Source organism: Apteryx mantelli, chromosome 35 (assembly GCF_036417845.1).
Source record: "Apteryx mantelli isolate bAptMan1 chromosome 35, bAptMan1.hap1, whole genome shotgun sequence".
Classification (NCBI taxonomy): Eukaryota; Metazoa; Chordata; class Aves; order Apterygiformes; family Apterygidae; genus Apteryx; species Apteryx mantelli.
This window is the reverse complement of record NC_090012.1, coordinates 760,647-831,746: the sequence shown is the minus strand read 5'-3', so window position 1 is coordinate 831,746 and position 71,100 is coordinate 760,647. Positions and strand designations below refer to the sequence as shown.

The window sequence follows — 71,100 nt, the reverse complement described above, 5'->3', positions numbered from 1 at the left end:
CCAATCCCATCCCCATCCCATTCCCATTTCCATCCCATCCCGTCCGGCCGGGGGCTGCGTGCGGGAGCCGCCTTGGCCCCCGTCCTGGAAAATCCCAGCAGCCGCCTCCGTGGGCCGCTCCGGGCGGGAGGAAGCCCCGGGCGCACAAAGAGCCGCGGCCGCAGGTGGCCGGAAGAGATAAGGCCGAGCGGGAGGGAAAAACGGCGCTGGAAAACGCCGCCAGCCCCCGACCCCCGGCTTCCGCCCGGCCCGGCCCGGCCCGACGCCAGGGTGAGGGGCTCGGCCAGATCCAACGCCCCGGCTCCGGCGGCTCCGGCCCCGGCGGCTCCGGCAGCGGCAGGGGGGACCCGGAGCGGGACCCGGCTGGGGGGGGGGGCGGGATTGGACGTTAATTACTCCTTAATGAGGGCGGCGGAAGGCTCTGCCCCATCGGAAACCGCTAACGAGGAAACCGGGCGCAGGATGCGGCCGGGCCGGGGGCTGTGTCCCCCCCCGGGGCTATTGTTGGAGGCGGCCGGAGCCGGGGGGAACCGTGCCAGGACCCCCCCCCCCCCCGACACGAGGGACCCAGGCGTCCTGGTCCCCCCCCCGTCCTGGCTGCGAGGCCTCCACGTCCACCCAGAGCCGGGAGGGGGCCCAGGCGTCCGGGCCGAGCTCTGCCCCGCGGGACCCGGGAAGGGGGCCCAGGCGTCCTGGTCCATAGGAACCAGAGCTGGGAGGGGGCCCAGGCGTCCTGGCCCGCGGGAACAGGAGCCAGGAGAGGAGCCAGGTGTCCCGGTCCCAGCTGTGGCCTGCGGGAACCAGAGCTGGGAGAGGGCCCAGGCGTCCTGGTCCTGGCTCTGCCCTGCGGGACCTGGGAGGGGGCCCAGGAGTCCTGGTCCATAGGAACCGGAGCCGGGAGGGGCCCAGGAGTCCTGGTCCACGAGAACCACAGCTGGGAGAGGACCCAGGTGTCCCAGTCCCATCTCTGGCTGCGGGAACCAGAGCTGGGAGGGGGCCCAGGCGTCCTGGTCCCAGCTGTGGCCTGGGGGAACCAGAGCCGGGAGGGGGCCCAGGCGTCCTGGTCCTGGCTCTGGCCATGGGAACAGGAGCCAGGAGGGGGCCCAGGCGTCCTGGTCCACAGGAACCAGAGCCGGGAGGGGGCCCAGGCGTCCTGGTCCCAGCCGCGGCCTGCGGGAACCACAGCTGGGAGAGGACCCAGGTGTCCCGGTCCCGGCTCTGGCCGCGGGAACCGGAGCCGGGAGGGGCCCCGGCGTCCGGGCGGGCGGGCGCGCTCACCCGGACGAGGCGAGCTCGCTTGATGAGGTCGTTGAGCTTCCTCAGGGCCGAGTTGCGGGGCAGGTTCTGGATGTCCTGGAACAAGTCCTGCTCCTCCAGCTCGAAGAGCCGCCGGTTGTCGGAGACGAGCAGCGGCTCGGCCCAGAAGGAGCCGATGAAGACGCGCAGCACCTCGGGGGTGTTGAACACCTTCCCCAGGGACCACATCAGCGCCCCGTACACCCGCATCAGCTGCTGCGTCTCCACCATGTCGGCCTTGTTCAGGACCACCCGGATCTTGTCCTCGTTGCCCCTGAGGGCTCGGATGGCCTCCGAGAACTCGTCCGAGATCTCCAGCTTGTGGGCGTCGAAGAGGAGGATGATGAGGTCGACGCGCTCGGCGAACCACTGCAGCACGGCCGCGAAGTCGTAGCCTGCGGGGAGCGGCGGGGAAGCGGGCGCCGAGGGGCCGGCGCGGGGCGGAACGCCCGGGACCTTGCACAGGGGGTGTGGGGGGGGTCGCCTCGCACGGCCCCGAATCCCCGTGCACCGACCTCGACCGTGCACAGCGCCTGGCAGAGCCCCGAATCCCCCATGCACCGACCTCGACCGTGCACAGCGCCTCGCACGGCCCCGAATCCCCTGTGCACTGACCTCGACCGTGCACAGCGCCTTGCAGAGCCCCGAATCCCCCGTGCACCGACCTCGACCGTGCACAGCGCCTTGCAGAGCCCCCAATCCCCCGTGCACCGACCTCGACTGTGCACAGCGCCTCGCACGGCCCCGAATCCCCCGTGCACCATTCCCAACCCCGCACGGCCCGGCACGGCGCCTTGCACCGCCCCAATCCCTCCGTGCACAGCCCTGACCCCGTGCACAGCCCTATTGCTGCACACGTGTGCTCCCAGCCCATGCACAGTCCCGACCCTCCCTGGGCGCAGCCCAGAGCCCTGCACGACCCTGAGCCCGTGCACAACCCGAATTGCTGCACGTGCACGGCCCTGACCCCCTGCACACCCCGATCCCCCCGTGCACAACCCGGACCCGTGCACACCCCCAATCCCTGCATGTGCATAGCCCAGACCCCCCTGTGCACGGTCCCGTCCGGTGCCCAGCCCCGGCGCCCGCAGGCCCCCCACCCCCCCCGCACGGCCCCGCTGTGGGGCACCGCGCGGCCCCCCGGCGCCCCTGGGCCGCGGAGCACCCGAAACGGGGCTGGGGGTCTGGCGGGGCACAGCTGGGCCCGCAGCTGGCGACGGCGCCGCGGGGGGGGTAGCAGCCCCAGCAGGACACAGGGGGCCGTGTGGGGGGGGTGTTCCCCCGTGCACATCTGGAGAGAGCAGCAGGGCCCTGCTGCACATCTGGACCAGAGCCCGGAGACCGGGGTGTTTTGGGGGGGGCACGTTTGGGCCAAAGCCAGGAGATGGGGGCATTTGGGGGGGGCACATCTGGACCCAAGAGTGGGGAACCGGGGGGCCGGGGGGCACATCTGGACCCACAGCAGGACAAAGGGCCAGTCGGGGTGGAACATCTGGGCACCCACATGAAGAGGGGGAGGATGGGGGCACATCTGGGCCCAACCCTGGGGACTAGGGTGGTCCAGGGAGCACATCTGGGCCAGACCCTGGAGAAAGGTGCTTTTGGGGGCACAGCTGGACCCCTAAAAGGTGAGCGGTGTGGTTGGGGTGCACATCTGGATGCACAACTGGAGACGTGGGTCCTTTGGCGGGGCACATCTGGACCCAGAGCCGATCGGGGAGGGGGCACATCTGGACCCACACCAGGAGACGTGGGGCATTTTGGGGGCACGTTTGGACCAACAGCTGGAATCGGGGCCACTCGACGGGAGCACATCTGGCTCCGCAGCTGGAGACGGGCCCTACTGGGGGCACATCTGGCCCCACAGCCCGAGGCCGGGCCGGCTGCGTGTCCCCCCGGGGGAAAAGGGTGGAATTTTGGCCGGGAGCCCGGTGCCGCGGCCGTGCCCGTGCGTGGGGGCCGCGGGGGCCGGCAGCGGGTGCGGCGAGCGCGGGCGGCCTCGGCGCGCCGCCTTACCCCGGCTCACGCGCTGCTTGGCCCCGGAGAGGATCCCCGGCGTGTCGATGAGGCTGATGCTCTCCAGCACCTGGTTGGGCAGGTGGGCGCACATGAACCTGGGGGGGGGGGGAGGCGGGGGGAGACGCCGCGTTAGCGCCCGGACGCCTGGGTCCCTCGTGTGGGCTTGGGGTGGGGGGTGGGGGGCAAGGGGACGGTGCCCAAATGCAGGGTGCAGCCCCCGGGTGCGATTGCAGCCCCCGGGTGCGGTTGCAGCGGCCGCCCCCGAAGGCGGCGGGGAGGGCCGGGGCCTGCGAGCGCCTCGGCTCCGGAGGAGGAAGCGGAGCCGGGCCAAGGTAAACAACGCCCAAAATATTCCCGAACCGCTGCCCGAGGGCTCCCTCCCCGGCCCCGGGCGCCGGATCCGGCCCTGCAGACCAGGGGCGGGTTGGCGTTGGGTGCAGGGCGAGGAAGAGGCTGGTGGGGAGCCCGGCGGGGGCCCCCAGCTCCGGCCCCACGGCCCTGGCGGGATGGGAGACGACCAGCGGCGGCGGCAGCTCGGGGAAGGGGCGGCCCCGGTGCAGCCCCCCCGTGCGGGGAGGCGTCGGCGGGGCTGAGCCTCCGCAGCACTTAGTGATCCTGATTACGTGCACCGCTGCAACCCTGCCTGTGTGCACCACTGCAACCCAACTGCATGCACCAACGCAGCCCCAACTGCATGCACTGCTGCAACCCTGCATGCACCGCTGCAGCCCTGCCTGCGTGCACCGCTGCAGCCCCAGCTGCATGCACTCCAGCCCTACGTGCGCCCCTGCAACCCTCACTGCATGAAATATTGCGCCCCTAGTTGCACGCGCCATTACAGCCCCAACTGCGCGCACTGTTGCAACCCCAACTGCGTACACGATTGCACCCCCAATTGCATGCACTATTGCAACCTTGCATGCACCACTGCAGCCCTGATTGCTCACACTATCGCAACCCCTGCATGCATTAGCGCAACCCTAACTAAACGCACCGTTGCAACACCAGCTGCGTGCACGATCGCACCCCTAACGACATGCACTGTTGCAGCCCCAGCTACGAGCTCTGCCGCAGCCCCGAGTACGTGCGCTCGCACCGCGGCTACGTGCGCCGCTGGCAGCGCATCTGCAGCCCTGACGCCTTCTTTCCGAGGCGGCGGCGGCGAGGGCCGGCACTGGGGCACAGGGGCCTTGGCAGGCGGCGCCGCCGCATTCCTGAAGCCTGGCTCATCCCAGGGCCGCGGCAAACAACCCTCGGGGCAGCGTTGGGGGGGTGGGGAATTCCGGGGGGATTCCCCCCCCCCCCGTGCCCGGGGGCCGCACTCACCGGTTGAGGAAGGTGTTGCCGAAGGGGTTGAGCTTGCGGAAGGGCTTCTTGGGGTCCACGATGAGGGCGTTGCCCGGCGTGATGCCCTCGGTGTCGCCGTGCATGACGGCCACGAAGGAGTCGGTGGTGGGCTCGGGCCCGATGCGGCTGCCGGGGATGTCCTGCTCCAGCAGGTACCGGATGAAGGTGGTCTTGCCCGTGGAGTACTGCCCCACCACCAGCACCATGGGCTTGCTGTCGAAGTCGGCGTCCTCCAGCGCCGGCGAGTGGAAGTCGTGGAAGCGGTAGAACTCCTCCACCGGCAGCAGCTTCTTCTTGTAGAGCTCCTTGAGCCCCTCGGTGACGGTGCGGATCACCTCGGGGTTCTTCGGCTCCTGCTTCTTCATCCAGCTGAACATCGCGGCGAGGGGACGGGACGGCGCGGCCGAGGCCCGACGCTTCCCGGCGGATCTGCTCTTCAAGGGGGGGGATGGAAAGCGGCGGCTCCGGGGCCGCGGCCGGCTGGGAGGCTCCGGGGGCGAAGTGGCGGATCGGGACGAAGCGGCGGATCAGGCCGAAGCGGTGGCCGGGGTCTCTCCTCGGGGCGTGGGAATTTCGCTGGCGCAGTTCCCGCGCCGGCGCCGCGACTCCGACGAGGCTCTGCGTTGCCCCTGGTGGGGGGGGTGTTTTTTTTTGGGGGGCCTCCGGACGGGGAGAGCAAAGAATCCTCCCTGGAAGCGGCGGCGGCGGTTCCTCCTCTTCCCCGCGGGCAGATAACGGCGTTTCCCCCCTCCCCAAAAACTAAAAAGCGGCGAAGTTGCCGAGCGGGGAAAGCAGGCAGGGCGGCACGATCCGGCGGGGAGCGGAGCCGCTGGCGGCGCTTTCCGAAGAAAAAACGCTTTCCCCGGGCGATGCGACTTTTTTTTTTTTTTTTCTTTCCCCCTTGCTTTTTTTTTTTTTTTTTTTTTTTAATGGAGGAAAAATCCTGCCCCGAACTCGCCGAAGATCCCGCAGAACATCTGAGGTGGGGCCGGGAGGCGGCGGCGCAGAAAAGGGCCGGGCCGAGCGGCGCCGAGCGCAGATTAACATAAATTAGCCGCGGGGAGGGCGAGAAGAGCCCGAGCGGGAGCGGGAGCGGGGGGGGGGGAGCGGGGGGGGGAAGAGAAGAAGCAGCCGAACTTGAGCGCGAGCCATTAAAAAAAAAAAAAAGTTGAAAAAACAAATAATTAAATAAATAAATGTTTTCCCCGGCCTTTCGGGAAGCAGGATCGCGGGCTGCGGCGCCACCAGGCGAGGGATGGCGAGAGAGCCAGGGCCGCGCGGGAATCTGCTCCCAATCCCGCTCCCAATCCCGCTCCCACTCCCGCTCCCCTTCCCGCCGGGCCTGCGCTGCGGGCGGCAACTCGTGACACCCGTGCTCAGCAGCGGGGCGATGCCCCTGCCAAGCCCCCGGCTCTTTTTCCCAGCTCCAGCGCAGCGGCGGCGGCTGCCCCCGGGGGTTGAATCCTGCGGGATGGGGACGGGGCTGCCGGGCCCCGCGCCGGGATCTGCCCGCGCTGCTGCCGAGCGCCGCTCCGGACCCGGCTTTTCTCAGGCAGCTCCGGGCGCTGCAGCCACCAAGGTGCCGGAGGGGAGCGGAGCAAGGGCCGTGCCGGGGTCTCACTGTCGCCTTCGTGTCTGCGGGGGGCTGCGGGTGGCCAGTGCTGCTGTCTGCGAGGAGAAACCGCCGGCGACGGTTGCACGAGCTGGGAAACGCCGTGGATGGGGGCAAAACCGCCGGCGACGGTTGCACGAGCTGGGAAACACCACGGATGGGGGCAAAACCGCTGGTGACAGTTGCGCCAGCTGCATCAGGTGCCGGGAAACGTCGGCTGCCTCCATTGCGGCTGCTGCTCGTGCCTGCTGCCGGAGCAGCCCGGGAAGGAAATGGCCCTGGAAAAGGCCCCCCCGAAATGCCCGTGCAAAACCCACCAGACGCCCCCAAACCGCGGCGCCCTCTTAGCTCCCGGCGGTCCAGCGGGGGCCGATCCCAGTTCCGCCGGATCTCGCCTCGGTTGCAGTCCTGCCGGTGGCAAATCCAGCCCGAAACCCGCCAGCGCCGTGTCTCCGAGCCGGGAAAAGCTCGCCGGAAGAAATGCAAAGCGATGCCCCGTGCAGTTTTTAAAAAGAAGAGCAATTTAATTTACACAGAAGTACTAAATGTACATAATTCTTTAAAAAAATTGTTATACACAATAAATACAGTACAAAATTATTTTATAGTACTATATTTTGTCTTGAACTGTGATAGCGTTCACTGGTACCAGCGGGGCAGGCGAGACCGGGGGCTCCCTCGCTCGGGCCGGGGGCTTCCGCTCTGTCGCCGGGTTTTGCTTTGGGAGCGACGCTGTCGCCTTCGAGGGGGACGGGGGGGGGGGACAGACCTATTTTTTCCTTTTTTCTTTCTTTTTGCATTTTTCCCTTCTCTTAGCTGGAAAGAAACCCCAGAGGGCGGCAGGCAACCGGGTCCAACCGCAGCCGTTCCCCCCCCCCCCCCGCAAAAAACGGGCAGAAAAGGGACAAACTGCCGCTGCTGCCCCCCATGGTGCCGTGAGCGACCGGAATGACCGTGCCAGGATGGTGGAAGCGCCGGGAAGGGGGAGGAAGGGGAAGCGAAGGGCCCCGAGGAGCCGCCGCTCGCGCCGTCCCGCAACCGGAGCCGTGTCGCGGAGAAGGGGGAAAAACGACGAGCCAACGACCCCGATGCACACGTCCTTTCCGATTAAAAAAAAAAAAAAAAGACACTAAACAAAAGCCAAACGATTTAATACACATTTTTTTTTATATATATATATGTATATATAAAAAAAGAAAACGCCAAATGTTTTTTTTTAGCCTGGGAATCGTCATCCCTTATTGCTTCCTGGCCGATGCTCTTGCTGGAGGCGGCGGCGGTGGAGAGGCCGCGGCGCTGCCCCCCGTCCCGCGACTCAAGGGCGCAGATCAAACGGCTTTTGGGGGGGGAAAAAAGATTTTATATATATCCATATATCTATATAGATAGATATCTATATATATGTATCCGTCTGTCTGTCTGTCTCTCCTCCCGCCTGGTTTCCTTGCAGAGAGCGGAGGCTCCGCGGGGCGACGGCAGCAGTGACGAGGGCGACGCGACGGCGAAGCAAGGCTGCTCTCTACCCCCTCGTCCTTTTTTCTTGCTTTTTTTTAAAAATAAAAGGGTGGAAGAGGGGCGCAGCGGCGGGCAGGGAGGGCCGGAGCAGCTCCGGCACCGCGGGGAACGCTGCGCCGGCGGGAGAGGCGACCCTGGGCCTGCCTCCCGCCGGGGTGAAGTCGCGCCCCTAATTTCTTCTTTTTTTAAATCAAATTGCATTTTCTTTTCCGCTTTAGGCGTCTTGCAAGGGAAAGAAGCCGACGGTGAGGCTCGAAGCCACGGCCGGCGCCTCCAGGCGCTGCTTTTCCCCCCAGGATTCCCGGGAAAGCCGGGTCCCGTGGGGAAGGCCGTTGCCCCCCTCCTCCTCCTCCCTGCCGCGGGGCGGGTGAACACTTTAAGGCCTCTTTTTGGTGAGAAACGCAGGGAAGCGGCGAGAGGGGAGCGAGGAAGAGGGATTCCCGCGGCTCCGGCGCCCGGGACCGAGCCGGCAAACCCGCGACGTCCCAGCACCTCCCGTAGGAGCCGGCAGGTTCCGGCGCCGTCCTAAAATGCACTTTGCAGCTTCTCCCATTTATTTCTTATTTTTTCAGGTGTCGCCGGAGCCGGGGCCCCGGAGAAGACGCCGTCCCTCGCCAACGGGACGCTGCCGTTCCCCCCAGCGGGAGCCGTTTGGAGGAGGGAAAAAACATATATATATATAAAAAATCTTGCAGAAAAAGCAGACATGTGAACGGCTGCGACTCGTCTCCCGCCTCTGGCCGCTGCCCGAAGCGATGCCGGGGTTGCGGAGACCTTCGCCCTGCTGCTGCTGCCCCGCGCGGTGCAGGAGGCCGAGAAAGGAGAGGAGAGAAGGGGGAGGCTGACGGAGGAGACCCGAAACCCACCGGCGACGCACGCAGAAAACAAAAAAGGAATAAATCAGTGCAAGGATGAAAATAAATACTGTCACGATTAAATACTAGAGGCGGCGAAGAGCAGCGCGCCCGCTTGCACGCGCCGGGTAGGAACCGCTCTCACCGGCGGTGGCTCCCGCTCCGGGAGGGGGATTAAAAAGAAAACAAACAAACAAAAAAACGATTTCAAACCCGATTTCGAACGAATCTGATTCTGAACCCGCGGTTTCCCCAGCTCTGCAAGCACCGGAGCCCGGGCGGGAGAGGAGGAGCTGCTCCTTCGATGCACGTGGAGATGGACCCGTGCACACACGTCTTTATATATACACACATACACACATATGCACATATATATACACACCCATTTTCTCTCTCTCACGCACACATATATATATATATATATATGCAGATGTAGATATACGTGCGCATACGCACTCCTAGAGCGGGTTAACGAATAAGTCGGACTTTGAAGGAAAGGGGACGATGGCACATGCACCTGATGGCACTTAAACAAAGCTGAAACACTTATTGCCTTCCAAAGGAGAAGGGGGGGGAAACCGGGCTGGAGAAGCTCACGGCTTCCAGGCACGTGACACGCGCCCGCGCCGTTCGGCAATGCTCCATGTGGACGCGCGCGGGGGGGGGGGGAACGAAAAAACCCCATCGGATATCCTCGCTGCCGCCATCCGTTTGGGCAAGGAAGTAATAAGGCATAGTGGGAACGAGCAGATCCTCCGTGGAGCTTCTGCCGTCGGACAAAAGGACTCGTTTTTGCAAGGGTGTTTTACAGCCTCGGCTTCCCCCCCCCCCGAACACTCGCGTTTGCCGGCATTTCCCGCATCAGCCCGGTGCGGCGCTGAGCTCCAGCACAGCGATGAGGCTCGCGTGAGAGGGCAAGAACTGGAGCAGGATGAAGGAACAGCGCTGGTTTTTTTGAAACAAACTCTCCGCAAACACGTCCCGATCTTAATTTTGGTGGGAAACCCCTAACAGCGATGAACAGGGGGACGAGGAGACCCGGGGGCCGCTGAGCCTGTGGCGTTTGGGGACCAAATCTGCAACCTCCTAATTCAAGGCAGGCGGTGGGGCTCGACTCTGATTGCAAACGGACCCGGCGTCCGCTGCGACCACGGCATCCCGCAAAGCCAACGGAGCTTCCCACCGCTGGCGCCTGGCTCACCGGGGCGAGCAGCACCCGGGAGGCACGAGGGAGCTGAAGGAAAAGCAAAACCCGGCGCTGGGAAAGAAGCAGGTAGGTGGGAGGAGGTCAAGTGAGAGCCCGGCGAACGCGGCGCTGATGAAGAGGACGGCGCGAGGCTCTTCCCTGCGGGGCGAGCGAGGCTGCGGAATTACTTGCCGCGGGAAGAACCTCCTCCGAGCAGCACCGACGGCCCCACCGGGCGCCTGGTCCTCCTCGAGCAGGAGACGAGCTGCTGCAGGAGCACAAGCTTCCAGAGCAGGAACCACCCCGGTGCCCGGCAACTCCGCCGGACACGCGGGGAATTCCTCCCTTATCCCAAGAGACCGGCGGGGAGGAAGGAAACCGAGACCGCGGGCTAGGAGATCGGCTCCCAGCAGCCGGGGAGGTGAGACAGTGCTGGGATGCTCCGCCGCTGCCCCAACACCGGCTCATCCCGGAGCATCCCGGCTCCGGACGGCGGGACGCCGCTGCCCTGTCCCACCACGTCCCCCACAGCCAGCCCGGAGGGAGTCGCACCTACGGCTCTCCCGCGCGCTTTTCTTCCACGCTAGCGATTAGTGTTTGTGCCGCCTTCCTTGCCTTCGCTTTGCTTTGCTTTTTCTTTTTTTTTTTTTTGCCCTTTGCTGACCAATGCGAGGGTCCAAAAGCCCACGGGATATCTGAAATAACTTAAAAAAACGAACAATAAATTTTGCCTCTGTGGCAACCGCTGCAGAGTCCTCTTTGGCCTCCCACTGGTTCGATTAGCAATCTGCTCCGAGATTAAAGACAGCCGGGGTGGGAGTGGGGGGAAAGAGAAAATAGACCGATCAGATATTCATATTAGCAATTTGTTACAGAATCTAAATTACACAGCCAACAATACCTATGGGCCCCACCAGTCCACCCCCAAACGCCTGGTTGCTTCTCACGTGCCGTGATACTGCGTATTTGACGAGACGAGCGTATTGTAAATCCAGCCTCAGCTTGTACTTTACAACATCTAAAACCCATCGTATCAACACTTGGACGAAGCATCGTTGGGACACCCTCCTTTCCCCGCTCCTCTTGTCCCAGGCCCGCGTAATCGGGTCTCCGGGAGGTGGCACCGATGACACCCCGTGGCGCTCAACCGTATCCAACCAGCAAGAGCTTCTTCTTCGGTCCTTGCTCATTGTCCAGTTTCTGCTCCGTTTGGTTTTCTGTTATCTGTTCAACGTCCTTGCTCCAAGGCCACCATTGTGATTGGGGGCAAGGTAAGCGTCCGTACGGTGGACAGGCGAAGAGAAAGGGGAGGAGGAGGAGTTGTAAGAGGAGGAGGGCGTCCGGATGTTCTGGCCCCCAGTCTGAGGTTGCTGCAGGTTGAGGATGCTGTCGATGGCGCTCTGTAGGTGCTCGTTGAGGGAGTCGTCCTGGGGGCTGTCGCTGGAGAAGCTGGCGTTGTCCACGTCGAAGGACTCCGACTTTCTGCGTTTGGCCGGGGGCAAGGGCACCTCCCAGGTGAGTTCTGAGCCGGAGCTGTGATCGGGCGGCTCCGTTTTTATCATCCCATGATAAAACTCATCCTCGACTTCTGCAAGTTCCTTCATAAGGCCACTGGTAGAGTCATCGGTCTTCTGTGGGGCAGGACTATCTTGCATCACGAGCGAGCGGGCGTCACTTCTGTTGAAGAACAGGAGCTTGGAGCTCTCCTCCGGCCGGCTCTTCTCCGTTGCAGCTGCCGTGGGGCTGTCATGGGTTTTGTGGGAGGTGATCACGCTCCGGGATCCATCCTCCTGCTTGATCACGAGGGTGCTGGGGATTTTATCAACTTTTGGGGCGCTCCCTTTTGGACAGGCATCAGAGGGTTTATCTGCTACAAAAGCATCCACGTTCTCTCGGTAAGTCTTACGAAGAGGAAGCCTGCAGTAGGTCACCATGGGCTTCTTCTCCACGGGAGCCGAGGCCACGTGGTCGACAGTCCCGTTCATTTGCCCGGCGGCGGCGGTGGAGGCGGTGGTGGTAGCGGTGGCAGCACTCGAAGCGTGCTGGTCCGTTGTTTTGATGACTCTGCACACAGGAGGCGGCTGGTGAACGGGATCCAAAGCGGTGTTGTGGACCACTTTGCTGAGACCAGCCTCCTGCTTGATCTTCAGCTTGAGGCCGATTCGACTACGGGCCTCGTACGTTTTGATCGGGGGTTTGCTCCTCGAAGGCAAAGCATCCTCATCGCCATCTAACGAAGGCGAAGCCTTGGCCCATGTCACCGACGGGGAGCCTCCGCTGTGCTTGATAACCAGCTTGGTGGGGTTGATCTGAGTGGCCGTCTGCACCGGGGGCACCTTCAAGTTCTCAGAGGCGGGCGCAACGCTGGATACGGAAGCCAGCGCCACCGAGGAAGAAAGGCTCTGCGAGCGGGACGACGAGGAAACGTACTCGTCTGCAACAGAAACACAACGGCAGGCGTCAGCACGAGCAGCAAACGCGGTGGCTTAAGAGGAGAAGCGTCAGAGGCGGGATCAGAGCCCCCAAGTCCTCGCTGCCGCTCCTTCAGCTACTGCACAGCACCTCTCGTTACCGGGGGCTCCCACGGCATCCCAGCGCTCCCCGCTTTTGTAAAAAACATTCTGAGTTTTGCAAATACACACTTACTCTGCTTCTGCTGAGGTCTGCTTTTTCTCCAACCATTTTCCCCTCTCACTAGCTGCAGCTCGCGCTCCGCGGCCCCTCTGCTCTCCCAGTGCTCCTTCCTTCCGCTCCCTACGTGCTCTATCCCTTGTTTGCTCCCCTTCCCTCCGTGCTTGCACTGAGCGCACAAGCGGAGGAACCCCACCAGGTGCGAAAGCCGCCCGTGCGCCGTTGCTTGCGAGCGCTCGCTAGGGACCATGTCCGGGGCTCGGGTAATGCAGCTGCTCACACTATACGGAAAACGCACGCTTGTTTTTCAAATTTCTCAACTACACAGATTTTTTCCTTGTTTCAGAGACATGTCCAGCACTTTCAAGTTAAGTCCAGCAAGTGCACGTTACCGGGGAAAAATGCCGTAACTTAACACAAACCTTTCACATAAAGAAACTCCAAGGCAGCCAGGAACCGTAAGCAATTTGTCAGGAGCCTAAACTCCGCAAGTAATTGCATAATTAATACTTTAGCCACCGAGATCTTTACTATAGGAAGACGGATGGGGAAGGCTACAGAATAGGTGGTCCTGCCTCGGGTGTCGCAGAGCAAGAAAGCATCACGTCTAGCTCCCGAAGAGGAGGGGAGCGTAACAGAGCGCATGATTACGAGCAGTAGACAAATAAGAAAAATAAATACATAATTCATCTCCCACCTGGTTTCTCCTTTGCCAGCTGCTTATCAAGCGCTAACATGGTCTTTTCCTCCTGTATAAACATGCGATCGATCATCACCATCTCCGCAGAAGGACTGACTCTCTGCAGATCACCAACGGGAAATCGGGGAGAGAAGGGGGGAGAAAGGCTCGTTACAGAGTTGGGGCCGCGAGCCGAGTCCGCGCAAAGCCAACAACCCTCCGGCGGCCGGGAAAGCAGGCGCCAAAGCAGGGGCGAGCGGCCTCGGTGCAGCCCGTCGTGCTGCACGCGAGCCGGTACGAACCTCAGCCGTGCATTCGAAAGCATTTTTCTCCCTCCGATACCTTTGGAAAGGCACCGAGGGGTGCGAGACAGCACATCTTACAGCAGGGCATTTTCACCTCACTGCACGGTAACAAACCACCATCTTAACACAGTCTATTAGACTATTATTCTTCCAAAATTTTTCCATGCCCATCCGAAAAGAGAAATGAAGACTCAGTACGAAGTTACCTTCCGTTGATTTCGTAGCAAGATAAACATCGGTTATTTGCAAGCACAGGATTTGGTCATAAATAGAAAAAAGCTCTCCTCGCCCCGCTATCTTTGTAGAAACAAAATCCCTGGACTCCCAGCGACTTCGCTGGGGCAGGACAGAGCCCTCGGACCACAATGCGGTCGCGCTGGGCAAACGCTACTACAATAAATAGGAACCGGCATCGTCTAGGATGCGAGTAACCTGGATTAGATAAAGGGCTGCTCGCTATCGCACCGGCGAGGAGGGAGAAGGCGGAACATCGGTCTTACCCGCGACTCCTCCAAGAGCAGCAGGCGGTATTTGTTCAGCATAGCTTGTGTGCGTTTCAGGAGCTGGGTGGACACCATTTCAAACTCCTCATCCACTGCAAGGAAAAGCACAAGGAGAGAGAAAAGAAGAGTTTGTGCAGGTTTTTCGAGCACAACTGTACCTGGAAATAACCCCCTAGGGTCGGAAATTTAACTTTTCCTTGGCAGAGGGATGCCACATGCCAAGGTAAACACAGACACAGGGCAAATGGTTCTTTGCATTATTAGCTTTTTTAGTAAACTCACCCGAAGGAGACCCTGAGCAAAGATTTCAATGTAATTTTTAGCTGCTATGAAAGACCCCAGAGGACTGTTAGAGCCTATACCAAGAGCTAAGGGCTCCGTTTCAACGACATCTCAGAGGATAAATAAGCTGTGATGGAACCTCTTTAACCTAGTTTTGAAAAAACTCGGGTCAGAAACCCTAGCAAACTTCAAATACGTTGTCGTGGGAACTCATGTTTTTCCGGAGCGAAGGCATAGATAGTTTCTCTTCCTTTTCAGTACCGGGCACATGCACTTGCTGTTTTTTCAAACCCAGGGCTACTATCCCCACAATTCGTACGACATCACCAGCAAGGTGCGACTCTGCCGGCTAACTACTAATTTTGGGCACGGCCCCGGGACGCGGAGGCGCTCCGCGCACAGAACTGACCCTTCTTATAGTCCTGGGCAGAGGGCAGCATCCCCTGGTAGACGTGATAGGGCAGGAGCCGCTGCAAGGCATCTTCGAACGAACGGAACGACGTCTTATAGTCGGGATGCAAAACCGCTCCCTGGTGTTTGTGCAGCTGCTCCAGGAAGCTGGAAGACAAGAGGTCGAATCAAGCTGCCGCGGGGTTTATTGCGCGCCCGGCCGCGGCGCAGCCGAAACTCCCGCTCCCCCCCCCGCTTCCAGCACTAATAGGGTCAGGCAGGGAGCGAGCTGCAAAGGGATCCTGCGAGCCAGCGCGGCTCTGGTGGGAGCAGCAGCGGTGCCGGTCGCCCTGGCATGCAAACCGAGGGACCCGCGCAAGCGAGCGGCTCCGCTTTGCTTTGCTGGCCCCGCGTGCTGCTGCCGCCACCGTGGCACTTACCAAGCCTCTTTGCTGGGCTGCAGCGTAGGCGCTTTCTTCAGGCTTCCAAGTTTGCCGTCGTACTGGCGAGAAGAGAAAGAGCACAGGTGAGACGACTCCGCGGGCCGGATTCGATCTGACAGACCGAAGGAGAAATCCTCCAGCCCGCGGCAGGGGGAATCCTTCCTATTTTGGGTGAGTTAGGGAGTATAAAGCGAGATTGCAAAGACTGGCGACTGCTCGAAAAGGAAGGGAAATCAACTGAATTGTTTTAGAGCTGGGGAAAAGAGCAGAAGGAAGAAAGCACAGATTGCCAAGGACTTTCAGCGCGGAGAAGCGCTTCCGCTCGCTTTGAACAAGACAGCTTTCAGGCGGCCTAATATATTCTTTTAGAGTCTCCACATAAATAAGATGTAAAGACAACATGCAAATAAACAGCATTTTTAAAATGAAAAGCTTAACAGTCAGCAGCCCGCGCAGGGCGGTGCACCGTCTCCAGCAGCACCAGCACCCCGGCACGGAGCACGTGCATCTTCCAGCAGCCATCTGCTCTTTGCCTCAAGATGAGATTAATCCTGCCTCTCCCATCCAGACATATTTGCTTAACCTGTTGTTAAGAAACCTAAGGAAAGATATTCCGCCCCTCCTTCAAACAGCTCACTTCAGGGCTCGCTTACCTTTACGGTCCGAAGTTTTACCCTTCTGCCTGACCTGAATCTTGTCTATTAGCCCGGTGTTTCCTGTTCTATCCCCCAGGCACCCGGAGAACAAACCGTCCCTTTGCACGGCCTCGACACCCTGTTTTTTCTCCCCAGCTTTTCGCGGAGTCCCCATTTCAAAGCGCCCGCGAGGCACGTGGGCAAGCTCACCAGCTGCTGGGTCTGCACGGGGACCGAGGGCAGGAGCTGCGACAACCCTTTTCCAACGACCTGGATCTGCAAGGGACCTTTTCCAAGGTTCAGGCCTGAGACTGAGCTAATCACTCCGGGCTTAGGCTGCAGGAGAAACAAAAAGGTAGGGTTTTTTTTTTTTTTTTTTTTTTTTTTTTTTACTTGCAACGCCAGCATAAACGGGCTAAATAAAAATTAATTGCCAAAACGCGCGGCGAGAAACGGCTTGCCGAGACGACATCGGTCACTGTCGAAAGATGGGATTACAACGGGATTCCTTTCTGTTCGGGTGCAAGCGCTCAAGTCTAAACTGCGTTTTTGCGTGAAATTATTATTCTGATTTGTAATTCCACAAATCTGCATCAACAGACTTCACACACCATTAAATAAATTGATAAGTACATCAATTCCCTTAAGGAGGAGGAACGGAGTTCCCCTCCCCAAAGGTTTCATTAATATTGATGGCAGTAATAATTTTTATAGCGTCTTCAGAGGTTCACAGTACTTAAAGCAAAACCTATTGGCGATATTCAGATAGCTGCTGCAAATTAATTTCTCCTTCTCCCATAAAAACCTGCAAAGCTGGAGCGGAATTCTAACGGGTTTTGTTTGCTCTAAAACGGGAAAACTTTGAAGAGAAACGGAAAACCATTAAAAACGCGTTCTCACCTGGACGGGCTGCTGAATAGCAAGCGCTGTCCCCGACTTCCCTTGGGCTGCCATCCCCTTCCCGGCAGAAACGGGTGCGGAAACACTAGTGAACGTTTTACTCTCCGCGGGGACGGGGGCGGTAATACCTGGCAAACACGAAACACGGCGGCGTTTTTGTTTGTTGAGCTCAAGTTTAGGTAAAACCTAATTACGCCCTGGGTTCAGGCGGCGCGTTTCTTCCCGAAGGACGGAGGTTCACGGGCTGTGCCGAGGTGCTGGGCCGACCTGGGCGCCGGCGCCTTCGCAATTACTGAATATCGGAAAGTTTTGGTGCCGCCTTGCGGCCCTGCACATCATTGGAGGAAGGGGAGGAGAAAACCCCACCGCGTGCTCATGCAGGGGGCCGGAAAATTCCATTATTCCCACCGGACGCGGGCCGGGAGGCCAGGGCTGAGCACCCTCGTCATCGAGACGCATGCCGGGCACCTTCTGCAAGCCCAGCGGGGAAGGATCGGGATTTTGCAAGGTGCTACTGGCGCTGGGCTGAGAGCAAACCCAACTCAAGATCCTGCTGTCCCACAAATAGGGTTATTCCTTTTTGCTTTCAAAAAAAAAAAAAAAAGGAAATTTGTGGCCCTTATTTTTCATGCAAAGAATTAGTTTTGTTATACGACTCCAGGGAAGATGTGAAAAATGATTACAGCCGGGCCTCTAGCTCAATTTGTGAAAATACACAGGAGATGCGTAGAAATGCATCTTTCATCCGCTTTCGGGATGCAACAGATAAATCTACAGCAGCGGGAAAGGGCAAAAGCAGTAAATACACCCAACGATCTCCCAAAAACCTCGATTAAGCCTTCCAAAAAAATAAGCCCCAAGTGCAGACGAGCTGCATGGCGAGACCGCCCCAGCACGGGAGCCCCCAGCGGGGCCGCAGCCTCGCGGCAGCGCCCTTTCCCTCCCCGAACCTCAGCAAGCGGCACTGGCTGGGGCCAAGGCGCCACCGTCTCCGGGAACCGCCTGGAGGAGTCCCGCGAACGGGGACAGCACCTCCTGGAGTCAAAATAACCCCCCGAGCCGGGAGCCCCCCTGAGTCCCACCTGCGGGAGCCGGCGGCGGTGCGGCGGCAGGGCTGGGGGCCGGCGTGCCCCCCGCTGCCGCCGCGGGCTGCCCCGGGCCGCCGAGCAGCACCGAGGAGGGCTGGCTGCCGAAGGGGCCCAGCGCCGGCGAGGCCTGGCCGGGGGCCGTCTGCTGCTTCGGCTGCAGGATGATCCCCTGCGGCACCTGCGAGGGAGGGAGAAAGAAAAAGCAGCAGGTGAAAAACCCGCCCCGGGGTCGTCCGCGAACGGCCCCGACGCGTCCCCTCGGCGCGGGAAAGGGCCGGCAGCCGGTTCGGTTCCCGCGGAGGAGCGGCCAGGTGCCGACTTGGCACCGAACTCCTCCGGAGCCACCTGGGCCCAGAGCCGGGGACACGGGAACGCGCCCCCCATGCCCAGAGCCAGCCAGGCCCTCGTAAGGGCGTTTAGCAGAAATTCATGTGCTGTTAAGTGAAAAACGGGTTGGAGCGTTGCCCTTTTCGCCCCCTATTCCTCTTCCTTTTTCCCCCCCAAAAGTAAAAAACAAATACTTGCAGGCTGATTTTAAAGGTTTGGCTTTTTCAGGTACTTCATTAGAAAGCCCCTGATCCACTTAAATCACTGAGTCGCTGTTATCTGGAATCGGACTGTTCCCCAAGAGTCCAGGGAAGACCCGGAGCCCCGCAGAGCCAGGCTGGAAGCACCGGCGCTCCCGGGCTTCGGGCACCACCGGCCTCGCGGGACAGGGTGCACAAGCGAACGGGGCCCGACTTTGCTTCTGTCGTCACAAACGCCTTCTCTTCAACCCACGTTAATTAAAATACAAGTTGCATATAAACAATCGTATAAATCGCACTCATGGAAGACGCCTATTCTTCTACCAGCGCTAAACGTGAACGTATGTATATACGTTTGCGTAAAGACAGGTAACATCAAGATGCGATCCACAGCAAAAACACACCAGAGGAAGAGATGCGTCGCAGCAGGATTAATTTAAGCAAGGTGATTGTATTTTCTAAAGCCGGAGAGCGTGCTCAGCACCGTCACGATAGACATGGCAAGGCAACCCCGGCCCCCCGCGTGCTTGCCGTCTAGAAACAACCAAAACACGGCAAAACCCCCATGCAACCGACACCGCCTGGGCCGTGCGAATGAAGGAGCAGGTAGCCGAGTTCTCGAGCGGCAGCCCTCGACCGTGAGCACAGGCGCGCAAGGGACCGGATCGGCTTTCAGCTCTGGTTTTGCATTTAATCCCGCCGATCCTCGGCTTTTCAGCTCTGCTTTTGCATTTAATCCCGCCAATCCTCAGCTTCTCAGCTCTGGTTTTGCCGCCGATCCTCGGCTCGCCTTTGCTCGCGGTGGCAAGGCACCGGCACCCGGCTCCCGGCCTAAACCGAGCACAAAACTCCCAGCCGTCGCCGGCACTTATTTACCTGCGGGAACCTGTCCAGTATTTGCTTCTGCTGAGGAGCGGGGTTTGGAATTGCTGAGAGGGTTTGGAATTGGCTCGGAAGCATCTGAAAGCTGCGCTGCTGCTCTGCGGCTAGGTGAAGCGTTTGGGTGGGGGTCGGGGGCTTGCCGGGACCCTGGGCCGGGAATTGCAGCGGGAAGTGGGGGGAGGCAGCGTCGGCCGGCGGCGGCGGCGGCCCCTCGGCCGGCGGCGGCGGCGGCGCCGGGAAGGGTGCCGGCGGCTGGGACGGGGGCCGCAGCGGGTGCGGGGAGGCGGCCGCCGCCGCCAGCTGGCTCTGCATGGCGTAGAGGCCCGGCACGGGCGCCTGCGGGGTGCAGGAGCGGGCCAGGGGCTCGGAGGGGGGCCGCGAGAGGGGCCGCGACGGGGGCCGCGACAGGGGCTGCGGCTGCGAGGGCGGCCGGGGCGGCGGCGGGGACTGCAGTTGCGCGAGGTGGGCGGGCTGCAGCTGCGGACTCTCGCCCAGGGGAGGATGAGGTAGCGAGTGGGACGGGGAGGCTCCAGGGAGCTTCTGCTGCCCTGCGGGTAACTGCAACAGAGAAGGAAAGAGCGAGAAGTTAGTCGAAGCTCGGGAGCCGCTCCTCAACCGTGCGCTCGGCGCCGTCCCCTCCCGCGGCACCGAAGCCCCCGCGAAGGGAGCTCGGCATCGCCTGCGCTTTGCTCTCGCGCCTTCCCTAAGCTCGCTCGCCCGCCCGGGCCAACGCTGCTTTTAAAAGCGGCGTCAAGGGCGCTAAAGGATATAGCGAGGGCTGGAAATGTGAGGGCAGCTTCAGCCGCGCGTTTCGCTCCAGCTTCCAAGAGCGGCTCCGCTTTTCCGGGCGAGCGAGCTGGCTGCTTTCAGAGCTGCCGGCCTACGGCTCCAACCCCATGTGCCTGGGGGAGGCAGCATCTACCAGCCTCCTTCCCCAAAAAGCATGTTCATTCCTTCCCCGAATGCCCGGGAAGGGGGGAACGAACCCCCTCTCCGGCGTTTTTGCCCTCGCGCCCCCCTTACTGCAGCTTGGGGAGAGCAGCTCCTTTCCCGCAGGAACTACCCCAAATATCTCGGTGGTCGTCGGCTCCCCAGAACGCTGCTCTAGCGGATGGAGCTATCCGGGAGTTTTAAGGCGGATAGCCCTGAAAGGATACCGGCTGCTTTTAAGTTCCCTGGTAGGGGAGTTAGTTCAGAATCGTACTTATAAAAACTTTGGGGGAAGAAGCCAATAGAGGAAGCGGCGCTCCCAAGTCTTACTGCGCCGCAGAGCAGCCTCTCGCCGACGTCTCAATAACCATCACAGCGCTGTGCAACTACCAACTGCTACCAAAACAGAGTCGGAAAGAAAAGTAAAATAAAGCCTCCGGGCGGCAGGCAGCAGCTTGCAGGCGGAGAGGGAGAGAAGGAGAAAGAGCAGCGCAGGGCGGCAGCAGCGGATGCAGCAGATGCAGCAGCAGCGGCAGCAGCAGCAGATGCAGCAGCAGCAGCGCAGGGGTTAGTGCGGGCAAGCAGGAGCCCGGCGGGGACCAGCTGCCCAAGCCCGTTCGGCTCCGGCCGCTGCGTCCCCGGGGACCGAAGGGGCTCCGCCACCCCCGCGTACGGGGACCGCCGCCTTCCTCCTCTTCAGGTTTTCTTCTCGGCATAAACACACGCTTACCTGCCTTTTTGCACGAAGGTGAGCTAAACGGGCGGTCTAGACGCTTTTGTTTTAAAAAGCGAACCACAGCTGGCATCTGCTTCGCCCGCTCCTACCTACAGCTTCGGTCCAATATTCTTTAACACACAGAAAAGCGGGCCGGAGGAAGACCTCGGGAGCTTCACATCTTCACACGGCAAAAACAAAATGATGGGAGACTTTCCACACCACCCAGGCTTTCTCTTCCCTACAACGCACCATTTCCCACTCCGGTATTAATCCTTTACATAGATGCACGTGACAAAACGCAGCCAAGATTAGCCGAAGCATTTTAGGAAACTGTCGGTTTTATGAGGAGGGTGTTTTTTGGTTTTTTTTTTTGCCCTTTGGCCAGACTCTTTCACCAGCTCACTTTGGTGGGACCCGGGGCCGGGCTCGGCAGGGAGAAAGGCGCCTGTGGCCCCCCCTGCGCCGCATGAGGATGAACCGTCTCCATCGACAGGGAAGGAGAGGGAGCAAAAAAGCCGGCAGGGGCTCCGAGAGGAAGGACGGGTGGGACGGAGGACGAAGCAGGCGGCATGGGAACGGCCGGCGGGCAACCGAGGTGTGAGGTTCGGTCCTTGGGACCGGTGCCGGGGCGGCGGAGGCAGCGGCGGGCAGCGCGGTGCCCCGCAAAGCCCCTGCTGCTGCTGCCGCTGCTGCTGCTGCTGGCGGCTCCCGTCCTCCTGCAACGCCTGACGCGTGCAGCACGGGCCGCGTTCGGGGCTCCTTCTCCTTCGCTCGCCTCCGTCGCTGTCGGCCGTCCAACCCTCACGACGCTCATCCAGGCGCTGCCCAAAGCGCCGCACTAGCGGCGCCTCCATAAGGTTGCCGAAACCAAAACCGTTTTGGCTTTCGCTCTTCATCCCTCCTGCCCTGGACACCGGTGTTATCTTTTCTCATGGCTTGTGCTAGGGTCAGGGTGATCCGAGCTATCGTACTCAAGGGAAACGGCTTTCCCTGAGGACGGGAAGAGCGATTTCGGAGAGCGTAGAGGAACCTGTAGCGTCTGGCCAGAGCCAGACGCTGGAATCACAGCAATGTTTGTGCCCTCTCAAAAGGCCTAAAACGAAACGCAGGGAGAAGCCCTACGTGGTTACGGCTTTATGCAACGATATTCACGCTTGAATTTCAACCTGCGTTAAATGACAAATAGAGACGGAAGTTCTCAGAGCCAAGGAAACACTCCTGAGTCTCCGTTCCCAACGTCCCTCCTCACCCATGTGCTCGGGCTGTAGAGCTTACAAACACAGCGCGTGTGCAAAGCCGGGTGTAGGAGACTCTTCTCTCCGACGGTCTGAGTAATATTTGCTTCTGAATTTCAGGGGCTTTGCGAGTTCCCTAGATCCCTGGTGACAACACTAACTAACTCGTCTTTAGTAGTAAGCAGCTATCTAGTTTTAATTACGCTGAAACATATGAAATGTCAAGTGCGAAACTGCACACGTCCATACCTGTGTTACCAGTAACATTAAAGAGAGAATTTTAAAGCTTCCCATTTACTTTCGTTACTGAAGTTTAAAAAAAAGAACAAAGTAAAAGAGATTTAACTCCCTTCTCACTTCTCTCTCTCCGAATTCAGGGACTTGGATAAGTTCTGGATGAGGATCCACCACTATCGACACGAATTCAAGAATAAAGACAACCCACGATAGTTGAAATTTGACGTCTAAAACATGTGAAAAGACCTATATCAACATAAGTACGATCAGATAAGACGTATTCTGACGCCTGCATTCGCTACTGAGCCGATCTTGACTTCCTCAGGGCTGGGAAACGCACACAAAAACGGGTGGCACCGAAGCCTACGCACGGGCAGAACTCCTGTGACGGGATACGATGAATTTCTGCCCACCCAGTGACCGTTTTTAAGAATTGGAGTCAAGTTAGCGATGGTGGAAAAAGTCGCACTGGAAGGCAGGGGCTGAGCTCCCGCCACAAGCCGGAGGACGGAGGCGCCGGGTGCAGCAGCTCTCCTGGCCGCCGCTCCGGCACCGCTGCCGGCTCTCGGCAGTGCCGGCAGCCTTCGCGATCCAGATAAGCCTCTCACCGACTAACTCCTCCCTCCCAATTGGCTACCGAACGGCTGTGAGGTGACGGCGGCCGCCGGGGAGAGGCCAGGCTGGGTGCACGGCCGGCGGAGGCTCTGCTGCGCCCGGCAGGACCCCCAGGCCGTCCGTCCATCACGTTGCCCTGTTACGGGCAATTCGCGGTGAAGAATTACAACTCCAGAAGAGCGCTTTTAGCGTGCGCAGCCTACGAAGAACGCCCGAAACTGGTGCTTTTTAAAGCCCACCCCTGCTCCGCGCTTTTCTCCGAGCGCTCAAGAGGAAACAGGCCGTACCACCAACGCGACCCCCCCCCCCCCCCCCGAGAGAGCTTTCACTTGCCTGTTGCAGAAACATCTGCATGGAGTCTTGGTTGATGACGGTCCCCGCGGCCGCCTGGCCCAAGATGATCTTCTCAGGGCTGGAGGCCAAGCTGGGGCTGGGCTGCGAGGTGGCAGGCAAGGGCGCCGGCTGCTGCGCGGGCGGCGGTGGCGGCGGCGGCTGCACGTTGAGCTGCAGCGGGGCGGGCGGCTGCGAGGCGGCCTGGACGGTAAGGATGGAGGACTGCTCGCCAGCGGGCAGCAGGCCGGTGCCGGAAGCGGGCTGCGGCTGAATGAGACCCGGACTCTGGCTGCTGGTGGTGGCAGACGCCTGGATGCTGACAGCCTGGTTGAGGTTCTCCGCCGCGTTCAGCATAGCCACCTGGTTCGGCAGCGTCACGCCTTGGATAACCGTCTGCCCCGTCTGGTTGATGGCGCCGCCGGCCAGCGAGGCGGCCACTGAGGGTTGGCTCTGGGTGGTCAAGCTGCCGGCGAGAGAAACGGGCATCTGGAACAGAGCCGGCTGGCCCACCTGCCCGGGCTGCAGCTGGATGGGGGCGGAGAGGATGTGAGCGGTGCCGTGGGCGTTCTGCGAGGTGAGCACCTGCCCCAGGTTCAGCTGGCTGGCTATGTTCTGGTTGGTGAGGATTTGGGCAGGCAAGGCTTGGTTGGTTATCAGCTGTCCGCCGGGCCCTTGGCTGGTTATGATATGGGCTTGCCCGCTAGGGTGCGAGGTGGTCAAGATCTGCCCTCCCATGTTGGCCTGCAGGGCCGAGAGCTGCTGGGGTATCTGAACAGCGGAGGCGCCCGCGATCTGCCCGGGAAGGAGGAACTGGTTTTGACCCTGTAGCATGGCCTGAGGAACGTGTTGCGCTGGGATGACGATACTGCTGCCTTGGTTCAGCAAGTGCACGCTCATGGGCTTGTTGAGGGCTTGCTGCTGCGGCGGAGGCTGCTTGAACATGTTGGCGGGAAGCCCTTGGGGGAAGCCCGACAGCACGACGTTCTGTCCTGGTTTACCTGCCATAAAAGTCAGGTTCTGCTGGGCCTTCTGCTGTTGCAGGGCAGCTTCGTTCTGGATGGTCAAGGTGGTGTTGTTGGAACCGAAGGGCTTGGGGGTGATCTGGTAGAGTTTCTGCTGGAGGACCCCTGCAGGCTTGGGTTGAATTGGCGTGGGCGTCCTATGGATGATCACGTTTTGGGCCTGCACTAAGGGGCTGCTTAGGTTGGAAGTGACGGTGAGAGGCTGGGAACCTTGGGTACCAGACACGCTGCCAAACATCGAGTTTCCGTTCAGCGTCGTAGTGGCCACCGCCGGCAGATTTTTTTGGATGACAAGACCAGCGTTCTGTGGAGAAACCCCGGTTGACGCAAGGGTGACCTGCTGCTGCTCAGGTGCTGTCTGGGTGATGTAGCTGCCTACAGGCATGGTGGCCACCTGGGAGGGCTGAACTTGTTTCGCAATGATCTGCTGTGCTGACTGGTTAATGGCCATCACTTGCTGCCCAACCACCTGAATTGGCCCGATTCCCAAAGTCCCACTTGGGCTTCCATTGGGCAAGCCCTGAAGGTTGGAAATCGGCTGGATGGTGACATTCCCTAAGCCGACCTGCTGGAGAAAAGGCTGAACGCTGATGGCCTTATTGACAACATCTGCTCCTACCGACTGCTGCACCAGCGCTTGATGCGTCAGGACTGCAGGTTGCTGCAGCCCGATTAAGTCAGCGCCACTGGAGAAAATCTGCGGGGTGCCATCGGAGGCCGTCTGCACCACCGGCTGAAGCGTGGGAAGCTGGAAGGACCCCAGGTCCAGCTCGGCCTCAGCCTCCAGCGTCTGCTCCGTGATGTTCGCCTCTTGCAGGCTCTGCTGGAGGATGTCGCAGGGCTGGTCCGAGTTCGGAAGGTTTGCCCCGCTGCTGGACGGCGACCCCAGGATGTCATCTTCTAAAAAGTCTAGGTCCACGCTTGTTGTGGGCTGGTTCTGTTCAGTGTTCAGATGATTGCCAGAGGACTCTTGCACGTGCAGCTAAAGATTTAAGGTCAGAGGGAAGAAGAAAAAGAAGGAAGCGTTGAATTCAAAGACACGAAAGAGGATTTTAAATCTCTCTCAACTGCTCTGTATCCTTACTGGGACTGTTACCGCGAAACGGCTTTTGTGAGCCGCCGCAGAACTAATGAGGTGAACGATCCATTCTACAGCCTGTACCTTTAATTTAGTAAATAGGCGAAGCGTTTTGGCGTCCCTGTAAGATCCCAAATAAATGCACGGCATTGCTTCGGAGCGTGCAAGACGCACAAAGTGACTTGCTTTAAGTTACAAAGCGAGCCAACGGCAGGGCTGGTTAAGAGCCTCCAAAAGAGCAGATGCGCAGCTCCTTTGCTTTAAGCCCTATAACGCCCTTGGATATAAACAGACAACAGAGCTCACAAAATATTTCTTGCCTTTCTTACTGAATTAACCGAAGACTAAAATTAAGCTGCTGCTTGAACCAGAAGCGGAAATTGCATGTGCTGAAACAAACTTCGAAACCCAACAACCCCCCCGCCACCTTTTCTTGCACCAGATGCTCAAACAGCCGTTAACCCGGCTCGGGCACCCGCTCCCGCCGCCCGCAAGGCGCTGGCTGCCCTCGAGCCAGCGGGAAGCATCTAGCAGACAGCGAAGGCGGCGTTGGTAAGGACCACAAAAAATGACAGAAAAAGCCACACGCGGTCTAACGTCAGACATCGCTGGCTCTATAAGGTAAAGTTTGGTAAAACATTGATTTTAAATTGTTCGTTCCAATTTTCTAGTAGATCCGAGTAGAACTAAAGCTCAACTTTTCTAAAAGTTTCTCGGCTTTCCAACAAGTACGGTAAAGCATCAGGAGTTTCACTGAAATTCTCTGTACAAATAAAGTGCAATGTGAACAGGAATGGGGAAAAAAATTAAGACTTTTATTATGATGTAACTGCAAACACAAAAAAAGTGACAGAATAACACATGTCCTTGGGGGGAAAAAAAAAGAGGATTTTTACAATCTATTTCCACTTATTTCAACTTCACTGCACTAGAGGCCTGCAAGGAAAGAGCTGGGCCTGTTTAGCTTGGAGAAGAGAAGGCTGAGAGGAGATCTTATCAATGTGTACAAGTATCTGAAGGGAGGGTGTCGAGAGGATGGGGCCAGACTCTTTTCAGTGGTGACGAGCGACAGGACGCGAGGCAATGGGCACAAACTGAAACACAGACACTTCCATCTTAACATGAGGAAAAACTTTTTCACTGTGAGGGTGACAGAGCACTGGAACAGGTTGCCCCGAGAGGTGGTGGAGTCTCCTTCTCTGGAGATATTCAAAATGCGCCTGGATGCAATCCTGTGCAATGTGCTCTAGGTGACCCTGCTTGAGCAGGGGGGTTGGACTAGATGATCTCCAGAGGTCCCTTCCAACCTCAGTGATTCTGTGATTCTGTGATTCTGTGAAACTGGATAATCCTCCTTCAATTCTAAGAACGAACTAAGGGGAAGGTGACAAGACATGTTTTCTCAAACTGTTTTAAGCACTAACATTCTTCCAAATCATTTTGTACTATTATACCTTTTGCTTCTTTTTCACCTTATTTTCTATCCTCAAAGCTTTTCCCAAGTTGAAAGTAGAAAACCGACTTTCTATGCGCACATGAAATCAACTTTTCTCCCCTGAAATGCAGGGTACATGTTGGAGCTATTTCTCTATAAATCTTGGGGAATAAACCCTGCATCCTGTCTATTTACTGAACCTGGAAAACAGATTAAAAACAAGCCTGCGAAACAAAAACAAAAAACAAAAAAAAAGAGGGAAAGGTTTCTAAACTAGCATTCCCCAAGTATAAATTAAAAAAAATACATACCCCAGCACCTTCAAAAAAGGCACTGGCTGCATCTCCTGTGTTGTCCAGGAGATCATCACTGTCAATCTGTAATTAAAAAGATTTTATTTTACTTTCTTTAAATATAGTATTTAAAAAAAATAAAAAATGAATTCAGTGCTGACTGGCAGCCACTGGAAGCGGACAATCTCTAACGGAGAGCGCACGCGGCGCATGGGCAGCGGCAGGGCAAGCTCCCCTCCCATGCACCATCTCCTGCCAGCAGGCATCAAATCTCATCTAAAAGTGTCCCAAAACCTGGCTCAGAAAAGGAGGGCTTGTTCTACACGGCCATGTCGTAGTTGACTCCTTTACCCAGACGCCAGCGGCATATTTTAAGCAGGCAGCTGCCTAGCAGAAAGATGCCCAACGTGTTTTGCGTAGGGCACCAAACCGCCGCCGGCTGATAAGGGGTTATAATTGCACTAATTTGCCGTTCCACCTCGCAAGCGGCTCTCTGCAAGCGATTCCCTGCGTCGTAGCAAAGCCCTGTCGACCTCGTGCCGTTCTGCACCGTGCAGCTTCTAGCGCAGGCGCTGGGAGATGAAAAGCGCCTATCACCCCCTGCACAATCCTGTTCGTTGCTCTCATTAAAGAGTCCTAAGATCTAAGGGTGATTGTGAAGTTAGGTTTTTCTTTCTTTAAAAGTTCATTAGCATTTAAACTCTTTTTTTAAAATAAAGTTTTTAGTTAATAAAAACAAGTCATTGCTCACCTTTTCAGATCCATGTAAAAAATCATTCAAGGCCTGAGGATCACTGCAAAACAACACATGAAACTATTTAAGGAAAGAACACATGACCCACTTTGAATCTGGAGCAAAATACATGTTTCTAATTAATGCATTAACATCACTTTGACTCCTCTCGCGTTCCGACCGCTGGCAGCATCTGCGACATCGCAGTCGCTCCTCAGTGCGCAACAGCGGGGAGCACGACCAGTTAAAAGCACTCCGGTCGCAACCAGTCCTCCTTGCAGAACGCCGTGGTGCGCAGAGCTCCGCAGCGGGACGCGGTGCGGTTCCGGGCGCCAGCGCGCGCCGGGAGCCGTCAGGCCGCGCGGTCACCGCTGCCACCACGGGCGAACGCAGGGCGGACCCGCTCCGAGTAAAAACCATCAGGTCTGCTATCACACGTGTATTTAGAAAAAAAAACATTAAAAATTGGATGAGAGATTTGAAGTGTAGGAATTAATGACGTGCACTGGTTTATACTGTCATGGACATGCTTTAGCATGGATATAACACAGGCATTTGAAGATGGCAAGTTTTTTTTCCTTCTTCTCCTGGGTCACTAACACTTTCTGATTCCCCTTCCCCTGTTATTGCTGCAGAGCCCTAATTACCAAATCACTGGCAACAGTATTTTCTCATATAAGCAGCAGCTGGGTAAAATGCTCTCAGTAGCAGCTACTCAACCAAAGCACCTCCCGAACCCCCTGAATTTCACCCCAGGAGGATAACGGCAGGTTTCTAAGTTTCAGAAGTTTACAAGCTCTTGCAAGCCAGCCTCATTTGTGGCTCGGTACAAAATTCAGTCCAACCATGTCGTGCGCCAACCTTTTTGGGTCTACCAACATGGAGCTGGCCCGTTGGGGGGAAAGGCGAGGGGGCAAGCGAAGCCAAAAGCGGCTCGCAGGTGCCCCGGGAGGAAAAGCCACCCGGGTCCTTGGGCATCCATGCCAGGACGAGACGTTCGTGCCCAGGAGAAAAGGCAGCTAAGGAAACAGAAGAGCAAGAAGGCGCCTGTGCAAATCCAGCAGCGGCAGAGGAGACCTTTCGGAGGGACTTTAGGATGCTGACAGGTTCTCGCAGAGAAGTTCTGGGACACCAAGCCCCCACACAGGAGAAATCGAGGTGACGGATTGAGATCGCCTACAAATCGACTGCAGCAGAAATTCCCTTCCTACTGCAATGCCTCCCTCAAAAATAGCATAAAAGGTGACAAATTACCACGGCTTCGTGTTCATGATGTGGCACTACTTACCAAATTACATCTAGCAAGCACCGGCCATCTTCATCATCCATGTCAACTGAAAAGAGAGGAGAGAGAGACCACGTTACTGGTAGGAAGGCAGAACTGTCACACGGCTCGGCTCGTATCATGCTCACGCATCGCTCCTTGTTCCCTCGCATCCCAAACACAGCACTTTGCATTTCAAAAGGCTTCTCCTTCCCACACAGCCCTACCTATATGCACACACCACATTTCATCTTGCTCATGACTGTCAAATAACCTTGGTTCGTTAACGCTTTTGCTTAGGTGCCGAAGGTCCTTTAGGCTTCAGCCCCTCGGAGCACAAATGCAAGTACAGTCACAGCCCAGTTCTTGTTTTCGTGGCTGTGTATTGGGGCTCATTACGATCGCCAGGCCGTCGGCTCCTGAAGTTGTCTGTTCCTGCAGAAGAGCCTCCTTGCTAAGGCAGAACCGGCATTTAGCACTGCCTGACGGTTGTGGTTCTGTGGCCGCTGCAGCCTGAGGGGAGACGAGGGGGCGGACGATGTGCTGGAGGGAAGAGCTGCCGTTCAGAGGGCTCTCAACAAGCTGAAAGACAGAGCTAACCGAAACCTCACAGACTTCAAAGACGAGCCTTGCCCATGGGAAGGAACAATCCCAGGCAGCAGGACAGGCTGCGGGGCCAGTAGCTAGGAAGGGAAACTCGGAGCTCTCAGTCAACGGTAAGCCCAGGAACGAAAGGGCATCTGCTTCTGTTCTTCCCCACGTTCATCCCTCCGGGGGAACGAGGGACGAGAGGGCGTCACGGAACGGCATGCTGCTTTCTGGACAGAAACGAAGCTCCGCAGCAAACGACGAGAACTGCGCGAGGCAATCTTTGAATCCGCAACGACTCCAGGGAAGTCAGCCCTAAAGAAGCTGCGACAACTGCAAACCGTAATCGTTTCGACCAGAAGCAAAGCACCATGCTCCTCGGCTACAGGAGGCTCCCTATTTCAAATAAAAAACTTAAATAGCTGGATATAGTAGCCAAGGGAGCCACCTACTCTACTGGATGCGAAGTGTAGCATCACGTCTACAGAGGTTCGAGCTGGGTAAAACAAAAAGAAACAAAATGAGGTTTCAAGGTGATGGTCTACGACCTTTAAGGGTTGGAATAAGGTTGATGCCCTAAGGGGGCATTAGCATTCAGATACATGTTTTGTGTTGAACGTGTTGAGAACACGGCGCTGCAGAGACTCGACCTTTCTGCTGGGACGCTCGCTCGTCCACAGTAAACCCTCCCTGGGAAACCTGAGGCTGTTTCTCTGTTTTAACACTACGGACTGTGCACCTGCCATCGGCTTAATACTATTTATTGAGAGCAATAATCACTTCAACCAAATATTCATTTTCAACCCCTTCAGCACAGGTGACAGTCACGCAACCAGAGACCTTTGCGAGACAGAACGGTTTGAAGATCAACTCTGAGGCTACCTCGGTCCGAGAGCCAGATCCCAGGCAGAAAAGAGCGAGTACTATCACAGTAGTTTCCTAGTGTTTGGGAAAGTCATGGAGAAGGTGAAGAAACTGGCAACAAGAAACACTTCCCGGCTTCGGGAAACGTAACTCACCTCTTGGGCGCTGAGGGCAGATCAGCTAGATGAATTGGGGAGAAGGAAGCCCCTTTGCTAGCCCAGGTTCCGACACGTAAATCCCGCTGCCGACCCTCCTCGGCAGCCGGCAGTGCCCGCGCAGATGGGAACTTCTGCTCACGGGAGGAAAACGTTGCTGCTCTGGATCGGGGTGGATCTAGCGCGGAAGCCTGCCGGCCTGCCACCACCAGCAAGTCACCCAGTCTCCCGTCCACGGACGGAGACACCCTCCAGCCCTCCCCGAACAACTGTGGTTTCGGCCAGGTGACACCGTACTATCCCTTTCCGATATGTTTTCACACTAAACTCGGATCTTTCAAAAAGGATAAAGAAAATTAAAAGAAAAATCTCATCTTCTACAGACAAAACTGGTGAGCGAAGAGAAAGCATAAACAGCATCAGGGCTCTTTCAGCCTGTGAAGGTCCCAAACAAATGTGGGTTTAAGAAACACCTGCCTCCGATAGCGCCCAGATTGTTTCCTTTAAGTAACAAACCTTCCTATCAGCTGGATATCAAAAATACCGCTACTCCGGTTTCTCTCCGGACAGATCCAGGATGGGTTTCCATCACCGTTTCCCTAACTCGGTGTTAGGTTTCGTTCTCGGGAGCGGGAGGCAGATACCGCTACACCGGCCTGGGCGCTCCCTAGCAGGCTGAGGGGCGTGAGAAGGTTTTTCGACCTGTCTTAAACCCACCGAGGAGAAACCGTCCAGCAGGCGCGCTACTTTTCAGCGCTGCTTCGACCGAGCGGCTGTTTGCCACGACAGAAGCACCAGGAGACGATTTAAATTAGATCCAGTTACCTAAAGGCTTACTTTTGGAATACCTAATATTTAAAAAAATATATGTTGCACCGTACATGTGTACATACTAATTTATCATAAAGCCTCGACATAGTCCCTGGCAAATCGTACTTTGGAGCGTTTTGCTTCAGAAGGTGAAACTGGGAGGTTACTGCAAGAAAATCCCAGCCCGGCATCAAGCCACCTCTTAGCAAAGCCCTTTTTACGGCTGGGTCTGGAAGACGGTGGGGGTTTTTTGGCGTTTCCCCCTCTCCTGGGTGCGGGTCTGCGCTGCAGCCGTGGTCTGCGCAGAGCTTAAAGGCACAGAGGCATCAGACTCCCCAGCGAGATGCCCAGCACCCCCGCGCAAAATCGGCAGGGGGAATCAGCTCATTTGCCCCAAGCGGGGCCTCGGAGCAAGGGAAAACATCCTCCAGCCTCTGCCCCTCGATGCTTCCAATTCCGGCGTGCCGCTCGTCTTCCCCCTTCAGTTTATTGCTCTAAAGAGTTTATTTTTAGCGAAGCCCCGGTGCAGCAAACACCGTGACTACCGTGGGCCTTGCTCCGAGCAACGTCTCCATGTTACAGGTGGGTAAAGGTTCAGGCCGGGCACGGCCGGTTTAAATTCCCATAGTTCCTTACAACCTCCAAGGGGTCCTAGCGTGCTTTTAAAAGCGGATTTACATGGTTTGCACAGAAACGGCCTCACCTGCTCCAAGCATCCCGCCGCTCCAGGGAGGGATGTGACAGCACGCTGCAGCCTTGCAAGGAAGCAAAAAGCACCGGGCAGCCAACTGAAGACACCACAATGCAAGTTTAGCATGGAATTACATTACGGAAAAATGTTATGGAAAAACTGGCCAGAACGGCCACGGACCACAGTTTTTCCGCTTATCCAAAAGTTTCTAAAAATAGAGGCAGCGAGGCCACAGCCGCCCACAGAGAGATGTTAGTGCAAACGCTCCGACACGGAGCAATGCTGGAATTTGCGCTGGATGCCACTAGGCTCGCGGCCACGGTTGCTTCCGTAGGTCGTACGGAGACGACGCGATGCCCCGCAGCCCAGGCCGGCCCCTTTAAACAACCACGTTATTTATCCACGCTAACGCTGCAATAAAACCAAGTAATTGCTTGCGCCCTGATTAAATAAGTTGCTTGACGCACCGTAAACTCCACTTAAGGGGCACCACGGTTCGTTTTGCCTTGAAAAGGGAATTTTCAGACACGTGGATAAAAGGATTAAGAGGTTTGGCCTTGTGATTTTTCATTTTGGTATTGGGGGGGGGAGCTTAGCTCCTTTGCAAAGGTACTGAGCACCCACAAATCCCACTGAAGTTAATGGCTATTGCAGGTGCTCTTTTTAAAAATTATTATTTTTTTTTTTAATTGTTTTTATTAAAAGCAGGCCAGGAGATAAACACCCCTCAGCTGCCGCTACTGCAATCTGCGGATGGGGAAGGCAGCAGTTTTTAGGGGTGAACAGCTAATCCGGGTTCACTGCTCACGGTGACGCGCTCCGCAGGCAATCCCAACACACGGTACGTTTTGTAAAAGAACCCAGGAGAAGATGCTATGGAGGAGGGCAGGATATGTGCGACCTCTCTCCTTAGCACTCCCGTATCTGTGACCAGCTACAGTCCCGGTTTCTCTATATTTTTGCCCGGAAACTTCAGGTACTAAGAACGAACACGAAAATAGCACCAAAGTCACTGCAGCAGAGAAGTCTGTCGTTCAGGTGGGTTTTACTGACATTTCAGAGCATCAACATTTAATAGACCTAGAAGGCAACTCTCCCTCCCCCCCATACATTAATTTTAACATTAGATTTTAAAGCATATTCATCACCCAGCAGAGACTTTGCTAGCGACCGGTCCCAAGTTTTCCCTCATAAGCAGCACAGCAGAAAGGGTCCGCGCAAAGGCTTTGCATCCCCCCAGCTCCTCGCCAGGAAGGGACGAGGCGGCACCTTTCCACCGAGCGCGCCGGCGAAGGGCTGCTGCACCGAAAGGCGGCTAAAACCCAGACGCGCGAGAAATTCCCGAGCTGCAAAGGGCAAGATTCACAGGTGCTGCCACATTACGGGCGAGATGCAAGAACCGCTGCGCACAGGAGGTGTCACTACTGCCCGTTAGACGCAGCGCTCGCTCGCCTCGTCCTCCCTCCCTGCTCGCCGGGGAGGGAGCGGAACGCACGTTCGACGCGCTGAACGTCGGTAACGGCGCGGGCAAGACCCATTGAACCGCCCGCGCGTGGAAAGGAGGCTTCGTGCGACGGGGCTTGCTGTAGCTAAGCTGACAGGTACGAACCCGTCTCTGGAAAAGGTCTGGCTCCCGCGCGACCCCGGTTCCCCTCTGCAAAGCAGGGAGGCTTTACCGTGCTCGAGGAACGCTGCGCAGGATTGAGCCCGCGGCTCCGGCTGGGCGACCGCGTTACTGCGCGGGCAGCCAGCAAAAGCCGAGCGCTGGAAGGGCAGAGTCTCCCTTCCGCGCCAGACTCCTGCTTATCGCCTGCAGTTTTGCATAATTCGTAATAAGACTTGGGTACAAGCTTCATCTTTTCCACAACAGGACCGCCCAAGGCGCAGTGAAATCAAGTTCTTCGCGTTTGGCATAAAGATCCCCCAAAACAACCCGGCAGGGGCACATCACAGCTGAGAAATGTGCTATGATCTTCTCCCTCCCTCCAAACAATCCTTGGGACTGACCTGATCTGGAGACCAGAAGTACTTAAGAGTCACTAGAAGAGAGAAATTCCCTCTCATTTTTGTAGCTTCTATTCTCAGCAACCTGTCAAGGCTAAAGGGTCCGAACCACCATGTGCGCACATGCACGTTATTTCCGAAGGGCTCATTTACAAACAACTGAAAACAACCCCCCAAAATGCCAAATAAAAACAGGACAGCTTTATTGGCCGTATTTATTCATTTGCAATCGAAACGCAGTAAGGAACGCCACGGAATAAATTGGTTCATCACTACAAACTTCACTTTCTTTGCATTAAAAAAAAACCCCTTGTGATGAGAAGTTAGGAATTCAGAGATGCCTTATTGTTATTGTGATTTCTACACACTAAAAGCGGACCAGGGAATCGCGCACAGGGAATCCAGAAAGAGGGAAGGACAGAAACACCCTCTGCTACAAAGCCTGAAAACAGAAGTGCGAATTGACTAATTCTGAAGCAACTGCAATTTGTAGGTCTTGAAACCTCTCTGCTATCCTAGAAAACCCGCATTTCACAGCTAGAGGAATTAAAGGCAGGACCACATTTATTTGTGGTTTAAGAGCATTTTCCAGTTTTACCTTTCCCTTGGAATAAAGGAGAACAATCGTCCACTTAATTATATTGATTATCGGTATCTCACTAAGCGCGGGTGGCTGAAATTGGAACCAATTTCTAAAGCAAGGATGCACTGCAGCTGCGCCTACAGGCTTCAACCATAGATCGCACTCGACATACTTGCAAGGAAAAGGCGACTCTTACCCCAAAAGCACCCGACTGGCGCATTGTGCTCCGCGTCAGGTAGACAAAACCACACAGCAAACAGGTCTAACGCCATTAGCCTGTTCTGCACGTATGCATTTACAGTAAGAGAGAGCAAGCCCAAGATGCTATTGAATAAGAGCAGGGTAATATTCTGCACTAGTTTTTACAGTTACCAGCCCAGCCAGACCATCGCCGTTTCCCCCGGTTATCCTGCACCGCGACGGCATTTCGGCCCCACCACCGAGACCGGTGGTTTCTGCTAGACATCGAGAGAATCGGAGAATCCAGCGTGGCGGAACCACGTCGCGCAGCGGCGCTGGGAGGCACCGGCGAGTACCCGGCGTCTCCCGAGCGGCGCTGCTCCTCCTACCCCGCCAGAGCGGACGATAGCTGCGATGCCAAATCGCCGTCACGCGGGGGACGCGGCGGCTGCCAGCCTCAGCAGAGCTGCGCTTGTCCCTCCGCACCTACAAAAGCCCCTCCGGACCCCAGGATCAGCAAGGGCGTAGGAGAAACGCTGCACGATGCTGTCTGAGCTCCGCCGCTCACACGGTAAGCGGATTCCCATCGCTGCGGCTGATGGTTTAGCATCGTTCTGGGACCAGAAGTTCAAATCACAGCTCTTAAGCGAGAGTTAAATTTCTATTTCATTAATTTTCTATTAACTTAATTTCATTAAAACTTTTAAATAACTCAAATGCTTTAAAAAAAAAAGCCAAACACACAGATTGCTTTAAGTACTGTCCCAGAGCAACGTGAATTGTGTACATTCTTCTTGTAACTATCCAGGATTTGGGCTAATCCACCGCTTTTTGACAACACTTTTCTGAAGCTACCATTCAAATAAAAACTGCTATTGCTCACAGGTGAATTAATAACCTTTAACGCCAGGTGACAGGGCAGAGAGCAAACATGCCTCGAACGCAGAGCGCGGCAGGGCGATCGTGGCGACCGGGTGTTTTTTCTAACCCCTTTTCTCCCCAAAGGTCCCCGGCATGGCCGAGCCCTGCGACACGCTGGGAACGCTGGTGCTGGCGCAGGTGCGGCCGGCGGTTCAAAGAATGCGAAGCAAGCACCGAAGGAGAATTCGGCTTTGAACAGAAACAGTCAAAAATCAACTTTCACTTTTGGCTTTTCATAAATCAAAAAAACCCCTGATAACGGGGTTTGTTAGGCAGGTGGCCTCCACGTTCAGCTGGTAAAGCTACGCCGGTCAGCAGCGGAGCAGACGCAGGAAAAGGGAGGGAGAAGCGCGCGAGGAAACTCTTAGGGACTATCCTACTCATACCGGACGTGGCTACATCGGAAAAATCCGAGTGTAGGCACATACATACCAAAAAAAAGAAAAGAAAAAAGCCTTGGGATGCTTACAGTTTGTTGCATTAGCTGGTGCAAAACTCCTGCAGGAAAAGAGCCGTTTTGCAGGTTTAAACGGAGCCTCTGCTAGGAGAGGCTGCCAGCGCGGCTGAGCCTGCAGACCTCTTCCAGCCGCGGAAAGGCCCCTGCATTGTAATGTGACATATTTGGACCGGTTCCCAGGCGCTTGCTTTCTAACCCAGGGAGGGACTGCTGGAAGAGGGGGCACGCTCATCCGGCGGGCCGGGAGCGCGAGGCTCCGCACAGCAGCCAGCGGCTCCTCCGCGCGGCTCACGAGGAGCCCGGAGGGCCGGGAGCTCTCCTCCCCGCCGAGCCCGGCACCTCCGCGCGGGGCAACCGCCGCCTCGCTCCCAAGCGGTGCAGGCTGCCGAGAGCAGTGAAGGATAAAAAGCAGGATAAAAATTATTCCCTAATTACACACAAATAAGCAACTGCAGGAGGAGGAGGAGGGTTTTTTTTCCTGCATCTTTGCAAATTAAGTATACTTAGACCTTTTGATTTGATTTCTGCACGTTTCCACCCGACAGGACACCGGACGAGGCACGGACCTATCTGTCCGCTTCAGCGTTACAGCTCACGTGCTCTTAACAGCGACGGCTTATCGCAAAGGCCTCAAGAGGAAGCGCCGGGGACAAGAGGATGCTCCTGACTCCAGGGCCATGGAAGTCCTCTGACCTGACCCGACCCACGCCACCACACAAACCGCAACGGCCGCCCGGGGCTTCGCGGCCCACGGAGCGCTGCACGCTCAGGAACGCGGCCGCCTTCCCACCGCTCTCGATTTCTGTAGATATTAGTTAACTCGCACTTGAGCAAAAGCTTGGCTTGTGCTTATGTTTTTATTTTTTTGTTTTAGCATAACTTTTTTTTTTTTTTTTTTTTAAAGAGCTGAAAACCACGCAAAGTGACTTTTGTTTAAGCGAGGCTCAGCCCTGAATCCTGATGGAATCCTAGATAGGAACGTCCTTCAGATCCAAGTCATGCACATAAACATGCAGTCAACCAATTTTAAAAAAAGAGAAGAAAGATTAAAACATCACAAATTGACAAAAGCCATATGTTAATTATCTAAGACTTCTGGGACACTGTATGCTAAACAAGAACCTTTGGGATTACATTTGACACGAGCTCCGGTCACCGTGATTTTTTAAAACGTTCTGTGAAGTCTGTTGGCAATGAAGTTGTTCTGGCTCTTTCCAGCTTATTAAAAAGCAGACATTAGGAGTAAGACATGCTTTTAAAACACAACAGACTCCCTCGTCAACGCAAAGGTCTCCTACAGCCGGGCACCTTGGTCACAGGACCACGCGCCGCACCTCTGCCTATTTAGCAGCATTCCCCTTAGTCGTCTACGGTTGCGTTTCCTATCCCTCTTGAAGAGCAAGATCACAAGCGTTGTCTCAGTAGCCCCATCTAACACAAGGCAAAGCATTTTTTCTGCATTACTCTGCCTTATATAGTAGCTTCACTCAAAATCGCATAGTATCTTTTTATTCGGAGCTCAGGGCGCTTTATAAACAAACATCACGTCCAACAGCAGTAAGCAAACTGGGGCACAGGAAGGTAATGACTTTTGCAGGGTCTCTTGGAGTTTACTTGAAGAGCCAGAGAAGGAGGCCAGAAGGTCTGAAAAAATCCTGCTTTTTAACCACTAGATAACTCTTTTCTTGAGCATGCTGAACTCCTACACAAGGGAGGCTCCTTGCAAAACAATTACTCCCCTCCCCCAGCCGAATTTCTCATGGATGCACTCCAGCAGCTCAAAACTTTGGCAGACAAAGCAAATAACCTGGTTCACACAGACCCGTGTTTCACAAAAACGAGCGACTCCGAGCAGCAGTAGAATAAACTGGCATGTCTTTTTTCTTCGCATCACAAAACAATTCTGCACGTTTGAAACGGAGGCACTGAAGGAAATTATGAATGGATTTGATTCCTTAGAAGTCGATTTTGCCACACTTATTAAAATTGCATCATGTAAATCCACACTTCTATTCATATGGCGAGGAACTATTCAACATGAAAAGATGCGAAAGAATTTGATTCTGTTTTTTCCACTATTCCTTTGTTAACACCGATTCTTGAGGGAGCAGGCAACGTAAGCCCTTTCGGTCCACGACGTTCTACGAACGGGTGCTTTCTAAAGGCTTTTTATTTACATTCAAACTACCGGAACAACAAAATGGTGGTGGAGCTGCTCCACGACTACGTCGCAGTCCTTAGATTTGCCATCCACATTATTAATCAGGCCCACGGATAATGAAAAGAAGAAGAAAAAAGCCAAACGCTGCTCTTGAAGGCAATTAACTGTACCTGTGGCTGCACAAAAGCCAAGCTACCCCAGGCCCGCGAGTTCGAGCCTCCGATTGCTCAAGAGGAAAGCATCAATAATGACTAATGGTGAGTGGAATCTGGCTCTCTCTAACTCAGCAGCTCGGAGCCAAATAGTTCCTTTCAAAGCTGCTTTCCCACAGGAAGAGTCATGAGCAGAAATGCTGTTTAATTGGCAGTGCATCCTTATTCTGATTTCAATGAGTTGAATAATTAGGTTATTTTCAGGTGAGACAACTCAGCTTGTCATTGTCAAACCGGGGTATACTAATGGGTATGATTAATTACCAGCACCCCTCCCCTTCGCTTTTTAAATACACACACACACTTTTCCTTCTATTCCACTTGGAGAGATCAAATCAAAAGGTCTAAGTATACTTAATTTGCAAAGCAACTTCTTGTTTTTGTTTCAATACCCTTTGTAACACCGTTCTGCTTTTACTGCATGGCAGTGTGAGAGAACCTGTCGTCATTCAAATATGGAAGACGAAATAATAATTCTCCCCAGAAATTAGCACAGAGAGCAGTTATTCCAGCTGGGCAGCAACCAAGTTAACTCCTGAACTTCTTCGCGAAGGACTTTTCCTCGCTGCTTTTTCATGCGGGTTAAGCAGGAGCGAGACCTGACTCGCAGTGACAAAGTAAACAAAATAAGTAATAATAAATATCTTATTCCGGAAACTCCCTCAACAGAAGCACTGCCATAGAGAGTAAATTCCAGGGAAAAAAAAAAAAAAAAAGGAGTAGGAAGAGTTTCTGGCCTAGCTAACAACCACTGTAGTTTGTATCAGTTACAGAGAGACAAGAAAACTCCCCACTGTACAACATACAGGACAGGCTTTCCTGCCCCGCTTCATTTTACATATTAAAGCAAATAATGAATGGGAAGAACAAGCCAACGCAGGCAGCAAGGGGCTGCTGAACTATCAAACAAGCCTTGGAAGACGAAGCGGTAGGTGCGACACTTCTTAGCTAAGGACCTTGCAAACTCGGGTGTTTCCCCCCGTTTACATCGTGCTCCTGCAGCACCAGACCCTTATTCCAGCTCTTCCCGGCCCGCTGCGCAGCCGAGGGTGCTCTGGTAAAAATAAAAGTGGTCCAGGAGCTCCGTGCACTGCTGAAGCTCTCCCAGAGAACGCGGAAGCGCTTACGATACCCATTCCCTTACAGGATTAACTTCAGTGCGCAGCACGGCACGAACCTTTAAGACAAGCCGGACGGCTAGATGCTGGGAAAGGATTTCCTACAAGAGCACAGGAGCTGCTGCCGTTCTCGCCTCGTCTCCTCCTGTGCCTCTGCCAGAGCAGCTTCACCATCTGCGAGCGGCGGTCGGGCCCACCGGCCCAGTCCCGGCTTTGCTTCTCACGTAACCCCGCCGCTGCGTCCTACTCGCACCGCGACAGCCTTCGGCGTTCTGCTCCTGGTGCCGCATCCCCCCCGGTCCTGACAACGCGTTGCTGTCACGACCTACAAAACTGGCCGTTGTTTTAAACCTTCAGACGCATCGTACTGAGAGGTGGCTTTATATGGGCATAGTAAACAGAACAAAGTCATCAAAAAATCATTGTTATGTTGATCTGAGAATATCTGAATTTGGGAATCCACATAAAAATCCACTCTGCCAATTTAAACTCTGTCTAATCTAGGAAATTTATTCATGGCCAACAACAGACGTCAGCAATTGATGCAGCTGAACTAAGCAGAAACAGTAATTTTGTGAAAAGCCAAACAGAATCACTAGAAAATCAACAGCTTGGAAGAAAAAGAAAAAAAGAAACCCAATGCTGAAACTACCACTAGCTTTTAAATTGCTACAAGAAATTCTCCATTTCATAAATAGTAATATAAAATAATAAATACTTAGTCCCTCTATAATGACTTTCAAAGATCATAAGCATTTTGCCAAATTGACAAACCTCAGAAATGAAGCAGAAGAGATCAAGTCCTCTACTTTAGATGCAAAATAGCAATATTGGGATCAAAATCAAGGTTACTTAATTTCCAGGCTTACACTTTTTGCCCCTAGAGACATTTTTTCCATCTTACCTTAATCTTTAAAAAAAAGCAAACAACCCCCTCAACGACCCCCACCCCCCAAAAAAATTAATAAAAAAGCTGTCTTCAAAAGAAGATGAAAAGAAACGAATGGTTTGAATTCTCACTGACACCAACACCGCAGTTTCCCAGTGGCACAAGCTAACCGAAATTGGGGACCTGCCTTCTCTTTGGGCTGACGCTGGCCAGCACCACCGCAGCGGCACCAACCCTACGGAGCTGACCGAAGGAGCTACCAAACCAGCATAAACACATCGATCAAGAGGGCTTTTTCTGTCAATTTGGCTCCTTGAACCGACCGACCAGAAGGGAAGTGCTGGTACGGGAGGGGGACACGAACCCTCAGGCACTGGGAGACAGGGATGTTCACCCGAACTCCCGGCGAGCCGGTTCAGCTCCCTCTGCCAGGAGACTTCTCTTCCCCTAGGCTGGGTCTCTGCTGGTCGACTGAGCTCAGCTAACAGGCAGGGAAGCCGAGGCCGCAGCAGTGCCAACTCTGGCTGCTTTAAACCGCTGTGGAACCGCGGCTCCAATTTAAATGGGAACCTTTTCTCCAGCCTGGAAGTATTTACGCCCTATACATAATGGTCTGCAAATGGTGCTAAAGGCAGCTCAGGAAGCAGAGGTTAATCCTGCTGGTTCTGGGTAGAAGGTTTTCTTGGTTTTGTTTCTTTGAGGTAAGAGCCTTCCAGCCGAACCTTTAAATTACAACAGTAATTTCCAAATCTTCTTAAGAAGCAGTACAGTGTGTAGGTATATTTTTGGAAAAAAAAGTAAAGATACAGATATTTCTAGTTATACTGGTTTCTTATAGCGCATCTGAGCAAATATTTTGATAGCCTTTTATAGGCTTTTTTTTTTTTTTTTAAATAAATCTCATGTTCATGGGAGAAAACACCCCAAGCAATATATGGTAAGACTTTATAAGTTTGATGGGACACAGGAGAAAATGTTTGATAAACAAAAAGAACTGTCTTCAATATAAAGGAAAACTACTTTTTAGCTGAATGTTCTTTTGTCTGAACGGCAAAATAGTGACAGAATATTACAAGCCAGAGAAAGGATTTCCTCAATCGACAGGGTTAATTCTCCCTCAGCACCAGAGATGCGTGCCTGACATCTGCGGACCACAACACAGAGCAAGAAAGATCAGTAATTAGGCACTAAAGAAGTCCAGAGACCTGGGTTTTATTCCAGGCTTCCTCAGTGACCTGCTACGTGACCTTGGGAAAAATCACTTACTGTGTTTACCGCTGTTGGTCCTAGGACCAAAAGTCTTCCCGTGCGACACATTTTACCAACGAGAACTAAAATACGGTCCCTGCATCAAAAGGGACTATGAATCTAGAAGTAAAATAAAACAGAAAGTAAACAGAAAGACCGACAGGGAAATCGGAGGAAACAGTGACACAGCACTGCTCAGAATACGAAGCAGCGGACTCGGCGTGCCAGGGGCCTGCTGCCCACGCGCGCGCGTCCCAGGGAGATCCGCCGGGACACCGGAGCGGCGCCGCGGGCACCTTCGACAGCTTTCTCCCTAACCTGAGCTGCAGCACATGAGAAAGCGCAAAGGTGCCAGCTTGCAAATGACAACCGTCAGAGAAGGCCAACTTCACCAGCCTCGACTCCCTCACACACAAACACAACAAGACTACTTACTTTTATTTGTACACATCAATGCCTTAAGCAGGCACGAGTGCTTTAGAAGAGTTAAACATTAGCATCATCATAACGCAGTGTTTTGAGTGCAGCAGCTTGTTGCTATAGGAATGAATGTGATGTCACGAACTCCGAGCGGCAACTTCACCAAAGGATGGGGAAGATACTAGAGAAAGACCAAGATATTGTTTTAGGATGTCAGCTGATAAAGTGTGTCTAAAACAAATAAAAATACACAAATAATACTGATTTGCTAACAGATGCATTTCATTTGCTGGATTTCATGCACCTTTTTTGTTGTTGAGATAGAATGAAATATGAAACAAACGTGATAAAATACAAAACCAGTGACTGATCAGTGATTGAGATGACTCATGTTTATACCTTGCCCCTTTTTAAACACCAAAAAGGCTTCAGAATATACTTGTTTACTAAGCATTACTGTAATAAATGTGCTTTGTAACAAATTACGTAAAATAAACGTACCGAGGGCTTCAAAGGATTTCAGTCAGGAACCAGGATGTGTTAGGATACCACAGGTTTTATAATTAGTGAAATGCAATAAGCAGGCTGAAAACTGGATTTATATTATTCAGTTTGCTGCCCCAACGCAAAAACTTGCCACACAGTAACCTCCCAGATTAATTTAGCTTCATTCAAAACATCAAATCCCTCAATCTATAAACACATCGGTCCTCTAACAGGGAAACTCTCACAGGAAACTGCATATAGAAAGTTGCAAGCAATCAAAATAGAAAGGGAATACGAAGTAAAACTGAAGGCAAGAGCTTGTTTCATGCCTCACCGCTTTGGAAGGGAAGTTCTGCAGCCCAGTGTCTGCAGCGAGGAACCGAGAGTCAGAACCTCAGAAACTCCTCGCTTCTGGGAAGCATGTTTTTGTGCTCCATTCCGGGACAAAAACAGCAAGGCTTGCATTCCACGTCCGCCTCTGGCAGGGACTCACGTACTTGCTATGTATCATTACATTTATTTTTGCTTTGGTTCTACTACCAAAAAATACTTACCTATATGAGAAGAATTTTGAAGCCATGCAAGTTTAAGTATTTTAAAATCATTTGAGATGAAAAGTAGAGTAAAAGTATTCCTAACAATGCAGATTTGATATGAGACCATGTAGTCTCCTCATTTTTAAATTATGAAAGCCAGATATGAGATCACTAAGGTATCAGAGCATTTTGTAAGGATGAATACAGCTTTTATACATGGAAAACCAAAGAACAGGAATAAAACTTTCCCCTTCTGTGGTGCCTATAATGAACAGGAAACCCCAACCCCCTCCAAAACTAACCATTATGTCACCCATAATGCTGAGATTGTTGCCTATTATGCTCTCCATTAAACAAAAAAAGATTCTTCACATAAACATTTCTTTTTTTAGCACATATTTGACTATGAGACTCTTCTATGATAAAATGGGTGTCCTGAATGTCCTGCCATTAAGTCTGAATTGTTTTTTTAACTGGGAAATTATGCATGCCACTGACACCTAATATCAGTGGAGGGAACACGCTCAACCGTTTCTGCACCTTCTTTAACAATCGCGTCATCTCCTGCTCTGCGTAGCGAGTTTCGGCGTTTGCGGATGGCGCTAACCTGTAAGAAGTAAAGCTTCCCAAACCTGCCAACAGCCGGAGCTGGCTGCTGTAACAGGACCGCACCAGCAGCCAGCAGGCTCTAAGAGCAGTTACCAGGTTCGTTAAAATATGCCAAGTACAAAATGATGTAGTAGAACAAATCTTTTAAGAATGACAGGACCAGGCGAATGCCTCTGTAGACATTTGCCTGTCAAATTCGCACGCATTAAGAGGAGAATTAGGTTCAAGTCAGACCACAAGTCTGATGGTAGAGAGAATATAAACACAGAAACTAATGAATGATGCAGCTCCTCTCCCCCATCCATGCAGAACTACAGTCCATGTATTTTCTAGCACTATCCTCCACCACATCCACACAAATCCATTTTGCAGAACAGTAAGTTTTATCTTTGCAAGTTTTTTTGCTGGAGGGAAAAAAATTGTCTAACAAATTGGGACCCCAGCACTGAATGGAACATTAATATTAGAATTTATCAAAAGCATTCCCTCTGCTTCACTGTTTGTTGTAACAATGCTAGACTCTGTTTGAGAGCGCTGCAGCTTGCAGATAAGTAGAAAGGGAATGAAATATAGCATGGAAAGGGGAGATGGAAAAATAACAACTAAAAAAACCATCTTGGGGACAAGCATCATGTCAGACAGAATTCAATGGAGCACTGAGGCCTTAAAATGAAGTTTCTTTGGGTTTTCTTCGTATTTGTACTGCTCTAAGCACAATTTCAACACTATTAAATATTTAAAATTGGAGAGCAGGGATCATTTGATCATTATACACACAGGATTGAGCAAACTTATAATCTCACCTATTGCAGAAGTTTACAATTGCTGCTTGAGAATTTTTTCTGTGTACTTATTTTGTGATCTTTTTCACCTATAAGTTAGAAAAACAAATTAACAAATTATAATAAAAATAGTGTGCATCTACGGTAATATTTTGTGTATGGGGGGTGAGAAATAAGTGATATTCCCCCCCTCCAATTTCTGCTATCTTAACAGAGTTTAATTCAAAGTAGAAAATTCAGGTGGTTAAAGGGGCAATGGGAAAAGCGTAAAGAATGAAGTAGTGCTTTTCACAAAAGTTAGTCTGTAGGACTATGGAGATTAGTAAGAGCTATCTTTGTGCCTCAGTAACTCCATCTGTGATGCTGGGATAATACTGACTGAATACTTCAGATATAAACTGAAGTTTAACCAATCATCCTTTAGAAAGAGCATTGAAACTCAGATGAAGACAGACATGGAAGTGCAAAATACAAGAGAGCAAATGCCTTAGCAAATTCGATTTGCTAATGTAAACATAACAGGCTTTTAATAATTTAAGTGTCACATTTTACACCTTTAAAACAAAACACTGTACAGATATGTGCTATAGATCTTTGTGACAGATACCTTTACATCAGAAAACTCAAACTGCCAAAGGCAAGTGACTATAAAAGCAGCATTAAAATGAAGTGGGCTACCGCAGCCCCATAGTTCAGGAGACTCTGGATTAAGGTTTCCATTCTCACAGCAACCACTGACTCATGCCACTGTACTTCCTGCTTCATGTCGGCACGTTTTACACCGAGACACCTCTAGCTATCTGTGTCAGCTTTTGGCTCACAAGGCATTCTTTGTTATTCTACTTCAGAAGAGCTGGAGGACTACTTAAACAAAATTGTTTTTATTATAAAACCAACAAACAGATAAACGCACATTCTCACTTTTTGAAAGTTTTGAAATTTATCCTCCCCGCCCATCCTTTTTGCCAGATTCCCCTTAGGGAATAACCTTCACTAATGCACACAATGCCACCTTCCCTGGAAATGACAAGTCCACATACTTAGCAGTTAGGGAGGACTTTAAAACTTCAAAACACTTTCAAGCTTTAATCCTAGCAGCATTCTGCGAGAAGAGAAGTACTGTGCAGTTGAAAGCCTACAGCTGAGAGAAGTTCTGGAATCTGTATTCAATCTTATGCTCAAGCTTTTTTTCTTGCTTCCTCTGTATCAGTGATCAAGTCATCTGAAATGCACACGGACCCCGTGGGATTTACAAGTTAACCACAGAACTTTTGCTCACCCTGAAACACAACAACACGTATTACTGTAGAATATTAATACCGTTAGACCTTCGGGAGAGATGTTATTTCTCAAAAATATTCTTAAACATGAACTAAATGACAACTATTTCAAACCAAAACAATAGTTACCCACTAACAGAGAATGCTGATTTGCATCTAAAAATTCAGATAGTATGCCTGAGATATTTTGGATAGAGCAGTCACATCAGGAAATTCCATATCGAAAATTTTGTCCTTTCCTGCTGCACTACTTGCACACACAGTGGAATTACTTTCCCTGATAGTAAGCAGCAACCACTTCTTTTCTGTGGCACCACATATTACAGCGCTACTAAGAGTTTACTGAAGGAAGTGAAACTTCATTCCATATTAATTCTCAAAAAGAATTTTAGGTAGTGAAAATGCAGCCTACAGACTGGAGCTTGATTAGAACACCAGTATTAACTACAGAATTTAAACAGCTCGACTTGTGTCAGTCCGCTATTATCAATGTACCATTATGACTATTCTCTACTGAGAAACACACACAGCTATCCTTAATGATTACGTGTGCAGCTGAAACTAGTTCCTTCTAAACTTTCACCATACTGTCTTAAAAAAAAAAAAGGCACTTACTCATACTATTTTATTTCCTTTCCACATTGACAACACAAGTGTCAAGATGGAAAGCTGATTTCTATGAGTCTCCATTTGTCCACCACGGTATGTTTAGAATTCTTGACAGTAGGACAAAAAGAGACAACGTGATCCAGTGAACAGATCACTCAATAAGAGCTTAGAAACCCTGGATCTATTCCCCATACTGACCTTGCTAAGTACTTAACATTCATATGCTTTTGGTTTTTTTACCTCTGTAAAAAAAAAAAAAAAAAAATCAAAATCATGATTATAGCAGTTTGTGAATACATCAAAATCTAAGGATGAACATCCTTAACCAAATTTTCTTAGACCAGCTTGTTTCTTTAATGCTGTTACAGCATACCAACATATCTGCACATATAAAATGCTACAGTGCTGCTTTATGTGCTTGAAGATTGTAATATATATTCCAGATATTTTCAGAGATACACACTTTCAAAACCCAGGAAGTCACCAATTTGACATTGCTATTTCAAGCAAAGCCAAAAATAAACTGTGGCCTTATGACCCTGCCTGCCATGAATATAACTCCCTCCAGCAACAGAAACACAGAAGTTTCCCTGACATGATAAAATACACCTTAACATACCTGACTTGAGAAAACAAAACCAGTCAAATCCTTCTAAGACTACCAGTGGGATTCACTTAAAGCACTGATTATTTCTTTTAGATATTTACATCTGTTGGGAGTTCTATGTTCCGATTTTTCATCTGGAAGGAAGAGTACAGAAAAGGATTATTTCTCACATCAATTAAAAGGCTAAAGAGGACAGTATTCACGTTTGCAGGCCTAAAACTGACCGTGGACCTAATCTGGAACGCCTGATTATTCAGCAAATTGGTCTGACCATTAGCACCTATAAACCACCATCGTGATCACGTAGAAAAGACTCATAATAGTAGAACAAGAGAACTATGCAAGCTCATATTCTTGCAAGCTTAGCATAAAGCATACACCAGTTTTTAGAATGATTCAACTTAAAGTTGTATGAATCAAGGAACAGAGCCAAGACTGAAATTAACATCCTCAATTTACTCTTTATTTTTTTAAAAAAGTCTTAGAAGCCTGAAACAGCATTCTAGGTTAGAATAGACCTCTCTCAAAACAGATTTAAGAATTATGAGTGAAAAATACAGGAGAATGATAGATTCTTGATTAAAATTCTTATTTTGTTTTGATTTCTCATTTTACACATCCATTAAATTCTGCAACCAAGAAAATTTCAGCTGGCAAATTCAAATCATAGGCCTAATCACAAGAGGCAATAGGCCAAGTACAGAAACTGTTTAATGTCAACTTCAAGAGTTTTCAATTCACTGTAAATAGAGCTTTTTAGAACCTCCCAAATATTCCATGCAAATGGACCATTGCCACAGCCCTTAAAAATATCTGCATTTCTTATCGTTCTGGTTTAAATACAATTTATTTTTAATGGTGGCAAATTATTTTTAATCAAAGCTTTATGCAGTAATTTAAGGCAGAGTTCATTTGAATGCACAAAGAATTTAAATACTTCTACAAATTTAGAGGTAAGCCAAGCTGCATTAGAGCTACAGTTCCATGAGACAGTAAATTAATCCTGTTTCAGGATACCCAGTGCCAAACAGAAATGTCACAGACATTCAGTGCAAACAACTGAACCACCACAGGCTCACTCTCTTGGTTCAGTTTATCCAAAATTCACATTAGACGCAACGTCCTGGCACTGCCATGCTAGGTCAGGTATTTGCCATCTTTAATGCTCTACCTTTGGGCTCAGACAATTGTCACCTCTCTCCCTGCAGCCAGAGTAAAGCCAACACGAGCGGTGTATTGCGCGCTCCAGCCGGTTCTATAAAAAAGCCATCATGGGCTCACACCTGACCTGGATCAACTCTGTACTAGCGAGTGATCTGACAAGGCCTAGATCTGGCATCCATGAATGTGGAAATAGGACTTTTTATAACGAGCGCTACACTAAGTCCAAATCTTCTTTCAGGGAAAATCAAAAGTAAAGGTGATCTGATAAAATACAGAAGCTGCAGGAGGAAATAGGAAGTATTATACACAAGAAAGCACTGTCAAAGAAGTTCTAACCTAAATAGATTAAATACCTCTCTCTCACCTCACCATTCCTCCCAAGAGAATCCATCCTCAATTTAAGTCAGTTTCTTTGGAAATCAGAGGAACGTCCACAGAAAATGCTGAAATGCCTTCCGATATAGAAGTGTTAGCAGCGCTACGATCTGAGAATTGCAATATTAAGACAAACAAGTGCTTATGCCTACACACACTGAGTTACAACTCACACTTTTATGAACAGGGCTTGTAAAGAGGAAAATTACAGTTTCCAAGTAATTTTTCATAACAAATTAAGAAAAAAGATTATTCTTCCCACCTACTTCTCTATTTCACTCATTTGGAAAAAGCCTGGGAAACACTATTTTTAGAGACAAACTGCTTTTTGTTACTGGATTAAACTACTCAGAAAGGTTCTTTAAAAATTTAGTTAATTATTTTTTCTTATTTCTTTTTAAATACATGATTGTAAAGACTAACCCTGCTGTGATTCTTTTCCCCTTACATTATTTTAAGCATTTGATCCCATTTTGACACCACAATCAAACATTTCTGATATCATCCCTGGAGGATTTGGTATATTACTCGCATGTACTCAGTTACAACTGTGCTTACTCATGCTTTGTAAATAATTTAAAAATGGGGATCTGGTAAAATGTGTGACACCTTCACTAAAGTCTACAAGCATTTAAGAAAAGCCCTCACTTTCAGTAAAGCATTTTTCTTTCCATTTACAAGAGCTTAATAAAATACTGTAAAATGACAGAAAAAGCTTTTGTTTTCAGTATCATCCCACATTAATGTTGTATATTAAAAATTACATTAACTCAGGAATTAACCAAATAGCCGGTGAAAAAAGCTGCAAGAAATTGCTGCTCTTCACAATATGACGTCTGCCAATTTGGAAGTGAACTAATCCTTTGAAAAATAAGCCAAAAAGTGATAAGCATAACTTTCTAATACATAAAAGCCCCATTTTGCCTTCACATTGGATACCATTTTTCCCCATTTTGTTTATTAGAACACAGAAGAACATATTTTTGGCAAAAGCTATGTTTAAATGTTTCAGTAACAGCTGTGTTCTGCATGCTGAACTGACTGTAACAATATTAGAAGCTGAGCTGCAATGTCTTTTGCGGATCCCTCGTTCTGTTCTAAGCAGGGGATGCTTCTTGCCAACAGTAGTTCTGACTTGATTTTATTATACGATAACACTTGATGTTAGTCTATTTTTAGATCTTACACACACGCCACACATTTGTGAGTCTGGGAACGGTAACATGACGTAAGGAAAAGCCTTTTGGTAACATAAATGTAACGGATGCAATTCTGAAAGGAAAATACCTAGCTTTACATCCTGGTGTATTCTTAAAAAGGAGAAAGAGAAAAATACTTCCAAGTCAAAGAGATTACAAGCAGTTTTACCTTCTCCTGCAGCACATGCAAGCAGCATCTTTAATGCTCAGATTATCTTGATGAGGTCTCGTCAGTAAAAAGTAACCATCTCTATCAAATCTACTAGGTTTTCATCTCTAAAAAGGACGACACCAGAGAATTGAGAAGAATCTGTAGATCAAGGTCACCAGAAAAGGGAACAGAGGTTAACACTTTCACTTTGTTGTTTGCAAGCAAGCAAAGAACCCTTGTTGTTTTAAAAAAGTAATTTCCTCTTAGTACCTGTCCAGACTTCTGGGGTTTGGTGGTTAAAAAAAAGGACTAACCTTGACTTTCAGTTGTAAGGTCACTTCCCTTAGTACGAAAGAAATTGAAAGTGAGAGTTTCACTTTCAGTCTAACAAACTCTGTCCTAACCATAGCCTCACAATTCCCCGGTCTCTGTGCCTCACTGTCTTCATCTGCCGAAAGGACAAGCCAGGACACCTTGTTCCTAGATGACAAGGGGAAAAAAGACTTTTGTTGGAGGATGTGTTACTTCTTCAGGTCTTCTAGTCTGCACGCCCGCTTTTCTCTTGAAATTTTGTAACGTGGCCAACAGTCAAAGTTTGTACCCTCTAAAATTCCCTTGGATTTATTACTGAATACCACCCTTTGTAGTAGCTGCAAACTACTGTGTATTTTTAGGCAGATGCTATCAGTAACCACGATTACTACTGAGTCATTGCATTAGCAAGTTGCATGGCATCTTTCAAGTTTGTAAAGGAGCTCTGCTCCTTCTTGATGCAAAGAAGAGATAGAAAGCAGGAGCACCAGCACCTCCAAAGAGGGAGAGAGGAAATAGCCAGCCAAACTCCACTTAACTGAGAGGACTGTTTCTCTTTCTAATTAAAAAATCTTAAGATAGTGGAGGTGGTGGTGGGGGGGTAACTTTAGAACTTTTCATTGTTGTTAATCACAGAAAACCTCCTTATGGTCCTCATAATCCCTTTATCCAAATCCAGAACTGAATTCCAATATAGCTATAAAAACTAACAATTAATTATTCTTTCAGCTTGTGAGGGGCTTCTGCAGCTAATACCTTCATTTAAGTCATTATTTCTTCTTCTATCCACAAAACAGTAGTTGGTGACATTTCAGAGCTGCTGGACTTGTCTTCTCAAAAGAATCACAAACAAAATTAATGTAGTTATATGTATAAAACCAGTGAAAGGGAATTGGGTTTGCTACTCATCGAGCAAAAACAATGTTTTCCCCTGACACGATCAGACCATACGAAGAGATCCTTTAGGGCGGTTCTTTGTTATCATTTTACGCAACTTGTCCAAATCTTAGAGGAAAAAAAGCAGTAATTACTTATCAAACAATAATCTGTATTACTGATCTGAAACTCTTCTGCTGGGCCATACGCTCTTTGGGGCTGTCTTGTATAAATGACAGCACAAGGTGCAGAGCTACAAGTGGAAAAATCACCAGCAGGCTTTTACCAGGTATTGCCCTGTACCCAAGGGAGGCGATAGCTAGCAGTTAAAGGACAAATTTTGAATTTGCTAACAGAAACACAGGCCCTTTGGAGTCCAATCTGCAGCCTACTATTTAATTGTTAATTATTCTTTGTTTTATCATATTTAAAACACTACAATCATTATTCCTCCGTGATTTAGGGTCTCTTTGTAATTAGAGATAGTGATTAGAATATATTTCGTATTACGCTAGGATTTTGAAGATAATTCTCTGGAAATCTGAGCAGTTGAGGACACCTCAGATATGCAAGGAACCTCTATTCTTGAATTATACTGCAGGTCAATAGCTTCGGATGTTTCCATACACAGGTAAAGTCACTGGGATTGGCACTAAAACACAGTTGTAACTGACTTCAAGCCACAAATTAATTTTGCAAGACTTAGGGGAAACATGTTTCCAAGCCCAAGAGCAATTCAGTTCATGGTATTATGACAAAAACCATCTCATTCTACTAATGAGAAACAGGAATTTTTAAACAGTAGGCATAAATGGCATTGCAAAGGTAAACAGAAGTAACAACTAACCATATAAGTCTGCTACAAATCATGAAAGAACCACCAAGTACATTTAAGTGACAGATTTGCAGTTCAACCATATCATTAGGAAACCGTACTAATATCGTGTTACAAATTTATATAAGATCATATTTAAACCCATTCCATTTACTGATACAGAACTACACAATGCTTTTCAGCTAAGCAAGTGATTACCATAGAAAACAAGTGTATCGTACACAGAAATCAAGTTTTATAGCACCACACTTTTCTACTTGCCACCATTTATGTTTTAGACTGTTTCCCGGCCCCTGTTTAGCTACAGCTATTGTAATGAAGGAAAACACTACAATCCGTATTGTTAAGTGGATATTGCACAACCAAACAATAGTAAACACCAACAGTGGAATCGCCTCTGCCTGTTTCGGTGGCATTCGGATAAGATCATTTAAAAATCAGAGCGCTGCATCATTTTGTTCAAACGATTTTATAGCTGCGGTTGAAAATGGTTTACAAAATAATTGGAAAGCCGTTTTCCTCCTTGCTTTCTGAGCCAAAAATTAACGCACTATCTAGCAGAACTTTTCCCTTCCTCTTCCTTTACAGCCTCACCAGTAGCTGAAAGAAGCTTCACAAAAGGTCTTTTTCTGCGGGTGGCCTGGGCTGACCTGTGGGCTTGGTGGAGACTACGGAACACGTCCACCTGGCCCATCTTTCCTTTGGAGCAGCCGGAACTTGCACCTTCGCTCAGGATGCTGGGCCTTGGGCTGGAAGCATGCCGCCACATCTGCAATTCCGTCATTTGACTTAAAAACAAACACCCCCCCCCCACACACACACACCTTAGATATTCTGAAGAGCCCAGTACCTCAAAATAACGATTTAAGTGTTAAAGCAGAAACGCTTCGGTGCTTGGAGAATTTAGCTTTACCACCTTTCATCTCCGCTTTGAGACAGTAAAGAGCCAACTTTACTGGCACTAGCAATATCACAGTGATAGATACCAAAAAGCTCACATGCCTATTGGCAGCTGAAGCTAAGAAAGTTATTCCACGTGGCTTACTCAGGGTTTTCTGACAGTTATTACAACCTTTAAAACAGGAATTTCATTAACATTAGTGAAAATATTTATGTTTTAACAAAAATATAGCAAATCTCTGCATATAATGCATTAAATTTAGATAGAAGAAAGTTGTAATCAGAATGCCTGTGCAAACCAGCCAGTTTTGTTTAAATTAATATTTATTACAACGAGCCCAGCTGTTGCAGGAGGAGGATGGGAAGTGAGATTTTCCTGGCAAAGTGTCACGCTGCTCATATCCTGCCTGCACTTTCCCCCCTACCCCGGGCGATACGGTGGAAGGCTGAGGCACCGAGAGGTATAGACACACATATTAACATTAACTCTAGAATTTTTTTTTTTTTATATATTTCAGTCATTTTAGTCTAAAAACACCCTGAGAACGTTGACAGGATACAGAGATAAGTCCCAACTCAAAACAGATAACTTAAAATAAGGAAACATTTTTGTGAAATTCCTTGTAACATTCAGTATGACCAGCCAACGGTTTTCAGCAACCCTCACCGAGGCCGAAGTTCCAAGTCTAGCAAGCAAGAGCATACTTGTTTCTCCTCAAACATTCTGAAATGAGTCAGTGGTTAAGTTCTCTCGTGAAGCTCGTTCCCTTTGCAACTATGCCAATGCCCGTACAGCCGTGGGGAGAGGGCTGCCGAGCACGAGGGATACGCAGAACCGCAAACGAATGAGGAAGTGCAAAAATCACTATAGGCTCCAGTCCCCCACTGTCTTGAACTTTGTGCAGTCTTTTACGCCAGGGCAAAGTGTAAATGATATTAAAATGAAATATATTAAATGATGGTATTTACATCTCATTTACACAGCCATTAATGCCCTCGCAAACTGCAGGGCTGCGAAGAATGAACTGCAGCGCAACTCAGTGAAACGCACCACGACGGCGAGGAACAGAGCTACCTTGATATCGTTACCCAGGGACATCGCCAGGCAATCGACAGCCCGACAGCCAACGCTTGCAGCTAGCGTGGCAGCTCACAGAAACGCGGCAGTCGAGAGAGTACCTGCTGATAGCCAGGAGAGGTGACACGCCACAAAGTACTACTTCACAAGGCATCATTTTCTGCGGCTTCAACTAACAGATTAATACTCCGCTGCAGAAAATAGACAGTCCAGCTGAAAAAACAGCCTCTGATGTTCCTTGATCGTGAACAAGAAACACTTTCTATCCATAGCATGAATCATATCTTTCAAGTTTTAAGCAAGCAGTACGGGAGCTTTTATTAGTTACTTATAGTCTTGGTCTCCTCTGTGATTATTCTGTTAATACGTAGTCACCACGCCAGTTACTTTTCTTCCACCACCCATACTTTTAAAACAAAACAAGTACTATTTTAAAATATACGTACATGACTTAGAAGCCTTAGAAATTACTTTCAATGGGATTTGCGTGTTCTGAGAAATACAATTTTTAGAAGCTACTTATGTCACACAGTCCCATTAGAAAATTTTACTCATAATGACCAAATACTTTTTCCTTCCAGACAGAATCCCTTTCATTCTCTCCAGGTTTTATGCTCTTACCACAGAATAGGATCATATTACATCTAGTGCACAGTTTATATCCAACACCAATTAAATGTTTTCTTTTTGTTTTTTAGGTTTTAAAGTTTACTGTTATTCCTTCAATTTTCTCAGGCTTCCTTTTACTGAGGTCATTGATAAAAACATGCAAGAGGTTGTTGAAGACTGGGGTCTGCTAAGAACATCAACGAGGCTTTAAAACATGAGTTGAGTGAGGAAAATGGAATCGTAAAAGTATCAGGGAGTAGAGTGCAAAGGATACCCAAAAACACTTGCAAGCAAATTTAAATGAAACAAAGGCAGTGAGGGAAGCACAAAATATTTCCTTAGTACTCTTTCTCACAGCATCAATAGTTAATTTATCACTGACCTCCTGAGAGAGCAGCAACTGAAAGCAACTGGGAAAATAAGCCTCTAAAACTAAGAGACCCTGCTGAAGTTTCTCATTCCCAGAATCTGTTCTGTTATTTTGTAAGGTTTTGTTTGTCTCCAGTTTCAATGGCCAAATTATCCTTGTGACCCTTGGAAAGCCTCCACAATAATTACCATTCATTTTAACAATTCCTTTTGCTGAGGGATGATATACTCAGAACTTGACTGAAATGAAGAATTTTTCATTTTTATCATGATAAACTCCAGTATGAAAGTAAATTTCGATACCAAAATTACATAGGTAATAAGCTGATCTGCAATTATAGAAGGCTACTACGAATTCTAACATGGGCTCAGCTACTGTCATTGAGGCCTCTTCTGACACAGTTCCCATTCTCTCTGAAGCCCTGTCTATCTTTACATCACCATTAACTGAAATCTGGAAAAAGCCCCAAAGTTCAAGACACATAGCTTATATTCAGAGCAGGAAGAACTAAAACATCTAGTAATTTTTTTGAGACAACTCAATGCACAGTCATAAATCCTATTAGCTACAATAGGAAATACAAGGATGCGTACAAAAAAAGGAAATACCCCCTATTTCTCTAGCATCATCCTCTTTTCCATCATCACAAGAGTTTTATCTATTATGCAAAAGAAGGTGGGGGGGGGTGAGAAGGGCAAACCTCGCAACAACAAAGCATCTTACAGCGAAGAAAGCTGAAAATTATAATTTCCCCGTAGGGCCTGCATTGAGGGATTTGCAGAGTCTGCAAGAATCCTGCAGGGAATCAAGGAAATCTCCATTTCAATGCATGCTCTGCCAAAGGACCTGCAGGAATGCCGTGTCCTTTCCCAGCTGCTTTCACTACATTTTTTGCAGCGGACAGGATTTAAGAAAAGGATTCCTCCAGAAATCCATCGGGTGCTCATGTTTCTAAGCAAACAAAACCTCAAAACAAATACTGAACATATATGCTTTATTTTCACAATACTAATAAATAGTTGGAATATAAACAGAATTGCCTGTGCTTTTCTAGCAGACACTTAAAAAAAGGAAACGGACCAGATTCTGAACATACCAACTACAAGTGTGCGTTTTTGACAGATAAAACTTCAAATCAGTATTCACACATTTTTCCCTCTCCAAATAATTTCTTAATGCAGTGTATTTTATTTTCATGATGTGGTACAAGTCTTCAACTGACATGATCCAGTCAATTCCATAGATCCTTCTCTGATCATAATTACAAGGCAACTATCACCATATTAGAGGACAAGGTTATAAATTAAAGTCCCCTCAAGTAGTGAAAATTATGTTTGAAATTCTTTTGGAGACAATGTCTAATGAGCAGCTTGAAGTAATAAGGGAAATACTGAACAAGGTCCAATTTACACCCTAGCACAATCATCATAATTATGGCTCTATACAGTATCCACAGCCTCTGAAGATATAATTAACACACTATTTTGACCTTCAATGTAAACAAAACCCACTGTTTGAAACTGCAGCTCTAGTACATGTCTCCAGCTTTAGATTCTTATCATCACTATTTCTTAGTGCAGAGAAAATATTACAATTAGATTTCCCATTAAAAAAAAAAAAAAGCAAAATCAAGTTAAGCTTTTCATGTTCTGCAGTCCCCTACTGCCACCCTCTTATGGCAGGATTTAGACCTACACGGGACCACACTGCACCTCATTCTCACAGACGAGTGTCTTTCCTTTGTTTTTCCATACCATCTCACTCCTCCTCTTATGATTAACCCTTCTTTGTATTACGATGAGGGTAGCTGTGAATTTGGAGAGAACTCCCCTCCGACAAGGTACCACGCGATGCAGCACAAGAACTCTGTGTTTTACTAACCTCTTGTTTATAGCAACTCTGTGCCAATTATGCATATGAGACGAGACACAAAACATAATTGCTTTATGCAGTCAGACTGTAAAGGAAAAAGAAAGAAGGACTATTACAAAAACTACCCCAATAGCCTAACAAAAAACCACAATCGGTAAACTCATGGCTTTTAACAACAATGGGTCAATCTGATAACTCTTAAGTGTTAAGGAGCAAGTTCTAAAAGACAACATAGAATTCGATCAGTCATCAGAAATCTAGGTACTCAAGTGCCTCTGTTGATCATCTGTGCTCTCTGAACAGTATCAAAACTAATACTTGAAATCAAGCATTCCTAGATTTTGAAATTCTTAAAAATCTCAAAGCTGAGATAGCGCAATAGGATGTTATCTCCTCTTGACATTAATTTCTATTTGTAAGAGGTGTGAGTAAATTATTTAGGCTGTGAGTACCGATGCCAAGGATGCAGTATGCTGTCATGGATACAAGGCTGGTGGGATGTAGAACTGACCCCCTTAACAGAAGCCAAATCTCCCTCCTCCAAACACCCACACTGTAGCTCTCAACAGTACTGTCATGCCATTAAACCAGGCAAGATATATTTAAACATTTTTCTTTCAAGTAATAATGGAAAATAAGCAGGTAAAAATGGACGCGCGCGTGTGTTCTTTTTCTCTTAAGTATTTAAATACAGAATAAAAACAGAACAGGAATAAATTAGGTGCCATTCTTCAGCACCAAAAGGGATCCTATTCCAACCATCTTACAGCCAACTTTCAGCACATCCTCTGTTTATTGAAAGTTTAGAGCAAATAAGCAAGCTTTGTGGTGTATCTGAACATGAACATATTTGATCACTTTCAGAAAGGTTATGGGATGTACATGGCGAATGGATTGGACTTGCTGCCAACTATGACTCGTTTGGAAAAGAAATGGCGAGCAAAAACCATTTTCTCAGCAGCGCTAGCATTCTTAATATGCGCAATATTATTGATACATCGTTTTCCATATGGCACGCACAAGTTACCTTAACAACTCAGAGCTATGGGGTGAACAACGCATGGCTACGTTTTTAAATCAGTTACCAGACTGTCATCTTTGCTGGTTTTCTACTGCAATGTTTCTTCTCTAGATTTCAAAACGCATCTGAATCTTCACCATACTGCTTCACTGCTTTGGATGACAACAGCCACCTTCCTTCAAAGAGCAACCTGTACTGTTTTAAGATACCTGCAGGCTAGTCTCCTTCTATGAACTTTACCTTTCCCCTGTTAGGGGACAGATAGCAGGGCCTGGAGATGTGCTCACTTTCAATTTAAGGGTTACAAACAGATAGGAATTCCCTGTTAAAAAAAATTCCTTAGTGTATGCGTAAGGAAAAGCAGCAGATATTGTAACAGTGACTAGAGTTCAAGTATACCGAGCATCTAATTGTACAAGATGCAAAGGACAAAGAAGGATACTTAAAATTTCCCAGAATTGGACCACGTCTTTGTATATCTTCTAAAATTAATTGGCCTAATCTGTCCTCTGTAATGTATGTCGCCTGCCCTAAATATTAAAAAGCAGTTCTTATAAGAGGGGTGCATAAATTAGTTCCCCATATAGCATCTTCAATTTTCAAACACACGCTTTGGCCACAGATACTAAATAACTTTCTTCTGCTGTTCACTGTTCATATAGACCCCCCCCTCCCCCCCCCCAAGCATATTTTGGAAGTTGGTACTGATTAAGAGTGTAATTGTGCTGATGACTTTAGCGCGCTTCTGTTGCGATGTATGGCAGTCAATACTAAATTGTAATTTTTTGGATGTACTAATTTATAAACAAAACATTATATTCCTGCTGACTATCTAGAAATATAAACCCAGGAGTATAATAATAAAAAAAGATATCATTGTCTTTGCCTGTCATTTTCCTATAATCTACAACAGTTAGGAATAAATTTTAAAAGTGACTGCATTAAATGAAAAATACCATGGAAATATACAGCATTAAAGAGCCTGTGGCATTTTGCACTAAACTAGACTTAAATTCCTCCTATCTTGTGAATTACATTGGTAATATTATACCCATTTTAGAGATTACAGTACTTTTAAAATTCTAGCCACAAGGAATTTTGGTTTCCAACTTCCACTGAAATTAGAATGCCTAATTTCCTTAAGCTTCACTGAAAATAGACAAGAAAACCCCCCATCTTTTGTTACATAAGGGGTAACTATCGCATTTTTGAATGGACTCCAGGAGTTCCAATCCCACGAATCTCCAGTAAACAAATAAAGTTTGAAGTGACTAAGGTTACGTTTTTTACATTAAATATTCTCATAAGAAATTCTAAAGACACTTGTCCTTTGCTGCACTATAGAATACATTCCTTAAAGAGAGTTTATATTCATTACGATTTCTCCATTATGATTAGCTTTCAAATACTCGCCTCCCCTTCCACATAAACGCCATACTCTATACATTTACTGTGAAGGTATCAGCATTTGGTAATATACTGATGCACACTGACAGCATGCATCAAGAAGCACACATCAGCCTGATCAGCCTTATATGTCATGCTTTGAATGTTTTTTAGGGCACTTATTTGTGTTTCTTAATTATCACATATAAGGCAAAGAAATCACGAAAGTAACCTAGCAAGGTTCAAAAGTTTCTGTTCAAGTCCCAGCTCTTCATGTCGGTAGTAACAGATGCACGGTGCCTGCAATACACTTAATTCAACAGGGACAAAATACGAAGTAATGCTCAATAGCAGGACCGCCCCCGACCCCAGCAATAACTTGCAGCACTGACTCCTAAAGGAAGCCAAAGTCCATGTACCTTCATACAGAGATCTCTTCTTTTTTAAGCTAAAGATTATATGGGCAAGGAAAAAGATTTTCCAGACTCTTTTAGTAAAGATTCTTGAGCAGAGAAAGCAAAACAAGACTTATAAATAAGCAAATTGTATTCTTCTTCCCTTTGAAATTACTCTAAAAACAGATAGCTGATTCTTAATTGTACACCTGAGGTTTAAAGCATTTTATCACTGTTGCCATTTTTATAGATGGAGAATCCAAGAGAGACATCCTACTTCCCCACCAGGAGTGTCTAGCAAGTGGTAGAAACAGGAAGAAAACCTCAAACTTTGATTCTTAGTCTTCTTCAAGCCACAAACAACGAAAGCTTCAGGTGAGGGGTGTTCAGGAACGACATTTGATATTTCTGTGGGAGCATCTTTAACAGTAATCCCCAAAACTGAGCAGAAAGTGAGATGCTCAAGCAGAAGTATTTTTGAGTACGCTTTCTAGGTTAACTAGAACTCAAAAAAATTAAAAATACCACAGTAAATTTTCCTCATATTTACTATCACCATAACTCATTCATTATCAATCTGTTTTTATGCATATGATAGAGTGCCCCTTTAAAACAAAACAAAAAAACCCCCCCACACACAAAAAAAAGGAGATGAAATAACGCTATCTGAAAGGATTTCCAGTCGTGCCCTAGCAGTGCTGCCCTGTCTCTAGGTGGTGACTGGAAACGTCTCATTTCTAGGTCAGGGAACCTTCCTTTTCACAATGGGGACTCCGTGCCTGACTGCCCTCTGTCTCTCTTCTCCCTTCCTTCCCCTCCCCCAACACGCAGTATTTACTTGTAACATTTTGCTTGAAATCATTTCCAGACTCGCATTCCCTCAACCACAGCAGGAGGAGGAGGAATACAATGGGAGGCAAAGTGTTCTCTTTTCGGGGAAGGAGGGGGGAAAACCGGGGGGGGGGGGGGGGAAGAAGGATCAGGGAAAAAGAGCACAAGCGAGCGTTGCATTCCCCTGCACTTGCTGGTTGAAAAGGAAAAAACGTTATTTTCCAGATCTGGAAACACTACTCCTGATTTACCTAGACAATAAGCAGCCTTGAGGTTATTTGGTTTGGCCTGCCTTTTGGTTCAAATGTACAGATATTATTAATCTTTTTGTTATCTAATACATTTTTAAGATAATTTTATACCAGTGAAAGGTGTGACAGCCCTTTGAGACTTATGACCTTGATCCACAGAATAGGTAAATCAGATACAGACATAAAACACAGGTTTTCCCCATCACCGTACACTAGCCCTGACCTGGAGGGAATGCCTCTACCACAACAAAGATTTATGAGTCCCATGCCTCCTAGAGCAGATGCGCAAAAACAGGCCAATTAATATGAATGCAGGTTTTTTTTTAATGGGGGGGGGGGGGAGGAGGCAGTTTCAGAAGGAAGGAGGAGAAAAAGGAGAAATACAAAGACCGTCCTACCAGGAAACAGGTCTGAACTTGTAACATCCCCTTCCAAGAGGCTGACTGAAAAGCCTTCAGTGACAACCATTTCTAATGACAGCTGAGATAAAATTATTTTTAACAGGTTTAAGCTGTTCAGCAATTTCATATTGTTCTCTTCAGAAAACGCTCAAGAAATCCAGTTGTCTGAAATTAGCAAAAAAGCTTTTTCCAGGTGAATGCATCATCGTGTGCAGATCTATGACCTTTTCTCCAAAACCACAATGAATGTTTCAACTACTTATGGTAGCAGAAACAACTTTCAAACATGTACTGAATGTAAACTAAAGTATTTTTGCCTCCCTTCTGCAGTCAGCCAGTTCCACGGCCTGCGCCGCAGCTCCTGTTAGCTGCGTGAGAGTCTTGTTTTCGTGGCTGGTTTTCGGTTCTCTCCGGACAGCAATGAAAATGACAAGAATCAGGTCAATTTCATTCTGCCGCTGCCGGAGGAGGCGGCGGCAGCAGCCGGAGGGGGCACGGGCAGAGAAGGCTGCAAGGAAAAGCGGTTTCTTGCAGCGACCAGAAAGTTCACAGAGGGATAAAGCTGCCCTGAACAGAGGCAGCCCTTTCTATTTCATATTCATCTGCAGCCAGTATTGTTATTAGACTCTGGTACACAAGTTTTATATACTGCACAGGGAATATGGCAAAGGTATCTTTCACCCTAACAAGACTAGGCCTACGGGGAATAGGCACGGATGATTTTTCAAGCTTTGTCAAGTCCTTGTCCAGCCACTGGTAGTCAGGAGGAGAACAGAGCCCAGGTAGAGGAAGACCAGGTTCCTGTTCGCACCAATGCGCCAGAAACAGTTCCAGGATCAATTGTAGCTGTGACTGTTCTGGCTGAGGATTTTGGAATAATTCAGCTATTAAATAGGTATATTCAAGACAAATCCACACCACAATGGAGACTCACACCACATCCCAACAACTCCCTACTACATAAGAAAACCCAGTCATGATTATGAAGTTCTGGGACGTGGCTTTTGCTTCTTTTCCGACAGGATAAAATTGGACCTTTTGGGGTCCCAGTACAATCCAGACAGGGTTTCTGCATGCCTGCTAGGTGTCTGTGTCAGAGTAGGTGGGAACTGAAGCTCTCACTCAGGTTAACAGCGAGAACAGGAATGTTTCTGCAGACAGCACTGTCTGCACTTCCCATATGCCCTTTTCTTTTACCAAATAGAAAGAGGCAGGCCAGCAGAGGATACTGAAAGACACTGCCCAGGTTACTGCTCTCTGCTTAAGTTGCAGAGATAGAAGTACTGATTGTATTAGACCCTCATTTCCACCTGTAAGAGACTCTGTAGGCAGGATTTTTCTTCAAGACAGCATATGATTCAGTGTCTAGTTTGGGTCTAGACAGATCTGAGACGTGTAGGCATTCCTCCCTTCCTCCAAGTCCACACTTCGTATTCTTGACTGAAGTTACAGTGATGACCAATATTATTTACAGAACAGATGAGCCTTATTCTGTATCGAGAGTAAAGCTATTTGTATCTCTATTTAGTGTATTAAAGTTGTTCTTTACTTCTTTGACGAGACAGCCCTTCAATACATCAGCTACCATGCGCTCCATAAGGCTCCACGGCCCCACAGAAACCTACAGACGCAGAGCACTGAACAGGTACAAGCCCCCCTGTACCCTGTCTCAGAACTATCTCAAGTTAAAAAGACAGCAGTTCCGAGGCTGAATGGACACCACAGGCAACTTGCAACTAACAGATGACATCAAATATTTCCCACGGAAAGGAAGAGAAATACAACTTCTACGTGGATTGTTGGCTGGCACCGAAAGGCCAAACAATACTGCAGCAGAGGCCAACGCGTTTCCCTCAGTACTGCAGCACCTTCAGCGAAGCCTGTATTTTTGTGGGCCAAACTATCTTCAGATGAGCATGGGCAAGACATCTGTTGATTTTAGTGGTAGTCACATGCAAATAGGTGAAGGAAAAATCTGTTCCTAGAGTCACTTTTATTATTGAATATGAAAAGAAACAGTGCCTAATGCAGCTGATATATGAAGATTGTCTCTAGACTCTGGATCAGAATACAAATGTAATTCTCTGATTACTCAGTGAAATGAACCCTCTGCAAAGAAAAAACCAATGCAGAAAAAGTGAAATTTTAAAGTACTTGCATTTGATGTCTCTTTGCATCGGGAATTGGTAAAAGGTGCTGGTTTGACAGCTCTGGATGCCAGAGTCCTCTGTTTATTTACAGAACAGGTACAAAAGGGGCAACAAGAACAAAAGCCTTCCCTGTACCGCATAGCCAACAGGCCTGGGCTGGAAGGACCACCTCAAGAGATGAAACGATAGCTCAGTCTCCATAGCAATCACTTGCTCTACTGATACCACCAATAAGATTACTGATGCATGGCAGCGGTTCTCACGATATGGATGCTAAAGTCCTCCTCACACTAGAGGATTTTGGCGCATGTCACATGACATTAGAACCCGTCCTTCTCTCTCTCAAGCATGTACACACAAAGTTTGTTAATTATGTTAACCTTGTCAAGAGTCTAAGCAGCATGTATTCTTCGCCTGTGCTAACTTTAAACATTACTGTGCTATTAATGAAGAAGTCCTGGTAAAGTCAGCCAACACATTACAATTAGTTGGCCACTGTCTCATGGCTCACCCCTCTGAAAGCTTTCGATCTGCTTTCAGTATTCCCCCAGCTACTGTGAATTAAAGGTGTGCTGGGAACTATGGGACAAATTTCCAACCGCACTGCTGTAGTATCCAAAGGCTTACGGTCAGAGGGAAAAATGCAGGTGAGACAGGACTGACAGACCGAATACTAAGCCAGTCACAAGCTAATAGTAGTATTTTAATGTCATACATTTTGACATTAATGTCTCCATTTTGATGAGATAGTGGGAAAAGGCTGTTAAAGTAAAAATAAAAAAGGCATTGTCTATGCAGGAATACAGGCTCAAAGCTGACTGGTTTATACAGAAATAATCAAGCTCCGTACCAAACTACCTGTGAAAAGTCAGAGTGCGGTAAAACTCTCACCCATGATTGCAATCTGCCCATAAAAAACCTTCATTCTATTACACTATGAAATTTAGCTAGTCTAAAATTCTACTTCGAATATTCTACTCTGTTAATGTGACAATTTTGAGAATGTATTCTGAATCTTCCTCTTTTCTAAAGAGACTTTTTCATATTGTGAAAAACCTAGTGGAAAGAAAAAGTTTGTATGTAAACAAGGATCCTACTCTCCAAAGGAAGCAAATAATCACCTGGATCCAAGCAACTCTTGCATCCAGTTACAAATAATTTCCAAGGAGTATTTTTTCCCTCAGGAAATATCAGGGATGAAGAAAGTACTTTGAAAATCCAATCTCATCCACACAATAGGAAGCGCGTTACATAAGATAAATGGTATAAAGCTTCCATAAAAGCTCCATGTAAAAACGGTATCGTTCTCTATGGTTTTTCCCCCATTAGACTTGGAGAAATAGTCTGCTTTTACTCAAAACTTTAAAAGACTTCATGTATTTCATGAGAAATGTAAGTATATTGCAAAGGATTAAATCTATACAAGATGCGGTAGTATCTAGGGTTTCCTTGCAACATGATATGTAGAAGTGAATTCTTTTCATCTATAGACATTCCTGGTAAACCTGATGAGCCTCACAGTGAACATAAGGTTGCAGGAGTGAGGCTTTAGCTCATAGGCACAGAGGATGTTTACTTTGTCTCCAAAATGTTTCTAGTGCAAAGTATTTCTTTCACACACGATGGAACTCATAGATGATTTCCTCCCCTCTGTTTTTTATTAAAATGATGGAAAGAAAGTTCTTGGTCAAATATAAATAGATCGTTCAAGAGAAAGATGAAAATAAAGTTACACGCTTTCAAATTGCCGGATTTCTCCCCTAATATTTGAACCACTATTTCAGAAGAAAGAAATCTGAATCTGTACAAATGCTGTTCTCTGTGTGCTGATTTTTTCCTTCTAGCCCTGTAAAAGAAAATCTGCAGTAGATTTTCTTTACTTTTAGCCTCCGTACTCAGGGGATATTTCACAGGGTGTGTGTATGTGTGGGGTAGGAGGGTGGAAGGGGGAAGAGCTCAAACAAGTGTATCATTTAAAATTTCACATATTAATGCTCTGAAATAAAGAATATGTTTGGCTTTAAGACAGGGGATGCTATGATAATTCTGATCCAAATAAAATAACAAGAATACCATGCTTTAGTGTTTTCAATTAACTTTGACTTGTCCAACCATTCCTAGCTGTCTACTATGAGAAATACATTAACTTCTGGAACAAAACAACAAAAAAAAAAAATTGTGAACCTTCAGCTCCCACTTGGCACAAAATAGTGGATCAGCACCAAATGGCAAAGCAGCAAAATAATATTTGGCAAAAGACTGGAACTCAGCTGCTGCTAAGGAGCATTCATGCAAATGCCACATGTGCCTAAACTACAGCCCTGAAAATAGCAGCCAAGAATGATCAAGTCCTCTCTTCTTTTTTGGAACCAGAATGCTCCTTTCACCCCCCCCTTCACTTCTTTAAAAAGGGAAAGGGGGAGGAAACCAAGGAGAGAAAGACAGCAATTCAAAGCTGCTGTACGTGATCAATTCAGAAAGTTGCATTAGTCTCAGTTATAATGGAATGATGTGCTTCAGCAAGACCTCAGAAAACAGAATGGAGACGCTATTGTAGAATTTTGATACTAAATTATGTAATCTGAAAAAAATACATAGATTTGTTACCGTGAAATACCTGGCAGCCCAGGCATTTTAAAAGGAATCACCCACCTGTCTATTATTCTGAAGTTAAAGAGCATAAAGGTATCTCTATTACTCTGTCTTCTCATTCCAGAAAAAACAAAAATCAGCACAGCCAGTTTAATAATAAAAAAAACTGAGAGCAGAAATTAAAATATTTTTAGTTTTGAAATGTAAATAGAAAATTTCAATATAGAAATCAATGGACAGGAAAACAGCACAAAAAAGACACCTTATTTTAAATACTCATCCTGGCCCCACAGAATGGAATTAGTGCATCTCAGCACTTCATCAAAAGATAGCCAAACACCTTTCCTCATACACTTGACACTAGACAGGCAGTTTTGATAAGCACCACTGATACAGATAGAAATACCATTTGAGAGTAGGACAAGCAACATGACTTTGACCAAAACCATTTGAATCAATCACACAAAAAGAGTCAATAGAAAACATTCAGTCCCAGGGCATTTGAACTGGTTTGGAAAAAAAACTCAGTTTTACTGTGGATCAAATATATATTCCACAAGTTCAGCTATCACTCTTCAGTGGAACAAAAAAGTTATAATGGTAAACAGCATGTATAGGTATCCAGGTACTGTATTAAATGCCAACAGAGATTTATGAGATTTGACAACAAGCAGAATATACAAAGCTACAGTGAACAAAAGAGCAAAAAGAAGAAAGATTATGAAATAGAAACTGTTGTGCTATAATTGAACATCCAAGGAAACTGAAACCCCCCCCAAAACAAAACACAACCACAAGTCCAGAATCATTCACGCAAAAAAGGAAAAGCCAAAATACTATTGAAAATATTTCTACCACTTAAACATCAAGCTCTAAGTGGCATACAAATGAAAACTACGAGAGAATTTGAAGAGCAATGAACTGTAGTTTATTCAGCTAATGTATTTTTAATGCACTGAGGAAAAAACTTCAGAACTATAAAAAGTAATAAGGTACCCATTTGATATCAAAATTCATTTAGTTTTATCAGCAAAGCATCACATTGTACTGTACTCTTTTCCTTACTAAATCAGTGCTGAGTAGACAAACTCTGGTTTGCAGAACAAGGCCAGAACACAAGTTTGAAATTTCCTAAGAGGGGAGTTAGGGGAGGATATGCCATCACCGGCAGGTCGTCTTTACTCAGTGGAGCTTCAGACTTGCCTTTACACTACTGTGTCAACCCCCTGTGCACCATTTGTAATGCCTTGCAGAGCAGTGACCACGAAGATCGGGATTTTTAATCCCGACACCGAAAACCTTCTGCTTTGCTTCTACATTGAAACGTCTACGTTCGAACGGAGCGTAAGACCCATCCGAGGGCATCCCTGTCTTTCACTTGGGCGAAGGAGTGGACAAGGGGGGCGAGAACAGCCAGACGATAGCTTTATAACCTCAGCCGCGATAGCAATACCAAGCCATAATCATCCAACACGGCAAACTAGGAGCTGCCTTTTTTTTTTTTTTTTCCTTCCTTCCTCCCTTCCCACAGCCCCCACCCCCTTTGCTCGGGAGGAGGTGGGGACGAGAAGGGTGATTCCAGAAGGCTGCGGGGAGCTGGGAATGGGGCTCCCGGCGCCCCTCTCCCCCCCCCCCGGCGCGGGCGGCCGCGGGAGGTTTATGTATCATTTTATAAAGCTACATTGTATCCTGTGGACGTGACCTGCAGGCGCAGGAACGGGAGCCTGTTTGGGGGGGAACTGGATTGGGGGAGCAATGGAAAGGGAGCGGGGATGCTACCCTGGGAGGGGGGGGCAAGGTTCCCTTCCCCCCCTCCCCCCCCAGTTTTTTTCGCCCTGTCACAGCCCTGAGTTGCAGGTAGAGAGAGTTAAGAGATTTAAAGAGAAATTGCTACATTGTAACAAACTCACCGTGATGTTTGAGCAGCAGTCAGCGCGGGGTCTCCGAGACATCCCCGCACGGGCTCCGGAGGCAGGACCCCAGCAGGCTCCAGACACATAGAGGTTCAGCGCACTGCCTGATTGCATCGCCGCGGCGCGCCCCGCCGCCCGCCGGCCGGCCGCCCGCCCGCCGGCGAGCTCGGCTGCGACTGCATTTATTTAAAAAAATAAAAAAAAAAAAAGGGGGAAAGAAAAAAACCTCACTTTACTCACACCTCTATATACATATAAAAAAAAATCTCCCCCCCTTTGCTCCCACCCCTTCGGCAGCATTTGCATGCGCGACGCCCCACCCCTCGCTTTCAAAACAGCCCCGCAGCCGAGCGAGCGGGCGGCAGCGGCGAGGCGGCGGCGCGGGGCCGCGGGCAGGCGCGCAGGGGCCCGGCCCGGCTCAGCTCGGCCCGGCCGCGCCGCGGGGCTCCCGGCTCCCTCGCGCGAGCAGGCGCCTGGCACCGCGCCGCGACCAGCAGCAATGACGTGCGTGTTTCTTTTCCGGGTGGGATTAAAAAAACAACAAAAAACAAACCCCCAAACCAACAACCCCGAATTAAAAAAAAAGAAAAAGGCAGCAGAACCCGCACTAGCTAAATTGGTGCAACTTAAGGCAGCAAAGATAGAACAATTTAAAAATGCATTTCACTCGTACTTCACATAAGGCCCAATACTCACCCAGTCTCCTAAGATCACAGGCCACTAAGTTTCATCCAGGTATGTTTATACTTGGATGTGCAAAAGACTTCGCTAAAGTACACCAGTCTTGCACAGACTGAATTGTGCGCCACAGGCAGAAAGTCAAACCTCCTGCCAGTTCCCAAGATCCCACATTAGCAGGAAATGGCTCAGGAAAGACGAGGCAAATCATTCCCCACACTGCAGAGGACACCAAAGCCTACCAAGTTCCCAAAATATAAAGATGTGTAATTGGCACTCAAAACGTTTTATAACTTGCTGGCCCACTTAAGAGCTTATTGAAAAAACCTGCTTCTGTATCATCAAACAGAGAACATTTTTAAACTAGCAGTCTCTCAGGTCCTGCATACAGCCAGCATTATAGACTGCTTCAAATATGTTAGCAACACAAACCATCCCAGCACTGGCAGACACTGCATCACAAATATTTTCAGTACTGCGTTTTCATCACGCTTGTTTCCCAGAGGGACGGATGACCCACACCAGGCCCTGACCACGGGTCCCTGGCAGCGTCCTGCATCCTCTAACCCTGACCACAGCAAACCCATCCGATGGGGCGCAGAAAAGTCTGAAAACGGTTAGCAGGATTTCGACACACATTCTCAAACTGTTGTCAACTACAAACTTCTCAAAACCTTCGCTGCTGTAGGAAAGACCTGGCGGTTCCAGGACAGATCAGCTCCTCAGAACTGGGCCTCAAATAAGGTCTTTTTCCCCCCGTTCCCCCCACACACACACACTTGGAGAGAACAAATACACCTTCTAAGACCAATCCTTTTAAGACCAGTGATTTTTTTTCTCTCAGTTCGTTAGCAGCAGTTTTAGGCCCTGCTGAGGAGGGGGCAGGTGGGGAAGAAGGTGTTAAAACTTGACAATTACTCTTTTCTTGTTGTTTGAGTAGTTCCTTGAGAGCATCAGAAGATTAGGACCTAGCAAGTACTTCCTACTGAACCAAAGCCTAAGCATCAAGACTTTAGAAATGCCAGGACCAGCACATTTAAAAACACTTTTTTTTTTTTTAGTTTAAGGTACATCTGCAGCATGCACATTTTGCAAAAATCGCTGCCTCCTAAAAGGTACAGGGATTGATATAGGAAAAGTTACATCTAGAGGAAAGAGGAGAATACAACTTCAAAAAAAACTGTAATGACTAAGAACCACAGGCATTTCTGAGGAGATCCATTTTTTTTTAATTATAATTGCCTCATTTTTTTATAGCAGGAACAATAAAGTGACACAGATAAATAAACCATAAAGTGTTCTCAATTACTTTTAATACACTCATTACTGTGTCATCCAGACAAAGAACACACACACAAGCACACTGGTATTACTAGTAATCAAAAGAAATATTATTGACACAGCAAAATGGCTGTCTTCTCTGAAGAAACAACATAACTAAGCTGATTTACATCTTTAAATAATGATTTTTTTTCTAAATTTTTCTCAATTTTCTTTTCTATATCCTTAAGTAGGCATAAATCATACTTCCATAAAGTAAGTTCCTCCAGCTAATTTCTACCATCCTAAATCTTGGCTGAGGAAAGATCTGGAATTAAAAAGGGAACGAAGGAGTGAACTTTACTTGCGATACGTATATCCCTTATGATTTGTTATAAGCCTACAACAGTTTCCTCCTGGTATACCACTTTGGGTTTGGTCCTGGAAACACAGATGTTTTTAAATCACACATCCAAAGCGAAGCACATGCAGAAGTATTGGTAGGACTCAGCCTTTCATACCTCACAGGTGGACACAGAGGGAAACAAAGGATATTATATATATATAATTATATTTATAATTACAAAGGAGAAAATTATATTTAAACAACAAATTTCAGTATTTCCTGCTTAAGGGGAACATTTAAAAAATGTTTTCTACTAACATTAAACACCATGCTGGGCAAAAAAAACTTGTCGAATTTGGCTCAATTATTGTTCAGATAAAAATAAAAATGCAAGTCATGTCGACATATTATGCACTTACAATATTATACTTCTATAACTGATCGTGAAGACACAGTAGCCAAGAAAACCCAAGACTCTCCTGGGTGGCAGGGAAGCTAGCTATGCTGAAAGCTCACACTCGAGCGATCTCTTTTATTACTAAAATTTGCTTTTAGTAATTAAAAGCAACTCTTTTATCATTAAAAATATTACTAATTTTACGTGCCGCCAACGCTCAGTGCTGGTGCGTTTTCAGGCACAGTCTTAAACTGGCTCTGTGCTCAGGCAGCACAAAGCACAGCTCAACCAAGGGTCCTCAACATACCAATTATAAACTGGTTCTGCCGGAGGAAGAGACACCGCTCCCGATTGGCCAAAAGTGGAGCAGCTCAGAGAGGAATGGGAAGGGCCAGATGCATTACCCTGCATCCTGATTAGACAGGTTAAATGTGATTGACCAGTGTGAGTAATTAATAATCTAGAGGCAGGGCTTTCTGCTTTGTTTATACCCTTTGATTGGCTGAATTTGAATTAGATATACATTCTGTTTATACCTGGG

General features: G+C 49.2%; 2 protein-coding genes across 2 annotated transcripts in view; both read right to left on the bottom strand.

Moving 5' to 3' along the window:
- EHD2 (EH domain containing 2) overlaps positions 1 to 5,558 on the bottom strand; it is an 8,825-nt gene extending 3,267 nt beyond the window's left edge. The window contains exons 1-3 of the mRNA XM_067314527.1: positions 4,642 to 5,558; positions 3,313 to 3,410; positions 1,279 to 1,691 (exon numbers count right to left, since the gene is read on the bottom strand). Coding sequence (XP_067170628.1) covers positions 1,279 to 1,691; positions 3,313 to 3,410; positions 4,642 to 5,039 — 909 coding nt within the window. The 5' untranslated portion in view covers positions 5,040 to 5,558. The remainder of the gene's footprint in view (positions 1 to 1,278; positions 1,692 to 3,312; positions 3,411 to 4,641) is intronic.
- Positions 5,559 to 10,669: 5,111 nt separating this feature from the next.
- BICRA (BRD4 interacting chromatin remodeling complex associated protein) lies at positions 10,670 to 68,147 on the bottom strand. Its single transcript, XM_067314528.1, has 13 exons — positions 67,876 to 68,147; positions 29,012 to 29,057; positions 27,742 to 27,784; positions 27,009 to 27,074; positions 23,163 to 25,166; positions 17,680 to 17,863; positions 16,598 to 16,725; positions 15,908 to 16,033; positions 15,060 to 15,121; positions 14,639 to 14,787; positions 13,945 to 14,039; positions 13,158 to 13,260; positions 10,670 to 12,263 (listed from the first exon to the last, which is right to left on the bottom strand). Exons 2-13 carry the CDS (start codon positions 29,050 to 29,052, stop codon positions 11,050 to 11,052), a joined length of 4,215 nt encoding a protein of 1,404 aa, XP_067170629.1. The 5' UTR covers positions 29,053 to 29,057; positions 67,876 to 68,147; the 3' UTR covers positions 10,670 to 11,049.
- Positions 68,148 to 71,100: the final 2,953 nt, after the last annotated feature.

Excerpts from the sequence above, each read along its gene's own strand:
- BICRA (XM_067314528.1), bottom strand. The coding sequence starts at position 29,052 with ATGGATGATGAAGATGGCCGGTGCTTGCTAGATGTAATTTG. Across the intron at positions 25,167-27,008 it reads CCTTTTTTGAAGGTGCTGGG|CTGCACGTGCAAGAGTCCTC; the intron begins GTATGTATTTTT and ends TTAAATCTTTAG. Across the intron at positions 13,261-13,944 it reads TGCTCTTGGAGGAGTCGCGG|AGAGTCAGTCCTTCTGCGGA; the intron begins GTAAGACCGATG and ends GGTGATCTGCAG.